This window comes from Acomys minous (assembly GCF_964271855.1).
Source record: "Acomys minous genome assembly, chromosome: 2".
NCBI classification, from domain to species: domain Eukaryota; kingdom Metazoa; phylum Chordata; class Mammalia; order Rodentia; family Muridae; genus Acomys; species Acomys minous.
The window spans coordinates 7,595,857-7,666,441 of NC_140484.1; the positions used below are offsets into that span (position 1 = coordinate 7,595,857).

Genomic DNA, 70,585 nt, shown 5'->3' on the forward strand with positions numbered 1-70,585 from the left:
AACCCAGGAGCACGTGGTCCAATCACCAGGCGGGGAATGCTGTGCGGGGAGTTCCCACGGGGCTCCCTGTTCAGGGTGGGACCCCTTGCTTGGCAGGGCCATTGGGATCACACCTGGCAAAATATTAATTACTGTTGCTTCCAAGGTCCCACCAGTCACAGCGGTGGCGGGCCCTGCCCAGGAAGTCCAAATAATCGGCATCGTTGGTATTTTAGTCACCCTTGTGGGGAGCCGGGTCACCTGACTCCATAGCTGCTTCTAGGCAGCATCAGGTTGAGCCACTTCCTGGAACCCAGCTTGTGACCTGCGAAAGCAGAGGGGCCTAGGCGGGGCGGGGTCGGATTGGGGAGGAGGTTGGGGGAAGCGTTAGGGAGGAGAGCAGAGCCGACTGTGGAAGACAGAGTGGAAAAACTTGCCACCTGGGCGCTCTGTGCCTCTCTTTAATCCTAGCAGACATACACGACTCTCTTTATTTTACCAAAACAGGTTGAGAAATCTAAGAAAATTGCCCGAAGTCCCAAGCTGGCAAGAGACAAGGCTGGGACACTTTCCACTAATGGCAGGTAATTTCACAGGCCGGAAAAACCACTCCGGCCTAATCGGTGGCTGAGCACATTGAGAACGTGAGAAAGCCGTGGGCAGGCAGGTGGAACCAGGGTGACACTGGGCCAATGGACTCGCCTTCTCCTGGTGACATGGAAAGGACCCCTGGAGGAGTGTGTGCTCGTGTGTGTGTGTGTGTGTGTGTGTGTGCGCGCGTGTGCGCGAGTGTGTACACATGGGGAGGAGAGAGGTTCGGTTTGCGTTCCCCTCCTACCCGCTCTGAATTGTGGGAATGGAAGCAATTTCCCCAAAACCTCTAGAGATAAAGTTCATTAGCAGAGTTAAAGTGTCAATTATCGATTAGCATTTCAAATAAATCCGGAACCTGAAATGGTTAAGGGACGTTCATAGTTTATAAACACACACCACTCCATGATCCCAAGTCCAGCTGTTAAGGAATGGTGGTTAGCAAGGGTTAATAATATAGAGACGTGCCAGTGCAAGGTATACAAGGCGCACAGACCCTGCACAGACCATGACAGCTCGTCAAAGGAACTTGGGAACTTAGAAGAAAGGAGACAGACTGATGGAAGGAAGGCGTGTGTGGGGCGGGGAGGAGGGGAGAGGGAGGGAAGACGCGTGGGAGATGGGGAGCAAAGAAGGGCTAACTAAAACTACTGCGCAGAAATCAGACTGGCCGGCAACACCCACTGTTGACAGCCCTTCTGTCAGGGAAAGGTTATTTGTTGTTGTTGTTGTTTTTCTTTTTTTACCTTTGGTTTTTTCGAGACATTGTTTCTGCTGTGTAGCTTTGGCTGTCTTGGAACTCAATCTGTAGACGAGGCTGGCCTTAGAGATCCGCTTGCCTCTGCCTCCTGAGTGCTGGGCTGGTATCAAAGGCGTGCGAGACACACCAGTTAGAGTGAAAACTATCTGTATTTCACTTTAAAAAGGAGAGCGTTGCATAGGTGGTGGGAAACACTATTAGCCAAGTGCCCTTTGTCAGCATTTGCTGGCCATCTGGCGCTGTGCAAAAGCTCTCTGCTTACAGTTCTCTTAAATCTCCATAGCATCGCTGACATGATGTGGGCGCATGACCAGAAGCCTCCTGTCTAGCGGGCAGGGCTGTCCTCGGGCAGCCGGCCTGAGTAACCAAGTGCCTGCCTCCTCCCACCCAAGGCCAAAAGCAGCCCAGCCTTCTTCAAGCCTGGTGCAGCAGGCCTGAGTGCAGACTGGTGTCAATCAAGCCCGACTCTAGCCCAAGGCCTGGCTCCAGGACCCTGAGAGCCCTGAGCTGCCACCGCTTTCCCTGTACCATCTGGGGAGCTGTGGTAAGTCATCCCGAGCACACACTTAAGTGGAATGGCAGTTTTGTGTCCTTGCTGCTCTGGGCCTGTGCGTGTTTTCATTGCTTTGCTTATTTTTCAAGACCATCAGGTCTCAGACCCCTGCCACTTCTATGTAGTGGACTCTTGTGTTGTTTAAGATTGCCAGGGTGACCTGCTGTCCTTCCTCTGAGTGCCACCAGGTCTCCCCCTCCAGGGGACATGGTCAAAGGTGAGGCACCAGAGTATGTGAGAAAGTAATATCCCACTCTCCACTCTACTGTGGAGAGTGTTCTGTCCATTGTCTAGATCTGGGTAGGGGTTTAAGGTTTACCGCCTGTATTGTCCTTGGCTGGTGCCTTAGTTTGAGCGGGACCCCTGTGCCCAAATCTGCCTATCATAATGTTCTACTTGTAGGCTTCTAGGACCCTCTGGATCCTTCTACTTTGCCATTCTCCCATGATTCTCTCATCTAGAGTCACTCAGAGGAAGGACAGCAGGTTACCAAGAAGAGACTTGATACCCTATGAACATATACAGGGGGAGGAGGTCCCCCTCAGGAACAGTCATAGGGGAGGGGAATAAGGGGAAAATGGCAGGGAGGGAAGAATGGGAGGATACAAGGGATGGGATAACCATTGAGATGTAACAAGAATAAATTAATAAAGGAAGAGAAAAAAAAAGATTGCCAGGGTGTGTCTCTGTGGCTTGTCAGCTTAAGTCCCGAGGCCTATCAGCCACTTTCCAGCTTCCCAGAGCAGCACTCCAAGCAGGCTGCACATCAGGCCTGTGCACTGAGAGCGCTGTGCGACTCCTACTCCCTTCCAAAGTGTGATGGGGATTTCTTGAATTTCTAGAAAACAAGCCAGAACCATTTTCTTGAAAACATTCTCAGAAGCTGGAGATCTACCACCCACTCTGCTGCCCTGGGAACCTGGAACGCCTTGTTGTGAAGGGCAGGAGGCCAGGGGCAAACCCAGAAAGGGGGTGGGACAGCCTCCCTGGCACTTCCTGCCTGGCACCAGAGGCCTGACTCAGGATAGGCCTCCTCCCTGCCTTCCTTGACCTTCAGAGTCTGAGAGAAGAAGCCCTGGTGGGTTGGGCACCTATGGCCCCTGGCATGTCCCTGTCCTATGCCGGGTAGTGACATCGTGTTTCCATGTCCACCTCCATGCAACTGTTAATTTCTATGGGACAAAGACTGTGCCTTTCCCATCCCGAACCCCTGATGCCTGGCACAAAATGTTACTAGCTGAGTGGAAGAGTGAATGAATGAAGGGCTCGCCCCGTCCCCAGCCAAGCAGTATGCCACGATAAAACCTAAGAATTTTCCAATACATCTTGGTTAAGTCCAATAGCCATGGCCTTTAGCACTGATAAATTGCTTGGAACTCTGGCTTCTAACCCACAAGCAGATGCCTCTTTAACCTCTCCTATGCCTCATTTTTCCTCATCTGGAGAGTGGGGTAGGAAAGATCCAAAAGTGCCTGTGCCTGGTGGGCCCTCAGGACAGCCTGGCGTGTTTCCTCCTCCCACGCTTCACTCTGACTCAATTGCTCCTTCCTGTTCCTCACCTGAGTAAAAGTCCAGAAATGGGGAAAAGGTTAAGCACACTAGAGCCTACCAGCAAGACAAAGCATTAGCAGTCAATAAAAGGTTTGACTGGTGGTTTTTGTTATTGTTGTTGTTGTTTTGTTTTGTTTTTCCCTGAGACAGGGTGGCCTTGGCTGTTCTGGATTCACTTTGTAGAACAGGCTGGCGCCTCTATCTCACAGTGATCTGCCTGCCTCTGCTTCCCAAGGGCTGGGATTAAAGGCGTGTGCTACCACGCCCAGCTTGGTGATTTTTTTTTTAACGGCATAGAAAATATGTATTCATGTGCAGTGGAAAAGGGGCTAAGTATACAGAGGTTATGCTGTGCATACTTGTGCTTATATATGCAATAGACAACTTTGGAAGAGTCTACAGGAAACTCTTAAGTGATTTCCTTCTGTAGAAAGCAAAGGGCAGAATTTGACTTTTCACTTTATAATCTTCTGTTCTGTCTGTATCTGGGTGTGCAGGTATAATTGTGCTTTACTGCATGTGTGTGCATACCCAGGTGTGTTTTGCTACATGTGTACATACATCTTTGTTTTACTATGCTTGTATGTATACATGTATGTGTGTATACATATGCATGTACATGTTTCTGTGTACACACGTGTATGCATGTGGGTGTGGTGTCTGGAGGTCCACTTTGAGTATCTTCTATCATTCTCCACCTTTTTTTTTTTTTAATGTGTATGAGTGTTTTCTCCGAATGTATGTATGTGCACTATATGTGTGCCAGGTGCCTAGAGAGGTCAGAAGAGGGCATCAGATCCCCCAGGACTAGAGTCATGGACAGTTATGATCCACACCGTGTGTGCGCTGCGAATCAAACCTGGGCCGTCTGGAAGAGCAGCCAGTGCTCTTTGCCCCTGAGCCATCTCTCCAGCCCGTACCTTACGTTTTTGAGACACGGTTTCTGGCTGAACCTGGAGCTCAGCAATCAGTCTCCAGGAATCTGCTGCTTCTGCCTCCTCCGTGCTCAGGTCACCAGATGCTGCTACAGTGCCTGCTGAGAGCTGGGGTCCAGCCTGAGCTCCTGGTTCTTGCACAGCTAAGGCTTTACCAGTGGAGCCATCTCTCCAGCTCCCTTGGGAGCACTTGGTAATACTTCCAGGAACACCAAATAGACAGAGACAGCTGGGTGTGGTAGTGTACACTGTGATCCCAGCACTCCGGAGGCAAAGACAGGTGCAGCTGAGAGTTTGAGGCCAGCCTGGTCTACATAGGGAGTTTCAGGACAGCCAGGGATACATAGAGAAACCGTGTCTCAAACAAAACAAGAGAAAACTAGCAACAGCAGTAAACAGACAAAAATAAAGTAACACAATCTCAGTAGTGGCTCTGCTGGCAACAGTGGGATTATTGAAATGTTGTTTTATACTTTCCTGCCTCCTAATATTTGTCAGTGTTTTCTAAGCTTTACACAACCGACTTATATTTCCTCTATAATGTGCATTAAGGATAAAAATCATTTCAGGTAGCTTCTCCCCTCTGGGTTGGAGGGAAGACTGGTGACTGTGTGCACAGAGTGGACACAAAGGCGGAACAGGGTAGAGGTTGCCAGGAGTTTTGGAGCCGGGAGGTTTCTGCTGAGTCAGCTAACTCGTTGTTTCACCTCAGCTGGCCAGTGGAGGCAAGATGCCCCCCTCCTGCCGTGGTCATTCTTAGTCACCCTCAGGGAGATCAGGGCAGGGGGCAGGGGTGGGAAGCTGGCTGGAAGAATCCTCATCTGTTCCTGGAGCCTTCTAGGCTGAAGAAGCCTAAGACCTAAGCCTCCTACCCATGTGGCATTGTCCCCTTAGGGCTACCAGCCCCATTGATGGTGAACAGGAGGGTGGGGAAAGGATGCTGGAAAATGGCCCCTGGCCTTTGGCTGGTACCGTCCTCCAGTGGAAGCTGTTGTGAAAATTAATTACCATTTGTCTGGAACTTTGAGATTCCCCAGATGAAAGACGCAGTAGAAGCAGACTAATGATGAATGCGTGTTTATGGTACTGACTTTTATCCCAAACATCCGCCAAGACAATGACGTGTTCCCTCCCCTCGCCTCCCACTGCCAGGACATCCTGCCTCAAAGTGTCAGAGGTCAGAACTGAATCAACACCGAAGGTGGGGGAGGAGGGCGGAGAAGGGCACGGGGAGACAGGTGACATCCTGAGGTTCAGATAGTTAAACTTTTCTCCTGGGTTAAAAGCAGCGACTGCCAAGGCTAGAGAACTGAGGGGGAGGTTCGGAGAGTCCTCATTCCTAGAGCCCCAAATTTTAACTCTCTTTAGAATTGAGGGATGGAAGCTGGGTGTGGTGGCGCATGCCTTTAATCCCAGCACTTGGGAGGCAGAGGCAGACGGATTGCTGTGAGTTCGAGGCCAGCCTGGTCTACAGAGTGAGTCCAGGATGGCCAAGGCTACACAAAACCCTGTCTCGAAAAACAACAAACGAACAAACAAAAAGAATTGGGGGATGGGAGGGATTCTAGAATGTTCTAGGTCTGGCCTTGCCAGTGCTAGCAGTTTGCTATGTGCTGAATTCACTTCACCACCTTTTCCTCCAGCAAACTGCATGGATTCTGTTCCCTGCTCCTGAATACTTTTGACACTGAGTCCTGTTGGCTCCTATCTTCTGGAGAACTCTGGTTTTCTCTGGTCTTCTCATTCTGATGTTCCATCTTCATTTCATACAAGACGACAAGATAAACTGTAAGATCACGTAAAGGGTTTCTAGTCAGCCAGCCAGAGTGAATCCATTGTGGGGAAAGGCCTTTGTTTGTTTTTTTTGTTTTGTTTTGTTGTTTTTGTTTTTGTTTTTAATCTAGACAGAGTCTCACTGTCTAGCTCTGGCTGCCTCGAAACTTGCTTTTACACCAGGCTGGCTGGCTTTGAAGTCACAAAGAGATCCTGCTTCTGTGTCTCCAGCACTGGGATTAAAGGTGTTCAGCACCATGTCTCGATGTTTTTAAATTTTTGTTTTGGCTTTGGTTTTTAAAACAAAGTCTCAGCCGGGTGTGGTGGGGACATGCCTTTGATCCCAGCACTTTGGAAGCAGAGGAAGATGGATCTCTGTGAGTTGGAGGCCAGCCTGGTCTACAAGGTGAGTCCAGGACAGCCAAGGCTACACAGAGAAAACAAAAAACAAAACAAAACAAAACAAAACAAAAACGCCAAAGGTCTCATGAAGCCCCCAGACTATCCTTGAACTTAATTGGTAGCTGACCCTGGCATTAAGTTCCTGCCTGTGCCTCCACCTCCAAATGCTGGGATTATAGGTATGTATCACTTGTCAGCTTTCCCATCCCCCACAACACAGCGTTTCTCTGTGTAACCTTGATGTCCTGGACTCACTTTGTAGAGATCCCCCTGCCTCTGCCTCCCCAGTACTGGGATAACAGGTGTGTTCCACAGCTCCCAGATCATACTGGGTTTTTGTTTACTTATTTTTTAAGTGTATTTTAATTAAATTAATTAAATGTTTTCTTTTCATCTTTTTCAGACATGGTCTTGTATTATAGCTCAGACTATCCATCCTCCTGCCTCTGCTTCCTGAGTGCTGAAATTATAGGTACTATCTACCACATCTACTGAAAAAAGGTATTACAGCTGGGCAGTGGCAGAGGCAGGTGGATCTCTGTGAGTTTGAGGCCAGCCCAGTCTACAAAGAGAGCCCTCCCAGGAGGCTGTACAGAGAGAAACCTTGTCTCAAATAAAAATAAAAACGAAAAAGAAAAAGAAAAACCGAAAGAATATTGAAGGCTCCAGCCCCTCCCTCAAGAAGACTGAATTCTCCACTGGATTTTCCTGAGGCTCCAGCCCTTAAGTATTTAAGCCACTTACGGAGGCAGGCAGGTGGAGAAGCGCTCAGTGCTCCAGGTGTGAGGCACGAAGGTATGCGGCAGAAGTGGACTGCGTGAAGAGAGCCTACGATGGTCTGAATGGGAGGATCTGGAGAGGATGCGGCCGGCAGACAGGCAGGCTGGGGAATGCTGTGGGGGTCCCGCAGATCTGGCATTTTCCCCAGAGGACTCTAGAACCCCCTGCACCGTGTCAGAGCCATGGGAGGATATGATGTAAGTTTAAGAGGGAGGCGAGATATTCTAGGAGGTGAATCTCGCTGCCTTCCCTCTCAGACCAGCCCCTGACTTCTATTTTAGCGAGTGACACATCAGCAGTGATGTCACCTCCCCCCCCCCCCCCCCCCCCCCCCCCCCCCGGTGCTCTCTGACACACTAGCCAGCTTTATTTCCATGGCACTTAACACCCTCAGGAAAAAAAAACAAAAACAAAAAACGATCGTTTATACATTTGCTTACTTCCTTTGCTTCCGCGTCCCACGGAACATAAACAAAGTAGGGTAGGTGTGTGTGTGGGGTCATTATCTTGTTTTGTTTATTGCTGCCTCTCTGGCACCTGTGACAAGCTAATGGCAGATGCTCCGAGTGTATTTGTGGAATGAATAGATAGATTGATAAATGGGACGATGGCACCACTATTTCTGTCCCAGGGCCCCAAGCCCCGTGGTGACGCTTGACTCATCCTCCTGTGCAGAATCTAGCCATCTCATTGTCAAGTTGTGTTGTTTCTGGTTCTCCCCTGTGCTTGGAGCTTCCACCCTCCCCAACAGCTGTGAGCTCCTTGGGCAGAGGTTTTTTTCCCTTGTGGCTTTCCCTTGGGGCCCCGGAGGCTCTGCTGTGACAATTCCCACTGACCAATCTCTACGATAAATGAATGAATGCTGGTGTACAAGAGTGACTACTGGGGAAAACCTGGAGGCAGGAAGGATAGTTTTGGACACTGTTGGTCTTCACTGACACCCAAAGACATAGGAAGGCACGTGAACAGAGATGGGGGAAGTGAGGGCGGCTGGAAAGCTAAGCCTGACTCACTCCCCAGGAGCAGATGGCTTTGTCCATGGCTCTGTGTTCCTTCTTCCACTGTCTCGTTATTTAAGACAGAAAAGGAACGCAGGCAAGCTGAGAGAAGGCACCAGGGACAAAGTGGAAGGGCCACCAAGTTTCTGGATCTAATGGAAATATTATTTATTATTTTATGTGACTCTACTATTTCTAAGAAAATAACAAGTTCTCCTGATAGAAAATTATTGTACAAAGGAATATGTATATATATGTATATATAATATTAATGTATATATAAAAAGACAAAGCTAGGTATGATGATGTGCTTTAATCCCAGCTACTCAGGAGGTGGGAGTGGGCAGGTCATGTCAGCTGAGTTCAAAACAAGCCATGGTGGGCTGCAGAGATGGCCCAGCCGTTAGGAGCATTTTTGTTTGTTTATTTGTTTGTTTGGTTGTTGGTTTGGTTTGGTTGTTTTGTTTTGTTTTTCAAGACAGGGTTTCTCTGTGTAGCCTTGATTGTCCTGGACTTGCTTTGTAGACCACTTTAGCCTCAAACTCACAGTGATTCACCTGTCTCTGCCTTCCAAGTGCTAGGCTTAAAGGCATGCACCACTCTTGCCTGGCCTGGTTTGTTTTGTTGGTTGGTTGGTTGGCTTTTTGAGACAGGGTTTTTCTGTGTACCCTTGGCTGTGCTGGACTCACTTTGTAGACCAGGCTGGCTTTGAGCTCACAGCAATCTGCCTGCCTCTGCCTCCTGAGTGCTGGGACCCGGGATTACAGGCATGTGCCACTGTGCCTGGCCTTAGGAGCACATTCTAATTCTGCAGAGGACTGGAGTTCTGTTCCCAGAATTCACCCAGGCTTACAAACATCTGTAACTCCAGATCTGCAGCCTCTGGCCTCTGAGACACCAGCACTTATACACATATACATAATTAATTAGAATAAAATAAAAGTTTTAGGTTCAACCTTGGTAATATAATGAGGCTATTTCAAACAAACAGTGACAGAAGAGCTGAGCCTGGTGCCGCAGGCACAGAATCCTAGCTCCCTGGCAGAGGCAGAGAGACAGAGGCAGGAGGAACACAAGTTCAAAGCCTGTCTGAGCTATAGGCTATTGGATGAATTCAAGACCAGCTTGGGCAACTTAGTGAGAACCTTGTCTCAACAAACAAACAAACAAACCAGAGTAGGAACATACCTCAGTGATGGAATGCTTGCTTACCCTCTATGCACGAGGCCCTAGGATCAATCCCCAGTGCCTGGGCTGGTTGGGGTATCAAGGGGAATAGGCGGTTATTTCACCACTCAGATACAGGAGCCTATATAGGAGCCTAGCATGTACAAAGCCCTGCGTCCAGACTCCAGCACTGCCTAAAGCAGGTGAGATGATGTTCACCTGTACTTGGGAGGTGGAGGCAAGTGGTTCAAGTTCAGGGTCGTCATTGGCTGCATAGTAAGTGAGAGGCTGACCTGTGCCATGTCAGGGAAGTGAGCTGGAGGGCTGAGGCTAGCTCCCCAGGAGTAGACTGCTGGGAATTGAACCCGGGTCCTCTGGAAGAGCAGCCAGTGCTCTTTTCTTTTCTTTTTTTGTTTTGCCAATGTTCTTAATAGCCTGAGCTGTTATCTCTTTAGCTATTTTAATGTTTTAATATTAATATATAGAATTATTCACACTTTATAAAAACAATCACAAATACATTTATAAGCTGTATTCCCATGAAGATATTTAATATTTCTAACACACATATAAAATTAAAACTGTGAGCTGGGCGTGGTAGCACATGCCTTTAAGCCCAGCACTCAGGAGGCAGAGGCACGTGGATCGCTGTGAGTTCAAGGCCAGCCTGGTCTACAAAGCGAATCCAGGATAGTCAAGGCTACACAGAGAAACCTTGTCTCGGAAAACAACAACAACAACAACAACACAAAATAAACAAACAAAACAAAACACCGGCCCCCCCCCAAAAAAAAACAAAGTGAGTCCAGGACAGCCAGTGCTACACAGAAAGAAACCCTGTCTTGAAACAAACAAACAAACAAAAAAAATGTATGCACACATATACAAATACACTGTTAGCAAGATGGGATTCACAGTTTTATAACTTGCTTTTTGTTCACTTAATCACAGGTGGTGACTGCAAAGGTGCTTTTATAAGCCCAAAGGGCAGTTTGAAAAGATAACCTTTGGGATAAACAGGAAGGCAGGAATGACCTGTGAGTGTTAAGTGGTGAGCTCTGCGGTTTGGATAAATATTATTAAAGTAAGTAAATCTTAGCCCAGCCCGGCTGCCAGGGTAGGTGCTCATTAGCTTCAACAAGGGCATAAACGCAGATTCTCGGAACACAGGCGCTTGAAGGAGCTACCGAGGTCATCTACTTCGATCCCCTTACCTTCCTACCAAGAAACTGCAAACCCAAAGCCATTAGACATCCCTAAAGAGGTGCCACAGGGGTGGTGGCACAGGCCTACAACCTTCTATCCAGCTACTGTAAAAGGAACTTTTATTTGCCTACTGTAATTGTCATCTTCGAGGCTTACTGCCTCCATCCAGGCCTAGGCCTAGCTCCAGAAGCTTCTAGCCTCTGTACAATCTAACCCAGGCCTAGAATGTTTTCAGCCTCTGAGACTGACTGCTGAATAGCCTTACCATTTCTAGTTCTTTCTGAACTCTGGCTGGCCGGTTCAACTCAGTTATTCTGGCGCCAACTCCTCTCTTAACTGACTGACTCAAACTGAGTTCTCTCAGTTCCTGACTGAATTGCTCTGCTTGGCCCGAAACTCTAGCTATCTGTTCTAAGCTTCTGGCTCCTTCTCATTCTCTGGCTCTTTCTCTCTCTTCACCTGTGTCTAGCTTGTTCTCTCTTCAACCTCTCTCTGTAAAACTCCCCCAGGTAAAACTGCCTCTGAATTCCATGAACTGAGCTGCCAGGAACTCAACTCCACTGCACTGCCTCTCAACTCACTGCTGCAACCAAACTGCATGAACAGCACTGACTAGAACTCAGAGATCTGCACGCCTCTGCCTCCTGAGTGCTGGGATTCCAGGTACCACCACACCTGGACCTAAACTTTTCCTTACTTGGAACTTGCTCTTTACCAGGCTGGCCTTGAACTCAGAGCAAGCGCCTGTCTCCTGGGACTGAGGGCATGTCTGTATTCCAGCCAGAGAAGCCGTGTTACTGGATTAAAAAAATCCTCAACAAACTACTCAGGAGGCTGCAGCAGGAGATTCATAATTCAGGGTTTGCATAGGCTATAGAGCAAGTTCAAGGCCAGTTGAGGTACTGTCTCTAAAAAGAAACAAAAGGAGGGCTGGGGATAGAGTGTAGAGAAAGAGCGTTTGCCCAGCGAGCACGAGGCTCTGGATTCAACCCACAGTACTAAAAACGGAAGGTGGAGGAGGAAGTGGAGGAGAAAAAGGAATTAAGGGGGGGGGGGAGGTTGGAAGTAGAGGAAAAGAAAGAAAAAGAAAGGACAGGAAGTTAAGGGATGGGTGCTGAGTAGATGGTTCAGAGCACACAGGCTCTTCTAGAGGGCCCAAGTTCAATTCCCAACACCAAGTCAGGAGGCTCACAATTGTGTATAACTCCAGCCTAGGGGGAGTCTGATGTCTCTGGCCGCCATAGGAGTCTACACTCCTGTACGTGTATACACAGGCACACAAACATACCATTCAAACTAAACATAAAGCCGGGCGTGGTGGCTCACGCCTTTAATCCCAGCACTCGGGAGCAGAGGCAGGCGGATCTCTGTGAATTCGAGGCCAGCCTGGTCTACAAAGCATGTCCAGGACAGCCAGGACTACCTGGACAGAGAAACCCTGTCTCAAAAAAAACCTAAAAAACCAAAACCAAATCAAAATAAACATAAATCCAAAGAAACGAAGAAAAAAGAAAAGGAAAAGTCCCCAGAAAAGCTGGACTGAGACCCCATGCCCCTAATGCGTTGTAGCGCTCCCAACGTTGGCTGCACCGGTTGACAGTACATGTGCTTTGGTCACACCAAACTCTCAGGCAGAACAGAACAGAACAGAACAGAACAGAACAGAACAAACAGAACAGAACAGAACAGAACAGAGAAATGAGGCCTGTTCAAGTTTGCTTTCATATTCTTCCCTGAATGGGGGGAAAGCAGCCATTTGTAACTCCAGGTCTGGGACATCTGTGGGTACTGCACGCATGTGGTACGCCAGGCATGGTGGGACGTGCATATAATCTAACTACTCAGGAGTTTGAGACAGGAGGATTACAATTTTATCCAGTTTGAGCAGCATAGCAAGAGTCTCCCCCACTCCCACCAATACACAGGTGTCTGTGCACATATATACATATACATATACATATACATATACATATACATATACATATATATATATATATATATATATATATATATATATATATATGTTGTGTGTGTGTGTGTGTGTGTGTGTGTGTGTGTGTGTTTGTTCCGCCTATCAGGTCAAGCTCAGCAGTTAGGATGAACCTGAGAGGGTTTGTACATACATGTAGTTGGTTAATTAACATGCTATTCTCAGTCTCAGATGCATCTTCACATGAAGACAATGCTGGAGACCAACAGATTGTGGCTTCTCAGACCCTGAAGGTGAACCGACACGAACGCTGGCTTACACTCTCCGCCTGGTGCTGCATGCCTCTGTGAAGTTCACCCCAGCAGAAACGGAGGTGTGGTTAACAGAGAGAGCCTAGCAAGTGGAGAGTCACAGAGCCGTCCCCAGATGTGCGGCTTCTCTCGGCCTCCCCCCTCTGCCCCACCATGACTCATGAACAATCTTCATATGCCTGGTTTAGAGGATTTACTCACCCTTTAGGGGTGCACAAGTGGGATACGCTTAGTTCACCAGGCCAGCCTGCAGCCTTCCTGTTGTCCAGCCTCCCTACAGGGTCCTCCAGCCACTCTGCAGGGTTTCCAGATGCTTCTCCAGGCTTGAGTAGAGGCCTAAGAGATGCATAACTTGGAGGGCAATCGGGTAAGACACGTCCTGAAGTCAGAAGCACAGGAGTTAGAGGTAGTTGGGGCGTCTTCCTCCCTGTCCATTGCTTTACAGAGAGCAAGACTTCCTTGGATGTGGGAGGGAGTGAGGATTAAACCTAAGTCTTCTTGGTCTGTGGGATTTCCCAGGAGCCCGCTGGGCTCAATTTGGGGAAAGGAACAGAAGATGACAAGGTCTCGTGCAGTCTTAGGGTGATGTTTGGAGGAAACTGGGCTATGCTTATTTTGTGCACATCAGGGTCAGGGTAGCTGAAGACTTCTGGTTCTTCTGAACTGAGGGCTTAGGCTGGAAGCGACAGCTGGGTGGGACAGCGTAACACCCAGTCATTTCCTGTTGGCCCGGGTTGGGGACCATGGCTGAGTCTGGAGCTTAGGGTGTACCAGGCAGGCAGTGGGTTCTGGTTCTTCCTCCATCCACCGAGGTGGCGTAGATCACTCGAGAGGGCAAGCTGAGCCGCAGCACTTAGGAGGCAGAGGCAGGCGGATCTCCCTGAGTTTGAGGCCAGCCTGGTCTACAAAGCAAGTTCAGGATGCTACCATATGCCAGTAGGGCAGAGGGAGGCTGGCCACAAGCCAAGCATTTGGGGTTCTGGAAGGAAGGGCTTTGTATTTCCAGGAACTTTGTGGAATATCTCACTCGAACCAAAAGTTAAACCAGGTATGAAGGAGAGCGCCTAGGTAGGAGGCCTGGCTCCCACAGGCACCTTCTAGCAACACTGTGTCCTTGTTACAACCACAGACTCTGAGAGCACGTATGAGTGTCATGCCTACCACCCTACCATTCACTTGGAAGTAAACCGGAGCCGGAGAGATGGCTCAGCAGGTAAGAGCCCACTGGCTGCTCTTCCCGAGGACCTGAGTTTCACTCCTAGCACCACACGGAAGCTGACGGCTGTCTCTAACTCTGCTTCTGGCAGTGTGAAACCCTCTTCTGGCCTCTGCAGGTAGTAGGTGTGCATGTATGTAATACACAGGCGTACTTAAAAGCAACACACAAAAAATTAAGGCAGGTGTTAAGTTCCCGCCCAAAAGTATGCCAGCCTCTCCCGAGTCACCACTCATAGGAACAAGCACTTTTATTTTTTGTCATTTTTATTCTGCACTATGTAAAAAACAACAACCAGCAACATACTGCTTTTCTTCACATTCACATGGGTTTGGGGGACTTTATTGCCTTTCCCCTGGAAAAACAATCTACCGAAGAAGAGAAGTACCACATTGCAAAAGATGCAAATCCCAGAATCAGTAGCTTGAAGACAACTCCCCAGGGGCAGGGAGGGAACAATGTCACAGTGGACGACAAGTAAGCACACGGGACACTACACTGAGGAAGAACTGTCCCTGCCACGGACCCAGAACGCAGCGCACGCGCCCCTTCTCCAGGCACTTATCACCACCTCCTCAAAGGGGTGATTTTTTTGGTCTAGGGTCTGAAATCTTTGAGTGACACCAGAGTTGCTTTAAAGAGTGATACAACGGGACAGGTTCAAGTATGTATAAAAGTCACGCCGAAGTCCGAGGTCATAAGAAACCCTTAGTAGAAACGAATCAGCAGGTATCTCCTTCAGCCTTCACGGGACCCAAGACAGAGTCTGAGGAACAGCCTGGGGGTTCAGATTGGCAGGTACTTCTGTTAGCAGAAAAGTTAGCCGGGTTCACTTTTCTGCCTGGATGGCGACCAGCTTTATTCTCTGAAGCGACAGACAAAGTTTGCCAAAGTTCAAAAACTAGAGTGAAAATTGTGCTTCCTTTTAGATGAGTCGGCTCCGCCACTGCCTTCTCGCCCGGCCCAGTGGCGTCTCCTCCCACTCTGCAGCAGTATTTATTGCCTTATGCCTGAAATGAAAAGGCGAACTTTTGAGGTGCAAGGACTGGGTGGTCCTGAGTGGGTAGGGTTCTGGACGTACAGTAGTCAGCACGTGCTGTGCTAGTCATGGCTTGGCCTCCCTACAGCCCCGAGAACCCATGCCCGGGGCTAGTCTGAAGTGCATCTATCTGCAAGCCTGGTGACCACTCTCCACCTCACTGGGAGAGGTCTTCAGTATTGCACGGGTATGAAATGTCCACGAGTTTAAAAAACAAAAATCACAGTTGCTCTTGGGGATTCGCTGGTGGCCAATCACAGTCTCAGCAGGACGTGGCTGCGGCCACAGGGCTCCTGTGGAGCTCTGCGACTGTGGAGTGGGTGGGCACTGGTGCCAGCACTGAGGTAGGGAATGCGCAGTAGGTACCCTGCATATCAGGGCTCAGTGTCTGTAAGTGGTCTATAAACGAGGAGCTGGCTGCCTCCCCTTGGCAGGAGGGGGGCTGGCGGGTGGGTGTGGAGGGCAGGATCTCAGACTCATACTGAAGAAGCTGTCCCATGAAGCCAAAGTTGGGAGAGACCACACTCCTCCTCTGCTTGATGTAATCGAAGGCCTCCTTCAGGCGAAACTGCTTGGTCTTCATGAGATAAGCCATGCAGATGGTGGGTGACCGGGAGACCCCAGCCTCACAGTGGACCAGGACCTTGCCTCCTCCTTCCCTGACACAGTCTGGAATGAAGAGAGAGGCAGGAAGTCAGAATGACAGTCTAGAGGCAATGCTAAAGCAGGACGGATACACACAGCACACCTGTGTGACCTAGTTGTCCTTCACTGTGAGTTCAAGGGGTCTGGTCCTTCACTGGACGTGCGGTATGTGCCTATGTGTCTATATGTATCTACAATCCCAATATCTGAGACACAGATAGGAGGACAAGTTCAAGGCAAGCTTTGACTACCTAAGGAGACCCTGCAGCAGAGCTTTTTTTGTTTTGTTTTTAAAGACTTATTTATTATTATATATACAATGTTCTGCCTGCACACACACCCGCAGGCCAGAAGAGGGAATTGCACCACATTACAGATGATTGTGAACCTCCATGTGGTCGCTGGGAATTGAACTCAGGACCTTTGGAAGAGCAGGTGGTGCTCTTAACCACTGAGCCATCTCTCCAGCCCGCAACAGAGCTTTTGAGATCCCAATGACATACTTCCTAGTGGAACCATTTCCCAGGACATTTGCACAGGTCCTTTCACTTTAGTGCAGACCTGGGACACACAGGTCTTGACCTGTGTCCTAGGATCAGGTTCAAAGGGGGCACTGCAAGATCCTCAAAACCACGGGCAGGCTTCTTTACTGGGTCTAGGCAGTCTTGAGAGTGTCCTAGGCTCAAAAACTGACCTGTAAAACAACTGAGTCTCTGCAGCTCTGCTCTAATGGGGAGGATGTAGGCCCCATCCTGGAAAAGGTCTTCCGGCTGCCTGAGCACCCTGTCTTGCTGTGCCAGGGCGGGATGCTTGGTGAGGTTCCTGGTCTCCCACCAAACACACAACAAACAGTGCCGGCCACTAATTACAGTTCTGCCTAAGTGACGCCTACTGGATGGAGGGTATAAATGGCTTTTGCAAACTCCATCTTGCTCAACAATGGCAGTCACTGCTAAAGTCACCACCATCAGTTAGCATTCCTTCGCATACTATGACAGAGAGAGAGAGAGAGAGAGAGAGAGAGAGAGAGAAAGAGAGAGTGTGAGTGTGTGTGTAGGTCCTTCTGTTCCTGCTCTGCCCTTCCCAGCAAAACTGCTTAAAATAGGAAAGGTTAAAGGTGAGTACATATCAAATCAAAATCACACAAAAAGTCTCTCCAGTTTCCTCTCTTTAGATAGTGAGGAAATAAGGAGATGTAGCTAACTGGTGCTGAATAAGGCCACAGTATGAAAAAAAAAATGAAGGGGGACTGTTAACACCTCTTACCACATGGGTGGAGACCCATGTGTTTAAAGGTCAAGAAGTTTTAAAATGAACCCATCTAATAAAGAACCTGTCCCCCAGCAAAGAGTCCCTGCAAGTGAGCTCAGGAGAGTCCCAGGGATTATGGGATGGAGAACGATTATGGAGTTGCGTCTTGTTTCCCCTTGTGTTTCCACTGGCAGTGAGCACTTAGTGGGCCACTGCTACATTCGCGAACCCGAAGGATGCAGAGAGCACCGACTCCATTGATTCCAGAACCCTTTCTAAGCCGTAGGCTCTTGCCACCCTCAGCATCGTCCTTCCTCAGGAAGGGCCAGTGCGAATTTGAGTACAGGGCCCCTGGGGAGGCGCAGGTCCTCCTCCCTTCAGCAGGGCATGTGTCTGGGCTTAAAGGACACACCAGGTGCTTTTGAAATGTGGGTCTGCGTGACTGTGTCCACAAACACACACACAGGATGCGGAGGGAGGTTTCTCAGAATGGATGGGGGCAGGGTGCATGACTTCATCCAGTAGTTATCCATGTAATTAAATAACAGGTGGAGAAGGGCAGAGCCCTCCCAAGGGCATGAGGAAAAGTCAAGCATTCCCACCTAGAACCCATCATCTTGGCTGCTTTTCTCTCAGCCTAGAGTCTCAGGTGACAAGGACAGCCTCAGTCTGTGCCTCTGGTGAGTTTGTCAAGATTTCTTATGATATTGTGTGTGGTGAGCACAGGCCCTTCCACGTGGCTGAAGGGGGCCCTTTAATTGCTACCTGTGCTAAGTAATTACCCTTGTGTCTAACACCTGCCTTTAACAAGATATAGGAAAATGATGTCTCAATCCCAACAAGTAGGCATGTTAAAGAGAAGGAGGAAGAGAAGAGGGAGGCAGATCATGAGGCTGAGGAGCTTATTTGCACATCTGGAACAGAAAAGTCAGACTAAACACAATGGGGAAAGAGATCGGGGTGTGAGACAATCAAGGCAACACTAGCAAGACACCGGAGAGAGCCCAAGCTCCATCCTGGCCCGGCCACCGGAGGTCAAGGCTTGTACAATGGACAGATGACACCTGCCTCGTAAGATACAGGAACGACGCAGAAGATGCCAAAATTTCTGTGCACAAGGCACAAGGGCTGGAATCATGTGCTATTTTTAACCTAGAGTTAGCCAAAAATGCAAAACAAACTGCCTCCAAAGCCGTTTTCCAGAACTGCAGAGCTGCGGGGCCCTCGAAGCTTGGTGCGTAAGGAGTGCTCCCTCGATCCTTCTGTTTGTTTTTAAAAATAGCCTAACCTACGTAGAAGGAGGCTCTTCCTCTGTTCTCCTCCTGTGGAACATCACATATGGACACACTGTTCCTGCCCAGTAACAATAGGAAGAGCAGCAAAGCACCACCACAAAATAAAGTTACTTCATTTACTTTGCAAACTAGAACTCCTAATAACAGCAACTCAGCCCTCCCTGGCCCTGGCTACGTCTGTCGTTGGCCCCAACTATCAGGACTGCATATACAAGATACTTTCTTAAGCTGGGTGTGGTGGTGGACTCCCAGGTCCTACCACTTGGGAGGTGGGAGATCAGGGGCTCAGAGTCATTCTTTGTTTTTGTTTGTTTGTTTTTCGAGACTGAGTTTCTCTGTGTAGCCTTGGCTATCCTGGACTTACTCGTAGACCAGGCTGGCCTCGAACTCACAGAGATCTGCATGCCTCTGCCTCTGCCTCTGTTGGGATTAAAGGCGTGCACCACCACCGCCCGGCTTCAAAGCCATTCTTGACTGCAGAGCAAACTTGAAGACCACCAGTGCTACAGAAGTTGCTGGGTACCAAATCAACAGACTCCTTTCTTTCCAAGAACACAACCAAACCAAGATACCAAAAGGTAGCAATACAGAGCCCGCAACAAGGAGGTTCCCAAAACAATGGAGGCAGGGGTGAGGGTGGGGGTGGTTGGCCGAACCTACCAATAAAATCTATTGCTTCTTGAAAGTGGGAGCTAATGTCAGCTGTGTGGCTGTCCTCCACAGGGATCCATTTGTAGTGCAGGTGGGCGGTGCAGGCCTCAGAGGTCCGGCGGGAAACATTCAGCAGGGCTGTGATGTGCAGGTTGGCGAGGAACTCACACTTGGATGCGTGGTAGGCACTTCCAAGGTAGAGGAAGGGGAGGATTTCAACCGGGCCACCCTAGAGGCAGGGACAAAGGACGACCAGGAAATATTGGATTAGCTTGCTCATCCGGGAGATGAAAAACAACCCTGACCTATTTGCTTCTTATGGCGGGAGGTTCCCTTTCTGGTTCCAGGTAGAGAGAGTTCAGAGCCAGGGCGATTCAGCCGAGTGTGGGAGGCGCCTCCATCCTGGCCGACTCTCTACCCGCGTGACTCAGTGGCAGCAGAACTCACAGGGACCAGGAGGTGAGAAGTGGTGGGGACTGAGAGGGCCTTGTGTAAGCTCATACTCCCCTGAGAGAGAGAACTGGGGTGAGCTACTGCAGCTCAGGGCAGCTTCCTAATTAATCCTTCAAGAGATACAATGGAAAAGGGCTTGACAAAGCATCCACCTTTACAGGGGGGCGTTTTATAGCGTGTACTGCGTAAGCCTTGACACACCGTTGGTACAGGTGCCGTCTTCCCCACCCCGCCCCCAAAAGTATGCTTCTTAGAACTGAAAATAACCACTACCTACCCAGAGTCCAGACTCAGAAAAACTGTTAGACCACAAGTACAGGGGCTTCCCCAGCCCTGACCTTAACACGGATCGCGGGAGTTAGAGGAGCTGAGGTCATCACCCACACACAAGGCTCTGGAGCTCCAGACAAAAGAGGAGCCAAAGCCCATGTACCCCCAGGTGAGACTGAAATGGAGCATGAGGCTAGACTGAGTTAGTAATGCGCACAACATTTAAGGGTTCTAAGGCGCTGAGTGGAGGCCAGTGGCTGTTGGAGCTTCCTCATTTCTTGCCCCAGAGAAAGCGGAACGGAAGTTCTTAGCTAGACCCATAGTAAGGGAAAGGTAAGGGGTCAAGTGGTGAGGATCAGCAGCAGGTGAGTTGCAACCCACCCAGCACTTGAGATGTTTAAGCAAAAGCCAATTTAATCACATAGACAAAAGTAACAGAATTTATGTAAGGTTAACAGTACCCAGCCAGGGAAGCGCGCGTGCGCACACACACACACACACACACACACACACACACACACACACACACACCCTCTATCTCGGGCTGGCCTCAAACTCTATATGTAGCTGGGCATATTTAATATTTCTGTCTCTCTCTCCCAAATTCTGGGGCTAAAGGCATGTTACCCCCCCCCCCCCAATGCCCAGTGTATGCAGTACTGGAGACTGCGCCCAGAGGTTCAGTGTGTGGTAGGCAAGCACTCTACCAGCTGAGTTACAGCTACAACCAGGACTTTGATTAGCACCTGCCATGTTGGGGGCTCAAGCTAAGTACAGGCACTAATCTTACAGCAGATTGTAAGGGGGGTAATAATGCCATTTTACAGTTACTCGACGTTCACACAGGATTGAGTAACAGGACAGTGAGAGGAGATCTGGGGCTGAAACCTAAGTGACTGCTTAGCATGAGTGGCAGGACGTAACTGGGTCTGTTTTACAGCTCAGGAAGAGAAAACAAGGGCTATTTCTGTTTTACTTTGCCCTGAGACAAGCTCTGTGTGTAGCCAGGCTGGCCTGGAACTCACCGTGTAGCTCAGGCTGTCTTTGAACTGATAGTGATCCTTTGGCCTTGTCCTCATAAAGTGCTGGTATTTTAGGTATGAACCTAGCTTAGCTATTAAGTAAAAACAGGAGGAAACTATTTTCCTTTTCTTCTTGCATTTCTCTAGAAATAAATCCACTGGCACCCTTCCCCTTCTGTACAGGGGCAGTGTGGTGCAGGTTAGGAACGGAACTCAGCATCTGTGAGAGAAGGGCTCTGGCTGAGGTCCTAGCTCCTCAGCCGACAGGAGCTTGGGCAGCTTTATAAGCCCTGAATAAAAACAGGCCAATTTCTGTCGTCCTGGGATGACTGGTGAGACACAGAAGGGATGATGGACGCACTATTAACTTGCATATTATGCAGCCTCCATCTCCACTCTGGTGAAGAAACAGTAACTAGAATACAGCTTCTTTTTCTCTCCCTGGGGAAGACTCTGGAAGAGACAGATACCAAAGCCGAGTAATCCCAACAGGCCTGGTCTTGGTCTGAGGGCAGATAACCCCTCGGCCCGGCCCAGCCCAAGCTCCCCAGTGCTTACTTAGAAAGTGAAAAATGGTAGAGAGGGCAGGCCCTTCCTGGGAAAGAGGTCAAGTCCCAGACACCCATTGGCCTTTGATCAGCTATCACCCCACCCGACTCCCATGCCCCATGGCACCAACAGCCACCCCCTCAAAGAAGCAGGCTGGACACTGCCTGACACTTGTCCTTTGAGTGCTTAGACATGCTGAGACGCCAGCCTGGAACAGCACCCAACTTCCCCTATAGCCTGGCCCATCACACCCCTGAAATTCTTTCTCTTTCCCTTTCTGAATCTTCTGCTCAACTCAAGAGGACACCAAAGACTGTCAGAGGATATGACAGCACTGCCTGGCCTGTCGTGATGTACTGGGGGGCGGGGGGGTTTCCCCCGGGTGAGTGATGAAGACATACCAAAGCACCCCACCCTCAGTGGGCCAAAGGTCTACAGGGCTTTCACAACCTCCTGCCAATTCCTCCATCTCTTTCACTTTCTGAGCAAGGGGCAAAACATAACCCAAACAAAAAAACCAAACAAACAAACACAGGCATCCAGCTCAGATGGACGCTGCTGGCTTCAGGCTCAACACACATGCTGGTTTTTCATGAAAGAAAACAAACAGAAACCAGGGCTCTGGCATCTGGCCAGGCTCAGAGGCCTCCAACCATCAAGGATCCACTAGAAACAAGGTCACTTGTTTTTATTTAGAACTCTGTCCCCAGGGGCTGAGTTCTGCCTGTGGCAGGGAGCTGGCATTCTCAGCCGTATCTACAGGCCTCTTTATTAGGCTTTGCTATGTTCTTTGTTTGGGGGTAAATTCTGAAAACTTCTTTTCAAGTCAGATGTCTAGGCCAAAGGGCGGCAGGTCCTGAAGAAAGAAGAGCAGGGAGTTGAAGTATGGCCACCCAAGCCTGGGGCTGCCGGGAACCAGCAGCTGGAGTCTTTGCAATCGGCCTTACAGTCAAACATCCCACTAACTGGATTCATAAGTTGCTCACTGTGAGATGGCTGGGGTGTGTGGGAGGGGGAGGTCTGAGCCCTGGTTTCTGTCAGGCCTGGACTTTCACTTGCGTTCCCCCTCATTTTAGGTATCCAGCCTCCTAACTGTAAGTGAATTGTAAAAAGTAAACTTTTTTTTTCTTCGAGACAGGGTTTCACTGTGTAGCCTTGGCTATCCTGGACTCACTTTGTAGACTAGGCTGGCCTCAAACTCACAGCGATCCGCCTGTCTCTGCCTCCCGAGTGCTGGGATTAAAGGCGTGCGTCACCACACCCAGTGAAAGTGTACCTTTTTAAAGGAAAAACCAAAGGCCCCGCATGCTGACAGAAACATCTAGGCCTCTAGTATGTCCATTTCCCCTGGTACCAGAATCTATGAAAAGTGAGTACTGGAACCCTTCAGGAGACAGCCGAGTACAGTGGCACCAGCCTACACCCCAGCCTTTGGGAGGAGGAGGATCTTTAACTCAAGGCTAGCCTGGGCTATGTTGCAAGCCTGTCCCAAACAACTAAAGAGAATGGGACTGGAGGGATGGCAGCTAAGAGCACTTATTCTGCAGAGGACCAGGGTTCGAGTCCCAGCACCACATGGTAACTTAGAACCCTCTGTAAGCGCAGTTGCTGACCTCTGCAGGCAGGCATGTGGCACTTGTACATACATGCAGGCAAAATACACATACACACAAAACAAAACAGATCTAAAAAACAAACAACCACCCAGGGAACCTGAAAGTCAGCTCTGCATGTCTTCAGGGAAACCTAAACCAGTATTTCCAAGTTTCCCCGAACCTCCCAAGCCAGCTAATAACAATAATGTTATCTCTCACTTCCTCCTTTCTCCAGAAGCGCCCTAGCATCAGTGAGCCGTGTGTGCGCTGGGAGAATGCCCACAGCCGCACTCCGAAGAGCAGTGTTAGCTCCCTTACTACGAAGGGAGAGCCAACCTGAGGCGGGATGCTGAGGAGAGCCACATACCTGGTCGTAAGCTGGTCTGGAGGTGACACTGAGAATGGGCTTTCCACACTGGCCGAGGAGGCCTCTCTCGTTTTCAATCTTCTCTTGTGAAGCGGGCTTCACATCCACACAGCACTCAGGATACTGTGAGTAGAAGGCCTCATATCCCCCTTCAGAAATAAATGAACAAACAAAAAGTGAGACGGGCAGAAGCACTGGGCTGGACAGTTAGAACAAATAAGCCTGCTATGGTACTAACATGGCTTCTAGATACATGTACACTGGACAAGGGCAAGTGAGTCGGCTCAGCGGGCAAAGGCACCTGCCAGCCTGACTCGGGGGAGAACCAATTCCTGCAAACTGTTTTTGCCTCTACATCTGCATGACACCATGCATGCTCAATAAATAAATAAGTAAATAAATGTTAATTTTAAGAAAACCGAAAAGGCCGGGTGTGGTGGCACATGCCTTTAATCCCAGCACTCGGGAGGCAGAGGCAGGCAGGCAGATTGCTGTGAGTTCAGGACAGCCTGGTCTACAAAGTGAGTTCAGGACAGCTAAGGCTACACAGAGAAACCCTGTCTGGGGGGGGGGGGAAAGAAACTGAACAAATCCACCAGTTTTAGAATAAAAAAGAAAATGAACTTTAATCACATATAACTCTCTCTCTCCCCCACCCCGCCCCCCTCTCTCCTATAGGTGTGTCTTTTGGGGCTAGAAAGATGGCTCAGCAGTTAAGAGCACTTCTGCACTTGCTGAGAACCTGGGTTCAGTTCACCTGTAGGGCATCTCACAACACCTGTAATTCAAGTCGGGGTGTCTATCACCTTACTCTTACCTTCTTGGTCTCCGGCACACACAGTGCACATATGCCCACACACATAAATAAATAAAGTTTTTAAAGGTCTCTCAAAAAGAGGCAATGATTAACCTTTTGTGTCTATTAGAAGCACCTTATCTGGCATCTGGTAAATATTAACCATTTCCCCTAAAACAAACAAACAAACAAACAAACCAGAAGCTATTTTTTCTCTTGTTTATGTAAAACAAAGGTGTGATAATGCAAATTTTCACAGATTTCTAAGGCTTCTAAGCTGGCTTTTTCCCTAGTCCATTTGCTCTAAGTGAAATTACAGCTGTAGCCTCTCCCATTCATAAAGGAGCGTGCCCTTCTCACATGAAAGGTTCTAAAGTCACTGGCAATCCCCGCTATAGGTCCAATGTAGCCATAAATCAAGTTAAAACATTCTAAACCAAATGCAAGGCAAACTTCTGGACATGTCAGGATGCTGGGATTACATTTCAACTCCTGCAGAAGGCACACTTGAGGTTTAAGGCGAGTCTCTCACCCTGAGCATGGCAGCACATGCCTATAATCTTAGCAGCTGGAGGCTGCATCGGGATATCAGGAGGAGGAGTTGACAGATGTCTCAAAATAAATAAATAAATAAATAAAATAAAATAAAAATGACGAGGTAACAGAAACGTAGCCACAGCGAGAGTCTCAGGACCAATAGGGAAGAACCAATCCATGTGGTCCAGGGGCCCTTAGGAAGCTGAGGCCTGTACGTTCTTGTGTAGGGACCTTCTGTTCTGACAGACAGCAATGGAAGGTACGGCAGCAAGGCCCCAGGAAACCCACTTGTCTTTCACTGGCTTCAAGGATTCACTTGGTGTCAAGTCACCAGTTAAGTAAGCACCATGAGACAAGGTCCTTTACAAAAACCTTCCCTTTTGTTTGTACCTTTTGGTACCAGACCATCCAATAGTGGAGGGCTTATTCCTGCAGTCAGCGAATAGTTAATGGAGCTGCAGCCAATTCCCGGAATGAGTCATCCTGTCATTCTGGCTTCCTCTCAGCTTCTGCCGCCCCCTGCCCACATTTTGTCCTCCCAAATTGCCCTTGTGGTCACTTGACAAATGGCTCCCTGGAGAGACTTCTGGTCTCTCACGAATGGTCATGTCTTCTGTCATGAAGACAGGGTGCTTGGCTTCTATAGATGGGGCTAGGAGTAGAGGCGAAGGCCTGGCTGGCTTAGCTTCCTCAGGCAGCCCCTGCAGACTTACACTGATCCACATATCCTTGGGGGCCCATACTTGCTAGACAATAAGTCACAGAGTTCGGCCTGGGTTCAACCGCTTGGGTTCCACGAAACCAAATTGAGAGCTCTGTGGTCATTTGGAGAAAGACTAGCCCCAGCAACCCCAAACTCGAGGGTGAGGCTCCAGAAGAGAAGCCTTCAGGCCACCTCATCTCTAGGCTTTAAATAGACCATTAAGAGCTAGTGGGCAGGATGGCAGAGAGAGAGAGAGAGAGAGAGAGAGAGAGAGAGAGAGAGAGAGAGAGAGAGAGAGAGAGAGAGAGGTGCTGCTTAGGATGGACACGAACTGAAACAGGCAGTGTCTCTGCATCGCTAAAGGACAGACAAACAGGGCTTGCCTCTTCAGGCTGGGGTCAAGAGATATTTCTCAGCTTTCCGCCCACTCCCATTGGAGGCGTGGAGGAGACAGGACGTTCCTCTCTGGTGTCTCACTCGGATTGCAAGAGTGCTAGCAATTCGTAAGGCTGCTTCAGCCTTCCTCAGAGTGAGTGTACTTTCAATCATCACTGCACTGCCACACCGACAGTAGGCATGAGTAAGCACCAGCTACCCAAACGGCCTTCATCATCGCAGCTCAGTGGGAGAGGGAGCTGAAGGAGGTGTAAAGAGCCTTGCACCAACACCTGACTGCCACCAGGTCAAACTCGGAATGCCCATCTGGACATGCAACAGTTTAAACTTCAGTAGTGTTATGAAGGGCAGCAACATCTGCCAAAATCCCAAATGCATACCACTTTTGATTTTGAGTTTTCATGGTTTGAATGAAAGACGAGACTGCACGTGGCAGCGTGTCTACCCTCTCCTTAACCGCTCCACAGAGCCAGGATGGAAAACTACCTAGTGGGCAGCGCCAGGCACTGTCATGAAGCAACATGGATGTCTCCAAGAGCTAGTTGGGTGAAAGAGGTGGGATCTGGAAATACATGGATTCAGTTTGTTTTAAAAAGCCACCCATGAGAGAAATTACCTAATAAGAAATCGGTGCTGTTTGTAGGGAGAGGAACCAGGTTCAGGGTGTGAGGAAGACACACATTTCCTTAAACACCCTTTGTGTGACTCAGATTTCCACTTGGATATATGTTACTGCATTTTTAAAAAGTGAGCGACCTCTGCAGACCTTAGAAGGCCACCCTTCCACGCCCGCCCCCCTCACCCCCCCCCGCAGCTGAGGCGGCAGCAAGACAGCGGTCCCCCTCTGTTTTCTCCCAGTGGGATCAACAAAGGACAGTTAACAAGAGGTGTTAATAGTGGGAAGCTGCCGCGAGCCTCTGGATCTTCCGGCCTAACAGTGTGTGAAATTCCAAGATGCATGGCTTTGAAACAGGGTCATAGCACACTGCACCTGAATTCTGAACCATACCAGAGTTCCCGTAGAGGAAGGGGTTTAGTCGCCAGAGTTCTGGGGCCCTATCCGAGCTCAGTTGTCACCTCTGCACCCGGGCCAGGCTTCTCATACGTTTGAGGTTAGAAGGCAGAGCAGTCACAGGAAATGACCCAGAAATCAATGGTGTGGGGTTTGAGAGTAATCACCCACCCACAACCGGAAACCAAAGTTATCTCTCCAGCAGGTGAAATGGTCCGGCCTGGAGGTAGCTCTCGGAAAGCCTAAAATCAAAGGCCGCAGACTCTCCTCCGTGTCTTAACAGCCCCCTGCGGCACCTCTCCTAACTGGGCCGGCCGGTTGGTAGTCTCTAACTGAGGCAGTCCCAGGGATAATCAATCCCCTGCTGGGGAAGAGGGGATGAAAGGGGTGGGAAAGCTGTCAGCTCCCAAATTAAGCTTGAGAAAGGCCTAGGATGGGAGGAGGTGACTGGAGGAAAACAATAAAAAGCAGTAAAGGGATAGGGGAGGGACTTGCCAGGGTCAAAAAGGCAAGAGGCCCACCAAGACCCAGCCTAGCAAAGTGTAATTGTCTAGGCAGGAAGAGAGGGGACACCGCGGCGCCACTCTCCTGTGGGGGGCGGGGGGAGGGAGGGTCTCGACCTGCTGATCGCGCCAGATCTGTAAGGAAAGGTTCTGACCCCCGCGGTCTGCAAACGGCGCCAGCGACTAGCACGAGCCCTCGGCCCCCGGAACTGCTACGAAGCCATCACCCGCAGCACCTTCCCAGCCCACCCAGCCCCAGAGAACAGAAAGGCTGCCAGACGCTTTCGAGGAAAGGCGGGTGCAGAGAAGGAAGCCCGGGCGCTGACGTTTGCAAGGACCTCCCAAACACGCGTCAAACCCCGGGGTGCATGCTCCAGCAAGTGGTGACTTTCTCCTGTCCAGAGTTCCCAAGCAGGGAGAAAAGCCCGGGGTCCCGACACAATGTACAGGGTAGAGGGCGGGTGGCGAGGGACCTGCTGCTCCCGGGACGAGCTCACCTTTAAGGAAGTAGACCCGCGGGCCGGCGGGCAGGCAGGCCAGCAGTGAGATGAGCACGACGCGCGCGGCGCTCTCCTCCCGCAGCTTCTGCCAGTGGCGGCTGCCCTGGTCCAGCACGACCACCGCCGCCACGCCGCCGCCGCCCTCCTGCAGCAGCCGAGCGCGCGCCGCCTCGTCGGGCAGCACGTAGCGCGCCGACACCGCGCCGCCCCGAGCCCGCCGCAGCACCACCGAGTTGAGGTTGACGTTGAGCGAGCCGCGCACGCTCGACGCGGCGAAGGCCAGGTAGGGCCGGCAGTCGAGCACCACGCAGCGCGCCTCCGCCTCCTTGCGGAGCATCTTGCGCAGCTGGCGCCCGTCGAGCGACGTGACCTTCATGCCGCTGCCCGCAAGCGGCCCGACAACAGCGCGCCCCACAGCTGCCCGAGGCCAACGGACGGGCGGGCCGCCCTGCAGGGCTGTGGCCTGCAAACGGAGCCTGGCGCGTGTGGGGCCGCGCGACGCTCCTCACGCCCCGCGAGCTCGGCACCCGGCCCCGCCACTCGCTGCCCCAGAAAGCCGGGGATTCCGCCGGCAGCGCAGCATTTTATGTGAATGAGTGCGCGTCCTGTGACGTGAGTGCCCATATAAGGCCAAATATGGGTGTTTCCCCGCCCCTCCGCCTTGGCCACGCCCCTGGGCGGGGCGTGCGGGCACCCGCCTCCACCCCAGGAGCGGGATGTGGGGAGGGCGTCTTAGTCAGAGCCAGAAAGAGGAAGTCGCGGTCGCCTGCCGCCTCTCTCGGGGGCCCCTTGCGGAGAGACTCACTCACGCATCACCCGGGACTGCCGGTGGGGTGTCAGGAACGCCACCAGGCCGAGATGACCCACGCCGTGCGGGAAGAGGAGGAAGCAAATTCGGTTAGAACCTCACCGGGGCCGCGCTGTGGAGCCTCTGGGGCCTCCTGGTGACCCCGGGTTCCCGTCGCTCTCCGTAGTGTCTGCGTCCGTCAGGGGGATAGGATCTGAGATGAGCCGAGATGGGGCTGGTCATCTTAGTGCTGGGGGATTCTAACGTTTCCCCCACTTCTATTATGTTTTATTTTTCCTTAATAAAAGTTCCCGAGATTAAAAAAAAAAAGAGTGGTTTTGGTGAACGGGTGAGACAGGAGGGGCCAGAGGTTAGAGACTTCAAATGGATTCTGTCTCAAGTGGATTGACAACCCCACCCCACCGCCCCTTTAGTCTCTCACCAAAGATAAGAACAGTGCACCACCAGAGCTAAATATTGAGACCCTGTCTCAACAAACACCACTACACCAACTCAGGAGCTCTGCGGTTCTGGGAAAGTAGCAGCAGCAGTGTCCACGTGGATCCAACAGTGGGGCTCAGTCCTGTAACTGTGGACCAGGTGGCCTCTGGATTTGGGGGATTATGGTGGATAGACTGTAATCCCAGGCTGCCTGCCCCCGCCATTCTCTCTGGAGCTTCATGCTGCCGCCCCCATTCCCGGAAAACCAAGTGTTATTCCTCCCTCAGCAAGTATTTATTGAGGGCTCTGCTAGGTGTGGGGACACGTGGGATGCAAATGCCTTTCTGCCTCCGAGCTCTTGGCCAGCTATTTTACTGTTATCTTTTGATGAAAAAAAAAAAAAACAACTTCCTTCCATTAGAGAGGGGTTTGTTTACAAGCGACATAAGGGGATGAGATTTTTAGGAGAAAGCAGAAATCAAATTTTGAGATCAAATCTAATTAATCTCAACACAGTCATAGCTGGCTGGCGTTGTTTCTGGGTCATAGCTTCATTCAATCAAAGGCCCTGCGCTGAGTCTACCCAGTGTATGGCGGCTGGCCTGTAATCCCAGCTTTTGGGAGGCTGGGGGAAAAAAGTATCACAAAACTGAGGCTCCAGCTAAGCTAGATGGACCCTGTCTAAAATGACAAAAAGCAAACAGAAGATGAGGCCAGCAGTCTCCACCCCCAGGCATTTCCTTCCCTCCAGGGCCTCACAGATAATGGGGGAGGGGCCAGACTGTTAGGTGACAGCGCTGGAAGGTGGGCTCGCTTCAGCCACCCCAGCCTAGAGAGGAGACCTCTGTAAGTGATGTGTCTGCACATCCGCGGTGGGTGGGCTGCGGTGGAAGTGGAAGCTAACGGAAGTTTCTCAGGGATGAGAGCCATGAATAGAACAAATGAATAGAAACCCCTTTAGGTCAGGGAAAACAAACCCAGCATGCTGTGCGCTGAAGGTGTTCGAAAGCCCACTGCAAAAACAAACAAACAAACAAACAAAAAAACCAACCAACCAAAAAAAAAAAAGGACACGTGGCCTTCTGGGCCTCGAGAGACTCTCATACAGCACGTGGGAAACTCCCTATCTGTCCGTGTGTCCCCAGTCATGGCACAAACCCTGGTTCTCTCTCTCTCTCTCCCCCTCCCCCCTCTCCCTTCCCCCTCCCTCCCTCCTTCCCTTCCTCTCTCCCTCCCTCCTCTTTGGTTTCCTTTTCTTGATTTTGATTACGTTTACTACTACTGTTTTTGTTGTTGAGGCAGGGCCTCAGTTCCGTTTCCTTTTTCCTTTTTTTCCCCTTCCTGACAGGGAGAGATGATCAGCTTCCTTGGAATTCAGGCTGCTCCAAACCCCACCCAACACTGACTTCTGTAAATCTGGGGTTTTGTTTGTACTTTATTGCACTTCTATTTACTTTGTTAGCTTGTATTTTGTGTCATGCGCATAAGGAGGTCAGAGGACCTCGTAATAAGGGGCCCTTTCTTCCCTTCCACTGCATGGGACCTAGAGATCAAACTCAGGTTCCTCACCCACCATCTCAACAGCCCGTGAAAACATATTGTGGGCTGCACTTGCTGCCTGCAGAGCCACGGGTTGCTTTGGGAATCATGAAGGCGGGCAGGGCGGGTTAGAATGGCACCACAGAGCTGCAGCCTAGTGCCCAGAGATCCTCACCTAGGACCAACATTGCCCTGTTGGCCCAGCAGAGATTGTTCACCTGGATGTTAAATTCGTGGTGGGTCACACTGAGGTCCTAGAATTGCACAGCAGCCTATTTGGACGGCCCTCCTTCCAGTGGCATGGTTGCACACAAAGAAGCAATCCTGTCACCTTGCCCCTCGAGGCCCATAAGCTGCGTTGTGTTCCTGTACCGCCCAGCCCATGAAAATGAAAGAGGGTTTAAGACATTTGGATCGTATCCATTGGGTCATGGCGACCTGACTGGGTTGGCGTCTGGGGCCATCAGTGAAGTGGCACTGGAAGACGGAGGATTTATCTGAGAGTGGGAGCGGGGCCCAGAAGAGTGGGGTCAGGGAAAGGGACGGCAGGTTTTTGTAGGTAATCTAGACCTGAGCGGGCAAGGACTTGCTTCAACTTGGCAGTGGTCACAGCTGTGAAGAAGCCACACAGATGAGATTTAGAAAGTAAATGGCTCCAAGGAATGTGATGGACACAAGGGGCAGATGACACTTATGGGGGTGGGGGGGGGGGAGGACACATCAGAATTTTGAATACATGACTGAGTGAATGGTAGTGCCATTAGCGACCCTACGACAACAGGTTTAGGATTGAAGAGAAGGAAAGGGATGACATACTGACATATTAGCAAGTTAGAGCTGGTCCCGGCTCCTCTAGGGGGTGACCAATAAGTAGTAGGGTGGCCTGGGAAGCAATGCTAGATTGTTTCTTCTCTTCCCAGGACCTGAGGCTGCTGTGTAGGTCTTTTTGTTGTTGTTGTTGTTTTGTTTTGTCTTTTGGGTTTTTTGTTTGTTTGGTTGGCTTTTTTGTTTTGTTTTGGTTTTTTGGTTTTTTGAGACAGGGTTTCTCTGTGTAGCTTGGCTGTCCTGGACTCACTTTGTAGACCAGGATGGCCTGAACTCATAGAGATCTGCCTGCCTCTGCCTCTGCTTCCCAAGTGCTGGGATTAAAGGCGTGTGCCACCACATGTGCTTTGTGTAGGCCTTTTGACCTGCCCTCTTCCATTGGTTGTGTCACCAGGGCTGGCTTTGCCAGCATAGTTCATTGTCTCACAGAGCCTTCTATGTAAAAGGCCAAAGTTTTACTCCTATGCTATCATCTGGAAATGTTTAAGATTTGTACAAGGGACCGCCTACACTTTCCATTCGCAGTGCTATCCACCCCTCTCCCCAGACCCCACAAAACTAGCATTCTGTGTCCCAGTTTTCAAGCCTTTTGAATTTCTTATCTTCTGTGGCCTGGTTTTAAGAATGAATTTGAACAGAGAGCCCACCTGCTCTGCCTCAAAACCTTTGAAGACATGCAGATAAAATTCCAAATTCCTTGTACTTGGGAGGGAGAGGCAGGCAGGGTCCCTGGGAGTTTAAGAGGAAATCTGGCCTACAAGGGGAATTCCAGGCCAGCCAGAGCTACAAAGTGATAAGCTTGTCTCAAACGACAAATGCCATGGAACCTTCTCTTCTCTTGTCACTGTATACATCTCCAGCTGCTGTTTCACCTCTAGAAAACCACAGTTTATCTCTCCCCTTCCCCCAGCCTGATGTGGAGTGTTGTCATTCCTGCCACACTCAGGGCCTATCTGATGCCTGGTGTCTCCCTCACACGGTGTGGGTCAGTCAGTGCTGGTGGAATGGAAGTCAGTGCCTGCTGAGAGACACGGAGCAGCTGGCCCTGTGGAAGCATGCAGAGAGCGAGCTGGTGGCAACATAAAGCCTGAGACCCTAGAACGGAAGCAGGGTGAGAGGTCCACGGTCCACAGCCACAGGTGTCAGTGGTCTCAGGCAGGAGAGGCTTAATGGCACAATAACCGTGTCTGTCCCCTCCTGCTGATGGATGGGGACGGACTAAAGGCAAAAGGGTTTACAATGATGAACCCACAAGGCCTGATCTTGTCCCGTTCTTTATTTTCTCCCTGTGCCGGTTGTCTTCAGAGCGAGTTCTTTCTTCTGAGGGTTTCCGGCCTTCATTTGAACCCCATTCTTTGACCATCATGGTCCTGCACTTGGAAAGCCTTCGGCAACATCGTGGGTCTCTCTTTAGAAAACAGCACCCAGCTGACTCTTTCAGGGTGCTCACGGACTTAGGGTGAGTGTAGGCTCTTTGCATACACCTATTGTGACCTCTGGGCCTCTTGCCTATGTGGGCCAGGTAGGAAAGGATTAAAAAGTGTCCACAGTGCAGAGCTCAGAGCAATGCCACGGGAACCCAGGGCCGCTAATGAGCCCCAGTGCTCCTGGAAAGATACGGTTTGCCTTTTGCCCCGCGCTTAATTCACTTGTTTGGTTCTTATTGGAAGAGTAGTTCATGCTTGCTGATGAAATAGAAAAAAGTCAAAGAAATGAAAAATGTGTGGGATTTTGTTTGTTTGTTTGTTTGGGTTGTTTTGTTTTTGGCTTTTCGAGACAGGGTTTCTCTGTGTATCCCTGGCTGTCCTGGACTCCCTTTGTAGACCAGGCCGGCCTCCTGAGTGCTGGGATTAAAGGTGTGCACCACCTCACCTGGCTTTTTTCCAAATTTTAAATTTATGTATTTATTTATTTACTGGTGGGGACAGGCACAAGCCTGCCATAGCACGCATGTGGGAGTTCTTTCCTTTTACCCACTGGTTCTTGGGGATTAAACTCTGGTTGTCAGGTTTGGTGGCAAGCACCTTTACCGCTGAGCCATCTCTCCTGCCTTTGCTTTGGTTTTCAGGGTGCAGCTTCTTCAAGCTAACAGATCCAGGCCTGACACTTGCTTCACAACCTTAGAAGGAACAGGAACTGTGCTAGGAATCAGAGATCTGGACTGCCATCAGGTCTCTTCTGCACGGTGTTTAATCATTACTCTAATATCTACAGTGTCTTTGCTTTTCCCTCCCTGTGGCTTTTCCCGCCCCCACCCCCCTTGTCCCCGGGATCTTAGATATGAACAAAGAGAATACTCATTCCAGGATAAAGCAGCAGGTGTGTCACTGTTGTGACATGGCTCATTTTCTTAGAAACATAGTGACTTTCTCACTATCACACAAGATATCCAGCAAGTATAGCCTACAAGCTAACGCCATCAAGTCGAGTGACCTTCTCTCTTCTGTTAGGAAATCATGCCAAAGGCCCTGTCCCTCAGAGTCACAGTTACACTTCACTGTCTCCCACTGCCCAAGGACTAGTGTCTCTTAGTCACATCTTCTGGCATAGACCTCACTGGCCCTGAGGAAGACGGAATGGCCTTAGCTGAATGAGGAAGAAAACAGAAGACTTTGGTCCTGACCTGGGAGGCCTGGGAGAAGGGTGGAAACCCAGGAGGATTTGCTGATACAGAGAGAAGGGGAAAAACTGTGACTGAAGGAGACACCATCCCACAGGGAGTGGGAGGAAGGAAGCAGTTGTGTGTCATTTCCTGGGAAAGTGAAGCCTCCTTGGTGGGGGGCAGGGAGGTTCTAGAATGCTGAGAAGGTGGGGGAGGTGAGATAGAAGAAATAACACCTGCTGGGCGCCACCAACCATTACGCAGACGAAGTCTAAAAATGTTTATACCCCTTTCACCCAGCAAGTTCACTTCTGGGAAATAATCTTAAGATCTAAATCTGAGGAAGGTAAAAGTATATCCACGACAGTGTTTATCACAGAGCTATTTATAAGAAGATAAAATTGGAAGCAGCCAACACATTTAAAAGAATGTCAAGGAAAATAGTATACTCAGCAGCCATTAAATGTGACACTCTAAACACTGCATAACTCTCCCAATCAATTATGCTAACACGTTAAGGGAGCTGACAGCACATGACGATAACAATGGTTACCCTTTAGTGTGTGCTGTTGCGCACTGCACTGCTGGGGTGCTTACCCTATATTATCTCGCTCACGTCACAGATGGAGAGGGTGGGATCTTTGTGTATAACAGATTTAGAGACCCCGGCTCACCCTGGTAGGGGATGCACACAGTGGGATTTGAGCCTGAACTTCTAATGTTCTGAGCTTTACTGTCTATGGTAGGACTGCAGGCAGCAAGGAGCCTGGGGAAAAAGCATTGGTAACAACAGCTCTCTCAGGTACAGGAGGGACAAGGACGGGTAATTTCCCACCCACCTCCATCTTTCTTATTTTCTAAATTAAAATATAAATAATAAACAAATAAATAAAGTTTTATTCCTTGATGGGCAGTTGGTTGTTTTTTTGTGTTGTTTTTTTTTTCGAGACAGGGTTTCTCTGTGTAGCTTTGACTCTCCTGAACTCGCTTTGTAGACCAGGCTGGCCTCGAACTCACAGAGATCCGCCTGCCTCTGCCTCCCAAGTGCTGGGACTAAAGGTGTGCGCCACGATGGCTGGCCTTAGGTTTCTAAATTTTAACTAATTTATTTTGGGTTTTTAAAGCAAGGTCTTAAGTAGTCCAGGCTAGCCTCTAATTCTCTGCATAGTCAAGCAGCTCCTGATCTGTCTCCACTCCCCAAGTGCTGGAGAATTCCAAGCATGTAGCACACACCCAGCTTAGAAGGGTTCTAATCTTCCATTGATACAGACAACCAAGCAAGGAGCATGCTCGCACTCCTTTGGGCAGAAGGTACTGCTTGCTTTTTACAGAAAAGATGGGCTTTCACAGAATGAGGGTTCAGAAATTTTTGATTTTGTGTTTTGAGACAAGGTTTCTCCGTGTAGCTTTGGCTGTGCTGGACTCGCTTTGTAGACCAGGATGGCCTCGAACTCACAGAGATCTGCCTGCCTCTGCCTCCTGAGTGCTGGGGCTAAAGGCGTGTGCCACCACGCCAGGCCTGAAGGTTCAGAAATTTGATTGCTAGATCCACATGGGGAAAAAAAAATGACGGTGTGAGGTGCATCCCTGGTATATCAGTGGATTCTACCACCAGGTCCAACAGAAGTGAGGATGTGATTAAGGAAGCAGTTTCTCCTACAGCCCTTGCCTTTCCCCTAGAACATTCGTACAGGCAAACTTGCCAAGGCAGGTCTGGCCTTCTCTTTCAGGGAAGCAATAGATTAGATTCCCCTATCTTGTCCTTGAGAGCCACTCCTTGACAGTTCTGGTGTGTGTGTGTGTGTGTGTGTGTGTGTGTGTGTGTGTGTGTGTGTGTGTAATGGTAAAACCAGGCATCAAACGATCCAGGGCCTTGTGCTACATTTCCAGACATTTTTTTATTGACAGAGTCTAGCTGTTCAGCCCTTAACGCTGGCTGAAACTCCTGGCCATCGTCCTCAGCCTCCCTGGTGCTGGGATTACTGGTGTGTACCTCCATGCGTGGCTAAACAGCTTGCTTCTATTTAGCTTTGGGTAAATCTTCTTTGGAAAGACAGTTCCTCTGCGGCCCACAGGGGCACCAGGATGCAAACGTGATTCTCCTGCATTCACTTCCACTCTTTCCCTGGAGGTGTTTCAGAAGCAAATGTCATTTGAAAATCTGGGAGCCTCAGCCAGTTCCTCACACCTGCTGTGTAGCCTGCAGCCAGCTTTGTCAGGGCTCTGCGCTGCAGTGTTTCAACTGTGTGCAGGAAAGGGTTGGAGTTAGAACGGTTTTAAGGAATTTAGGCCTTTGGCTATGATTCCTTACAGAGCTCCCCCCCCCCCCATCACTGGCTTTGTGTTGGGGGTTGGTCTGGTGCTGTATGTATACAAACGCTAAATTCTGGGCCCCAGGATCTGGTTGCAGTCTGGACATGGGCATTGTCACATACACCAAACAATGTTATGTAAACTTTACTCCCTAGTTTTTCTCTGATTGGTTAATAAAGAAAGGGTGAGCAGCCTGTAACTGGGCAGAAGAGAGGTAGGCGGGGCTTCAGTTCCTGGGCTTGGGGTCTCAGGTAGGGACCACAAGGCAGGAGGGAAAAAAGAAAGGAAGAAGATGGAGAGAGAGAATGAGGCCTCATGGAACAGATCAAGCCCAGACGGGACGAATATTGGCAAATAACTTGGGGAGAGTGGCTGGGAAGTAACAAACTAGCTTACAAAATCAATTTAAATTGTACCTGCCCAGTTATTGTGCCAAAGCTTGTTAAATCAACCAATAGGTCCTTGTCTCAATTATTTGGGAGCTAGCTGGGCTGGAAAACAAAAACCAAAACCCAGAATTTAATAAATATTCTACAATAGCCGTGTGATCTTGGGCAAGTCAGTTTTTCGCCCATAAGTAGGGGTGGTGGAAGCAGCCTGATAAGATTGTGTGGGGTCAATGGACTGTGGTTGGGAGTTTGATGCATCCTGGGTCCAATTCACCAGGGGCCTAGGAAGGGAGGCCTTCCTTTGTCTCCACTGAGGGCTTTGCTTGAGAACCTCTGATCCAGGATGGAAAGCCTATTCATTTCTCAGCCAATGAGATGGTAGCTTGAAGCTGCCTAAGCAAAAAGACAAAATCCAAGCCATAAGCAAACACTTTTTTCAGGCAGTTCCTAAACAAACAGGAGCCCAAAGCTGCCCTGCTGCTGCTCTGGCCAGCACACTGTGTCCTGTCTCTCTCTCACTTTCATCTTCATCAGCCCCTTCCTCTTGGCATCAGTACCTGTACATTAGTCTACACTGTAAGAGGAAAGACATCAACTCAGTGAACTTTAAAGGTCGCTCAAAAAGTCTTATTAGAAATCAGAAGCTGGGTGTCAGGGTGATGGCATATGCCCGCATGGAAGGCTGAGGCAGGGGAATTACCTGGAGTTCAAGGCCAATTGAGTTTCAGATTGAAATTTTATCTTAACAAAAGCAAAGGGCTGGAGAGATGGCTCACTGGATAAGAGCACTGGCAGCTCTTCTAGAGGGATCCAGGTGCAGTTGCCAGCACCCACCTGGCAGCTTACAATTACCTGTACCTCCAGTTCCAGGGAATTTGATGCCTCTAGCCTCTGAGGGCACCTGTACTCATGTGCACATACCCCCCCACACACACCTGTACTCATGTGCACATACCCCCCCCACACACACACTCATGATTAAAAATAGAAGTAAATCTTTAAGAGCAACAAGAAAGAAAATGTTAAAAACATTTTTGAAAACAGCTAGAAGGTAAATTGTCTCGAGTAGATATAACTATTGTTTATCCCGTGATATAAAATGCCTGTAGCAAGTCAGAGAAGCCAGAAGTTCCACCACGGGAAGCTGAGCCATGGAAAGTAAGCTTAATTGGGAAGTTCAGCTGATTGACTCAACTTCCCCAGTCGGTGTTGATGGGTATTTTGAGTGCCTGGCTTGATGATATCATCTCTATCTGCCATTTTTTTTTTCTTATGTTTGGAGACCTCATTAGATAGGTTCTCATTAGCTAGGTTCTCAATTGGGAACTCCTGTTGGCTACCTTATAGAGGCTGTCATATTTGGTTGCCACTGATGTTTTGAGTGCCCCATTTGGTAATGTTTTGCTATCTGTCTATCTATCCATCCATCCACGCATGCCTTGTTCTTTATTCTTTTCCTTGGCTTGTTGTATACTTAATAAACTCACTCATTCACAACCTAAAGTATAATTGTCATAGACCATTCCTGGGACTGTATAGAACAAAATTAAGATGATGACAATAGTAAAACTGGCCTCATAAGGTTGTCAGGCTAAAGAAGCAGATCTGTACACCTAGCACAATGTTTGCCGTTCAATAACCACTCAGGCTGGGTATGAATTGTATCACCAAAATGAAAACATTATATCTACATATCTATTATATATACATATACTTAGGTATGTATAGCTGGGTTGTGTAGCATGGTAGCATATGCCTGTAATCCTAGCATGCGGAAGGTGGAGGCAGGAGGATCAATAGTTAGAGGCTAATTTAGACTTGGTAGTGAGACGAGATTTCAAAAACACAAAGTCAAGTCGGGCGTGGTGGCACACGGCTGTAATCCCAGCACTCAGGGAGGCAAAGGCAAACAGATCTCTGTGAGTTCAAGGCCAGCTTGGTCTACAAAAGAGTCCAGGACAGCCAAGGCTACACAGAAAACCCTATCTTGAGAAACAAAAAAAAAGGGCTTGCCGAATAATCTCAAGGACTGAGGTAAGGATCCCCTGCACCCAGTAAATGCTGGGCAGGTGGAGTGCCTGCCTGTAACCTAGCTTTCAGGAGGCAGAGACAGGGGATTCCCCAAGGTAACCTGAATGGGTAGACGAGCCTAATCACTGAGCTATGAGTCCAGTGAGAGACTGCCTCAGTACGAGCAATTGGGGAAGGCACCAGGCCTCAACTTCTGGCACCTGCAAACCTATGTCCATATATGTGGTAACATGAGGATACACTTGCACATACATACAAATGTGTGTGTGTGTGTGTGTGTGTGTGTGTGTGTGTGTGTGTGTGTGTTGGTTTGAACAAGAATGGTCTCCAGAGACTGATGTTTGAATGCTTGGTCCCCAGATAGTGGAACTGTTCTGGAGGATCAGGAGGCGTGGCTTTGCTGGAGTGGGTGTGGCCTTATTGGAGGAGGTGTATCAGTGGGGCTGGGCTTTGAGATTTCAAAAGCCCATAGTAGGCCCAGTGTCTGTCTCTCTCTCTCTGCCTGCTGCCTGCCTAAGGAGCAGGATGTAAAAATCTCAGCTACTCAAATACCATATCTGCCTGCTTCTTGCAATGATGATTGTAGACTAGCCCTCTACGGATGTACGCAAGCCCCTTTCTTTTTTAAGAGTTGCCTTGGTTATGGTGGCTCTTCACAGCAACTGAATAGTATCTAAGGCAAATACATACAGCTGCCTTCTACAAATCAATGAACTCTAGGTTCCGTGAGAGAATTGGTCTCAAAAAATAAGGTGGAGAGCAGCTGAGGAGGACAGCCTTCATCGACCTCTGACCTTCACATGCACAGGTGTGTATGCTCCCTCCCTCCATACATGCACACACGGAAAAACAAACAGACAAAGGGTGGTGATACAGCTCAGGGATGGAGCACGGGTCTAGTGTGCCCAAGGTCCTAGCTTTGCTCTCTAGTACTACACTGAAGAGAGGGAAACGAAGAAAGAGTTGGAAAGAAGGAAAAGGAGGAATGGAAGTGTGCTTGTGAACGCCAGCCGAGAAAGCCCTCACCCCAGGGTGCTCCGCTCTATTCTCCAGAAAGACCATTAAGGAAGACACTGATGTTGGAGGAGATAAAGACCCCCACAGCTAGTCTTGACTCCCAGTAAATGGCCTAGCCTTTGGGAAGACTGGGGAGACAGGGGTTTGTCTTCTCTCTTGCTTCAGAGCATCCACCAGTCCAGGGATGGTGTACAGGGCTCCTGTGGAGCATTAGCACCATATAAGCTATGTGTGCATCTATATAAGTGCACGAGCCTATATTCCTTAGGCTTGGGCGGTCTCTGGAGGCAGAAGGATCAGAAATTCAAGGTAATCCTTGGCTACATAATAAGTTCAGAGCCATTTTAGACCACACAAGACCTTGCCTCAAAGAAATAAACAAAAGCTGTTTTGTTAGTAAATGGCCTATTCAGAATGCCTAGATCTAGTGCTGACTAGTGCTCTGGTCACACACTGAGAAGCCCAGGTTCAGGAGATGGCAGGTGGGGTCATGCAGTCAAACAGCTTTGCATTGTGTTCGGAGAAAACAAAATCCCAGGGTGAGCCAGGCTTGGTGGCACGCACCCTTAATCCCCAGCAGTGAGGCAGAGGCAGGAGGATCACTGTGAATTGGAGGCCAGCTTAGTCTACAAAGTAAGTCCAGGGCAGCCAGGGATGTTACACAGAGAAACTCTGTTTTGAAAAACAAAACAAAATATAAAATCAATCAATCAATCCTGGGGTGGAAAGACGAACTCCAGGAGGAATGGGCTTGCTGAAGTCAACCATATAAATAAAGCACTCGTGTAACTTGGGTGTGGCTGGAAGAGCCTCTTACCACACACGTGTCTGAATCCTACCCCTCCCCTTGGATTCAGTCTCTTGGATGCGGAGGAGGCTGTGGACTACACTGGGCCTTCAGGTAGTTTGTACTGAGGACATCCACTTTCAGCCACACTGCACCAGCCTTTAGGCCCTAGAATTTCAAAAATACTAGGTATTTGAGCCTAGTGTCACACCTACTTATTTTGATCCTAATAGCTGTCTTTATGCTGGAATGTTCCATGTTGATAATTTTACATGTATTGTTTTTCTTTAAGCTTCAAAACAAGCTGGTGAGGAAATTAAGATTCCTATAAGGAAATTAGGTGTGTGGGGTGAGCGTAGACCTAGGTTCATTTGACCACAACCCCACACCTGCCTGAATTGCTTTGTCCCTGAGGAACCGCTGGACTTTCTGTTGCTTGCCCTTACCATTCTATTGCAAACTGAGTTGGTAAAAGTTGGGTTCGTGGTTGTATTCTTCAGATCAAAGCTTCTTGAAGGAGGTGCAGCCATTAGGGGTGCAGCCCAGCTGGTAGAACTCTTGCTTAGCATGCCTGAGCAAGGAATCAGTCTCACTGCTGGCGTGGTGGCACAACGCTTGGGAATTAAGGACAGGGACATAAGCCCAGGGTTTTTGTTGTTGTTGTTGTTTTGGGCCATATAGAGATTGAGAGCTTGGGCTACATGAAAACAAACAAACAAAAGCAAAACAGAAAGAGCCATGTGGAAGCAGAGGCCGGTTAGGGGACCACTCCACTCAAAGGTAGTTTGGACCAGAGTGGAGGAGGAAGCTGAGAGAGGTGGACTGCAAGCCTTTCAGATGCAGCAGTGACAGGCAGGAGTACTAGGGAAGGGAGGAGATTCCCCAAGATTCAGAGGACACACCAGAGTAAAATTTGTGAGACTCAGAAAAAAAAAAAGCAGAATGAGGGGGAGGAAATGTCAGAGTTCCAGTGTGCTCCTGTTGGCAATGGCAGGCTGAGTAATGGCCCCAAGATGCTCCGGAGACTGGGTGACCTTACTAGAGAAAGGGACTTTGCAGATGGGAGACTGTGTGACCTTACTAGAGAAAGGGACTTTGCAGATGTGATTGAGGCGTGAATTTGGAGAACAGGAAATTATCTTGGATTATCTCAGTGAGTCACTGTAAACACTTTAAAAACCAAAGAGGGAGGGGCAGAGTCAGAGGGCTCTGATGAGAGAAGGCTTGCACTTGGCTTGGCTTGGCGGTTACTTACGATAGAGGGAGGAAGGCCAGGTGCGGTGGAACACGGCTGGGCACTCGGGCAGTTTAGGTGAGAGGAGCCATAGTTTGAGGCCTGGCAGCCAGCCTGCTTGGTAAGCCCATGGCTGAAGACGAGGATGGGAGGCAGGGAAGGGAAGGGAACCATAAGGCAGGGAATGCAGGCGTCTTCTAGGCGCCTTTTCTTCCGGAAACCTGCAGAAGGAGACTCCTTCTGGCCCCTTGCTTTTTAGCCCAATAAAACCCATCTGAATTTACGACCTCCTGAACTGTAGGATAAAGTGTTTATGTTGTCTTAAGCCATTAAGTTCACGGCCTCATCACAACAGCAGTAGGAACCACTGGGACTCTAGACTCAGTGGCTACAGCGGGAATTTCCTTGAGAAGGGCTGCCGGTCACTCGCAGGACCCCATATGCTCCAGGTGGAGAGAACCCTCGGCCCCGGGGACTAGAGAGGGACCTGAGCTGATTGGCCTTCTCCAGGATCGGGTACTAGGGCAAAAGGCGAGAGAGAAATGTCAAGTTAGTGTCAGTCTTTGTGTATAGGGACACCCTCCTTGACTTGATCTTAGTTGTCCCATTGGGAAGGTGAAATACCAGAGAGGCGATGTGTTTATTTAGTATCTGCTAAGTACCAAGATACTGATCTGGCAAATCTGGACTGGTTAAGAATCTGCTTGCTTTTTTTTTTTTTTTTAACAAGTGCTTGAGTCACTTGCAGAAGGTCTACAGCGCATGCGTTGATAAACAGTGGCCACCAGGGAGGCACTGTCATCAGCAAACTGGACAAGGTCACATTGCCTGTGAAACCAGAAGTTGTGACTGGAGGTGTCTTACTTAGCTTCTTTTCTATTGCTGTAACAAGACACCATCACCAAGGCAACTTATACAAGAAAGCGTTGAATTTGGGGCTCACGGTTCCAGAGGTTAGTAGAGGCCATGACCATCATGGTAGGAAGCATGGCGCCGGCAGGCATGCAGGCAGGCAGGCAGACAGGCATGGCGCTGCAGCAGTAACTGAGAGCTTATCCGTTAAGACAACCATGAGGCAGAGAGAGAGAGAGAGAGAGAGAGAGAGAGAGAGAGAGAGAGAGAGAGAGAGCGCTAACTAGAAATAGTATGCGTTTTTGAAACCTCCAAGTCAGCTCCCAGGAACACACCTCCCTCCAATAAGGCCACACCTCCTAATCCTTCTCAAACAGTTCCCCCAACTGGGGACCAAGCCTTCAGATACATGAGCCTGGGGGGGGGCGGGGAGGCAGAGGGAATTCTTATTCTAACCTCAGGGGGTTAAGACATTGTAAGTGTCTTCTGTAAGTGACACAGAGAAGACTTAGCATGACCAAGGAGGGCATCCTACAGGCCGTGTTTCCATGAGGTCTCACCAGATAGTCTCCAATGTCAGATGCCATGCGTGTTAGTAATTAGGCAGCGGTACAGCCATCCCAAAGGCCCTGAGGACCATGGGAAAACAGGACACCTCAGAGCCACACTAAAATACATCACTGCCCTCAGAAGCACATCACCACCAGCCTCCAGGATTTAGGTCCCCCTAAGTTACCTGTGCACTTTCTGCACATGCAAAAGGTCACTTTATAAAGGGGGCTCACCCATCCCCCCTCTCTCTCTTCCTCTCATCTCCCCAGAGACCATGTCTGTATAGCCTTCCAATAAAGCCTCCTACATGGGTCTGCACATGGTGTGATTTGTATATCTGTTACATGGTGCGAACCCCAACAGTGCACCCCCTCATCATCTTTAGGGCTGGGGCGCATCCGCAGGAGGCTCCCTATAATAAATGCAATGAGAGACGGGAGGATTTTTCTAGCCGTTCCCCAGCTGGTTAGTCCCAACTTTATAGAAAGGATCTAAATGGTCTACAAGAACCCAGATGACTGGGGCAGATTGGGGGTCTAGGAGGTGGACGTCACAGCCAGGAGCCTGGAGAATTCTGATGCCAATGAGGCCAAGGCCCTGGGAGATGTGAGTGGGGTGCGGTGAGGGTCAGGGGAGTAGAGGGGATGATGGTTCCCCAGTCTGGACAGACTTCCCATCTGATCCTGGCTTGAAATGCAAGGCCTGCATGCTACATGGCCTCGCTATTTACTCAGTAAGTATTTACAGATGCCCAGGTAGCAAAGAGTTCCAGCTTTGTGGCCACAGAACCATAGTTGCTTGAATTTGTGATGTGTACCAATAAAACTTTATGTAGGGACAAACAGAGTATTGAAACAAATACCATAGGCCTAGCCAGGCAAGTGATATCATGGTAAGAGATGTCCATACTTGGGGAGGCCAGACAGTAAGACAAAATATAGTATTACTTTTAGAGGTGATAAAAGGAATGTAGCTGAGTAACAGGGCAGGGAGCAGGGAGGGTTGTAGCTGTCTTTGCTACTTTGTGGGGTCTTCTTTTCCCACTCTTTATCCCCGCCCCTGTCCCACCCCTTATTTCATCCCTAACACTAGACAGGAGAGAAAGAAGGATGGAAGGGGAGAGAGCGCGAGATTTCTGAATCCAGGTTCTTTCTTCTTGTTTCTTCTTTGAGCATGACTACTACCAAACCACAAACAACTCCCATGAATGACCACCAACCGCCAACCACCAACCCCACCTATAGGGACCCTAGAATTTATATACCCTCTGCAAAGTTCCCAGAATCCGAAACGTCACACAACTGCAGAAACTGTCTGCAGCCGGCAAAACCACACCTCTGCTAGAGCAGGAGAGAAGTTAGAGTCAGCTGCTGTGAGGCAGCCCCATGTCCCCAAACCTGGCATTAAACCAGTCCCTTATAATGTTTATGTACTTTTCAAAGAAACCAAAATTTCAGACTTCTCATTACTAAGGTTCCTTTTTAATAAGAATCAATGAGCAAAGATTCCTTTTATTTATTTATTTGAATTTTTCTTTAAATTTATTTATTTATCTTTATTATTATTGTTTGTTTGTTTGTTTGTTTCAAGACAAGGTTTCTCTGTGTAGCCCTGGCTGTCCTGGACTCACTTTGTAGACCAGGCTGGCCTTGAACTCACAGTGATCCACCTGCCTCTGCCTCCTGAGTGCTGGGATTAAAGGAGTGCGCCACCAACACCCAGCCTTATTTATCTATTTAGACACGGTTTCTCTACATAGCTCTGGCTGTCCTGAAACTCACAGTGTAGAGCAGGTTGGCCTCAAACTCAGAAATCCATCTGTCTTTGCTTCCCAAGGGCTGGGATTAAAGGTGTATGCAGTCACACTCTTTTTTTTTTTTTTTTGGGTGGGGGGAGGTTTGAGACAGGGTTTCTCTGTGTAGCCTTGACTATCCTAGACTTGCTTTATAGACCAGGCTGACCTCGAACTCACAGCAATCTGCCTGTGGATGCCAAGTAACACTTATTTGAATTTATTTTATTAAAAGCATATATACATGTGTTTTCCTTTCCTTCTGGGACAATATCTCACACATCCCAGATTTGCTTTGAACTCACTATGTAGGTGAGATAACCTTCAACCTTCAGATCTTCCCTTTTGCCTTTTGAGTGCACAGCACTATGCCCAGTATGATACTAGCATATGTTATAATGAACTCAAGAGTTTTGTCATATCTTCACACATGATAAAATGTGCTTTGATGACATCCCCCCCTCTCATTTCTACCCCACTAGGTCCCTTTTCATCCTTTGAGTAGACACCGTCTACTTCCATATTTCTTTTTTTCTTTCTTTATTTTTTATGTGTGTGTGTGTGTGTGTGTGTGTGTGTGTGTGTGTGTGTGTGTGTGTGTTTGAGGACAGGGTTTGTCTGTGTAGCCTTAGCTGTCCTGGACTTGCTTTGTAGACCAGGCTGGCCTGGAACTCATGGTGATCCACCTGTTTCTGACTCCCTTAGTGCTGTGATTAAAGACATATGTGTGTCACTGCTCCTGGCATCTCTCCTCTCTCCCCACCCCCCCACCCCCTCTCTGACGTGGGAAGCTGCTCCTAAGTAAGAGGTAATTGTGTCCCTGGATATCTTCCTGCATCATCCAAGGACTCACAGTTCTAATCTCTGGGACCCTGTAGTCATGAAACAGTGGCTGTGACTGTGCCAAACTTCAATGGAGAACCGCATGCCAACATAACTACCTCACTTGAGCCAAACAGTGAATTTTTTATTTTTCTTTCTTCTCTTCTCCTTTCTCCTCCTCCTCTATAGTGTAGGCTAGTCCCAAATTGCTATGGCTGTGTGGCCAAGAAGAACCTGAACGTTTGAGCCTCCAACCTGTGCTTACCCCGTAAGTGCTGATACTGCCAAAGTGTGCGGTTTTAGGTGGTGCTGGAGCCAACCTACTACTGCTTTGCGCATGCGTAGCGCGCAGTGCATCAACTGATCTTAACCCCCGACTTACTCTCGCCCTTCTATTCAGTCTCAGACCCTAGCCATAGGGTGGTTTCGTCACATTGAAAGGCCAGTTCTACCCACCTCTCTGGAGGGTTCTCAGACACCCCAGAGGCTTGTTTCCTCAGTGATCTTAAATCTTGTCATACTGACAGTAAAGATTAATCCTCATGGAATTTTACTGACTGACAGGCTGAGACACTGAGTAAAGCAAATTGCCCAGGACACTTGCTTGTCCACTGGCAGAACGTGGGTTCGAGTTCATAGCAAACTCTCACCTCAACAGTCAGTTGAGAGCCAGGCGTGGTGGCGCACGCCTTTAATCCCAGCACTGGGGAGGCAGAGGCAGGCAGATCGCTGTGAGTTCAAAGCCAGCCTGGTCCAAAAAGAGAGTCCAGGACAGCCAAGGCTACACAGAGAGACCTTGTCTCGCAAAACCAACCAACCAAACATACAAAACAGTCAGTTGAGAGATGATTCTCTTGGTTTGATGTAAGGTGCCATTCCTCGCCGATCCCCCAGTGCTACTTTTCTCTTGAGCAGAATCTGCTGGCCCTGGAGGTCACAGAAGTACCCCAGGCCGCTGGTTCCCACAGTGAAGGCTGCCCCCACTAGTGTATCTGCTGAGTGTGGACTGCCGAGGGCCATGGCAGCTGTGGTAAGCCACAGTTGCTCAGCTGGGCAATTTGTGCTAGAAGGAAGGGTTCCTAGCCCAGAGCTGTGTTCTGTTCCCATCCTGCCTCCAGTCTGCCCCCTCCACAGCCCCAAACTTCCGCTTGAGTCAGCCCAAGGCCTGCGTGGGGGCGTCCTCTGGTTTTCGGCAACATCCTGTGTTCTGCCTTCTGCATACCTATTTTCCATTCCCAGGGAATTCCTCCCATCAGAGTTTGTTCCCTTTTTTTTTTTTTTTTTTTTTTTTTTTAACACCTAGGAGCCAAACAGCCCGCAGAAGAATTAAAACGGTTCTCCTGAGGTACCCGGAGCCACCCCTGCATTACAGTCTCCAGCCTAGAGGGTCCAGCAAGGGCCTCCTTCCTTCATCCGGAAAGGCTCCAAGTTCTCCTTCAGCTTCACGTATGGACTCCTCCAAGCTGCTGAACTACTGGGCACACAGCCGCCATATTGCTCGCCCAGCATCCCTCCCATCCTGTCTGGAGGCGCCACTTAGTTGCCCTGAGACACAGCTCAGCCTCAACTCCCGGAGGTCAGGTGGGGCCAACAATCACACAATGCATTTTCTTTCTCGTGATTGGACTAGAAACAGACATGTGACTCAAAATGGCCGATCAGAACTGGCCTAGGATTTGTACAAGGAGCCCAGAGACAAAAAAAATTTGGATTTGATGAACTGCAGGATACACATTGCATGTGGTTGTTTTTGTTTTAGTTTTTCCCTCCTGCCTTGTCAGGGAGGGACCACCATCATCGATCAGTAGGAGAAACTGAGGCCATTACAAAAAGAGAGGCAGAAAGAATGAAAACGGTGGCACACACTTTAATCCCTTGAATCCCAGCACTCGGGAGGCAGAGGCTAGGCCGATCGCTGTGAGCGGTCTATAAAGCAATTCCAGGACAGCCAAGGCTAACACAGAGAGACATGTCTGGCGGGGGTGGGACCAGTAAACTGTTCATTTTAGAGTTTTGTTTTGCTTTTTTTTTTTTTAGCATCCATGGTGTCATCTCCCTCAGTCACTGAGCTGGATTAGTGTATCTACTTACTTGTTACTTCTGCGTGGACTAGTTTTGGTGTCAGTCACTTGCAATCAAGAGTCCCAACACACTCAGTCATGCACAGGAATCCTGTGCTATGACACAACAAATGCATTTGGCTTCTTAAACAGACACGTCCCCCTCACAGCAGGAGTCATGAAGTATTTCTTTAACACCATTCTTTCGTTGTTGCTTTAAATTTCTTTGTTGTTGTTGTTGTTTGTTTTGAGACAGGATCCCACTTTGTAGGCCCTCCTGCCTCCACCTCCTAAGCGTGGGCATTACAGGTATATGCCACTATGCCCAGAAATTGTGCTTTTAGGTATGAAAGAATATAGGTAATTTAACAAGAAATAAAATTGTCATGGTTGTTCATGCCTGTAATTTCAGCAGTAAATTTGTGGCCAGCCTGGGCTACCAAAGTAAGACCCTTTATTGGGGGCAGTTGTGTAACTCAGTGTGTGGCCCAAGATCTAGACTGTACTAGACTGTTACCGAAGTGTTTTGCACATTATTTCTTGCTATAAAAAGTTTTGAAACAATTTAGTCCCTATTTATTCCAGGTTGGCCTCATAGTCTTGGCCTTCAGCCTCCTGGGTGCTTGAGCGCTCACACATGACAACAAACTCTCCTAGTAGCTGTGATTTGAGGGAACGTCTCTCGGTCATGTGGTGTGAGTTTCTCACTGTTAGCACTCATGTCTCACTCACACACACACTCACACGTGTGTGTGTGTGTGTGTGTGTGTGTGTGTGTGTGTGTGTATGTAGGGGAGGGCAGGCATCTGTCTTTCCTCTCTCACTTGCTTAAGACCCACATTCTTTCCATCTTTTTACTCCAAGGCGTGTGGGAAGAATTTTCTGTGGAAGGTCAGTAGCTTTGATTAAGTTTCTTTATTTAGAACATTCTTTTTGCTGATGCTCATCCCATTACCTTTGAGTGTGCGGAAGTGGAGCCCATTAGAAAAACAGGCAGTCAGGAGACTTCTAGATGGACTTGGATGCTGGTGACCCCAAAGCTCATTTAGACACTGCAGTTTATTTTATCGACGGCTCACCCGCTCCCCCTCCCCCCCAATGGTTCCTGCATTCTCTTGCTTTAGCAACTGCCAACCTGTTTAAGGGGAAAGGGAACTTGGCATCAGCATCCATTCTTACCTTTGCTCTCCCTTCTCCAGCACGTGACCTACTCCCATGGGCCTCATCTGACTTTTGCACACCCACATCCAGACCTCTGCGGGTCCAAGTGGAAGTGTGAATATTCAGCCCCTTGCCAGTGATCCCGGTAGTTTTACAGACCTGCCCTGACTCTTGGCTTACACTTGTGTGCCCTTCACACATCTGGACAGCTGAGGTCTGAGGATCTTCCAGACAGCCACTTGCTCCCGCATTGCCTGTTTTTTTTTCTGTCCTGTCTTGTCCTGTGGCTTCTGTCTGCTCTCTGTCATTTAAAGCACTGCTGGGGCACTGCTCTTGTGTCTCGAGCTTTCCAGGGTGCAGAATTGAGGTGATAGTGCTCACAGCATTGATGCTGGTATCCTTATACTAAAAATGCGAGTTGTAAGGCTATGGGACTGGCACACACAGATGAAACATCTGCTCAGAGCTCCTACTGACATAGTCAGCAAGGGAACGGCCTCTGGTCAACACGTATCAAAGCAGAAAAATACAAACACGACTGTCCTGCTTCCAGGCTCCAGCCAGGAGGAAGAATGAAGACCCACAAAGCTTTGTGGCAACAGTGTTTATGACACAGCAGGAACGTGAAACCATCTAAATGCTTATCCTCTGACAGGGTAGGTGACTGCTGCCCCAGTGGTGAGTACAACTCGTAGTGATGTACTGCACAGCTGTGGGATGGCGAGTGACCTTTTTTAGTGTATATATATTTGTATGTGTAGAAAAAAATACAGGTAGGGGTGTGTGTGTGTGTGTGTGTGTGTGTGTGTGTGTGTGTGTGTGTATGTGTGTGTGTATGTGTGTCCCAGGCATGGGTGTTAACAGTGAGCAACTCATATCACATCACTAAGAGATACTCCTTTAAAACGTAGGCTATTGATTGGGCGTAGTGGTGCACGCCTTTAATCCCAGCACTTGGGAGGCAGAGGCGGGCAGATCGCTATGAGTTTGAGACCAGCCTGGTCAACAAAGTGAGTCCAGGACAGCCAAGGTTACACAGAGAAACCAAAAACAAAACAAAACAACAAACAAAAAACCCCAAAACAAATAACCCCCCAACCCACAAAACAAAAACATAGGCTATTTCTGGAAACAATTAAAAAAAATAATCAGAAAGCAGAGACAGTTTTCCAGGGAGAGGACACAGAAGTGGAAAGGATGTTTTAAACTGTGTGCCCTAGCACATTGAAACCTTTATCATACAGATATATGTGGTGTTAACAAAATTTTGAAATGGAAAGAGGGTAAGCAGGCCTGGTGTGCTGGTGTGTGACTGTCATCTGAACACCCATCAGGCAGAGGCCAGAGGCCAGAGGTTAGAGAGTTCAAGGCCAGCCTGGACTACATTATGGAGAATCTGTCACACACACACACACACACACACACACACACACACACACACATATGGAAAAGTGTGTAAGTTACTTTGTTCTGACTACTCCCTGTTTATTTCTAGAACATTCATGTGATACAGATATCAGCTCTGACAGTGACCTATGAAGAATGGAAATCTGCCACACTCTTTTGGGAACCACAGAAGGAAGGAGGAAGGAAGGAAAGAAGGAAGGAAGGAAGGGAAGGAGGAAGGGAGGAAGGAAGGAAGGGAGGGAGGAAAGAAGGAAGGAAGGGAGGGAGGAAGGGAGGAAGGAAGGGAGGGAGGGAAGAAAGAAGGAAGGAGGGAGGGAGGAAGGAAAGAAGGAAGGAGGAAGGAAGGAAGGAAGGGAGGGAGGTTAAGTTCCACCTTGTAGGTCATTGCTAGTAGAATAAGCACAAACTCAGCACCATGACAAAGATGCACGGTCCTTGAGCCCCTACTGCCCAGCACTTCTCTGCTCCACCCACCTTGGCCTTCTTCCTGTCCCAGAGTCTTTGCATTCCATGTCCCAGTCGTTGAATGGCTCTTTCTAGTTCCTCTCATAGCTCACCGCTCAGTTCTTAGCTGAATGTCACTTTCCAGAGAAGCCTCCCTGGCTACAGTGGCAGAGAGGATGGCAGAGAGGATGCCCCTTCCCTAAGTCCAGCACTCTGCCCCCCACTACCCAGACTTATCTTCTTCACAGTGGGCATCACTTTCAGTAGTTGCCTGGCTGATTCATTGGAATTCTTATGGCTTTCCTTAGGCCGTCAGGGCTGGAGGCCTTGCTCTTGTCAGTCTCTCCTGCGTCAGAGCCTTCACCGGTGCCTGGAGAGGGATGTGAGCAGGGTGGTAACTGTGTGGAGCACTCAGCAGGTGCTCCACGCTGGCAGACTCTCTGTTCCTTCCTTGTTGTGTGCCTCTGGGGAGAAGTCACGAGTTCTGCAGCTGGGAAGCAGGACAAGCTGAGGGCAGCAGCAGCAGCTGTTTTGCCAGGAGTCTGTTATTTCTACAGTTGTGCAGAAGCGCACCCTCTGCCTTTCCAGCGGGGGCTGCCTTCTACCCACCTTCCTGTTCTGGGAAGTAACACATGTTCTTGAGAGAACATCTCCCTAGAGAGAGGGTTGGCCAGGAAAATAGCCCAGTGCCTGGGAGGGAGAGGGGAGAGGAAGGAACGCTTTTTGGAAGTGATGACCCGTCTCCAGGACACGTTAAAGGACTGGACCAGGAAGATGGCCATCGGGGAGGTTGGTACAGACAGAATCCCCAGCTTTGTGTCCAAGCTCACTGTGTGCACACAGAGGCCATAAATGGGCTGTGTCCGTTTCCAAAGGAAGAAACCGGACACCTCAGACTGTATCCTCTGCCTCACTTACTTTCAGATACAGCGCTTCAAGCTAGGTGCAGGCTGGCTCCCTCCTTCTCGCCCATGACAAGGTCTGGCTACGTTACCCCGTGGTCTTGAACTCCTGGGCTCAGGAAGTTCTCTCGCCTTAACTTCTCAAGTAGTTGAGTCCGTAGGTATGTGCAGCTTCGCCAGCTTGGAGAAATGGCATGTTCTTCTGGTTGAGGAGACCTGGGTACAGGAAGAGATCTTGCCAACACTCAGCTACAGGCTTGGCTATAAGCATAGCCAGGTTTTTCTGCTACAATTTTGAGGCTTGTAGAACCTTCCCAGGATTCATTATTTTGGTTAGCCCTGTCTTGTTTCCTGTGGTTTCCAGAGATAAAACAACCATAAAGAAAAGAGATGGTGTTGTGGGTTGGTTTGAGGACAGTGGGACTAGGAGGAAGTAGGGCCACCAAGGTCTGTGAGGGAACCTAAGATAGACCCGACAGTAGCTACCCAGGAAGAGAGAGAACCCCCACCAAATCTCAAACTGCTCTGTAGCCAGGCGGTGGTGTGACTGGGTGTCTCTCCAGCTTGAGAGGCCTTGGCTCTGGGGGAGGACTCATCAGGGACAGACTGAAACCATCTTCTCAAGCAGGTTCCTGCAGGCCAAGGACTGTCCTCACTCTGGGCTTGGGGCCTAGCCACAATTCCTCCTCATCTTCCAAGTACAGGGCAGTTCCAGCCTGCAGGGGTTTCCTGGAAAGCCAAACACATTTGAATGGGAGCAGCAGGTGCAAAGTGCAGCTGACTCAGGACAGACTGGGTGCCACTTCCCCAAAAAGACAGGATGAGCGGCCAGAGAGATACCGGATAGAGACCCAGTCACCCCACTGCTGGGCTACAAAGCAGTTTGTTCTCTCCCGCCCTGGGTGGCACTTATTGGGTCCTCTCGCCCTGCCACTGGGTTGGTGGTGGTGGTGGTGACCTTTGCTCTCATCTTTTCCTGCAAGGATTACCTACAGCCTCACCACCCCCTCTAATCCATTGAAGTAAGCCCCGGAGGTAAAGCATCACACCAGAGTCTTCAGAGAGGTGACATGGGAATCTCTCCGACCCCTCTCAAAAAATGTGTGGGTGAGCTAGATGTTGTGGCTCACACCTTTCATCCTGGTGCTTGGTAGGCAGAGGCTGGTAGACCTCTGTGAGCTGGAGGCCAGCCAGAGCTACTCAGTGAATGAACCACTTTAAAAAAAAAAAAAAGGTCGGTGGTGAATATGCTTCAGGCTGAGGACACAGGAAGAAACAGGAATTGAAGGAAGGGAGAAGGAGAAACACACCATCTAGGCTGTGGGCTGGGACTGGCAGAGGCTGGCTCAGGTGGAGAGATGGCTAAGAATTGGGTGTGCTTTGTTAGGCTCAGGCATTGGAGGCTGCCCCTCTGCGCAAGAGTTAGTTGGTCTGCTTTAAAGCTGGATGGAGGCAGCATTGTCAGGGCCTGGTGCTCTGGGAAAGGCCGTCTGCCGTCTGCGCGTGCTTCCTCCCTTTGCCCATTCCTAGCTCAAGCCGCTTCCCAACCCCCCTCCCCTCTTGTTCAAAGTTTCAGAGTGGCCACCCACAGAGCAGCTCAGGCTGGGCGCTGAGTCATAAGACCAGGGGGTGAGAGTGACAGATGCTCTATGAGGGCATGAGTAGGGCGGGGGTGGGGCGGGAGCAGGGCAGGAGACAGATGGAGGGGGCAGTGGCTTTGGACCCAGCAAGGATTCAAAGAGGTGACCTGGGAGGTAGGCTGAGTCCTATTACAACCACGTCTGCCTTTCTCCCGTCTTACTCCCGTTCCCAAGGAAGCTTGTCCCTGCTGCAGCAACCAGCCATGGCCGGATCAGAGTGGAAAGTGATGGAAAAAGCGTGGGGCCCAGGGCTTCCTCCCCCCAGGCTTGGCTGGCTGTAGGAGGCAGAACCTGGCTCTGTTTATCCAGGCCACGCTCTTCCGGAGCAGATGGGCACCTGTCAGTGCCGCCGGCCAGGAGCTGGACTGACGCCCTGTCTCTGCCAAGTGGCAAGTGCCTTAAGGGCTTGGAAGGGAGCTTGCTTGGTTTGGCTGTTCATGAGGGGAAGTGTGTCCAGCTGGGAGCTGTCTGCACACCTGAGTGAGCACAGCCTCCAAAGAGCATGGGACACAGGACACAGTATGGACTCTGACCCGTCACAGTGACTGGGAGCCCGCGGTTCAGGGGACGACAGGTTCCGAGAAGCACTGTTGGCTTCTGCTCTTCGCCACCACAAGTGGTACACTACAGTAAACAAGCTACCACAAGATGGGGAGCCTAACACAATAGAAGTACTCTCTCAGTTCTGGAGGCCGGCCTTTAAAGCAAGATGCAGGCATCCTTGGTTCCTTTTGGATGTCCGAGGAAGAGTATTGTCACACTACCCTGGTTTCTAGTGGGTTCAAGAGATCTGTGCTTTCAGCCGGGCTTGGTGGCGCACGCCTTTAATCCCAGCACTCGGGAGGCAGAGGCAGGAGGATCGCTGTGAGTTCGAGGCCAGCCTGGTCTACAAAGTGAGTCCAGGATGGCCAAGGCTACACAGAGAAACCTTGTCTCGAAAAAACAAACAAAAAAACAAAAGAAAAAAGAAAAAGAAAAAGAAAAAAAAAACCTGTGCTTTCTTACTTGCAAACCCAGACAGGCCAAACCTCTGCTTCCATTTCCCCTCAGCAACTCCTTTTGTTTTTACTCTATCTATCTATCATCTATCCATATGTATCATTTATCTATCTCTATAACCTATCTATTTATCATCCATCTATATATCTCTTATCATCTATCTCCTTATTTATCTCTATCATCTATCTGGCTCTATCTATCTATCTATCTATCTATCTATCTCTGTCTGTAGTGTGTGCAGGGGGGAGGATATGTATGCCAGGGCAGCATGTGTGCAGAGGCCACAGGACTCGATGGAGTCAGCTCTCTCCTTCCACCATGTGGGTTATAGGGACTGAACTCAAGTCCTCAATCTTGGCAGCAAGTAATCTTGCCTACTGAGTCAGCTCTCTAGCCCATTATCTCTTTTTTAAAAATAAGGACACCAAGCCGAGTGTGGTGGCACATGCGCCTTTAATCCCAGCACTCAGGAGGCAGAGGCAGGTGGATCTCTATGAGTTCCAGGCCAGCCTGGTCTACAGAGTCCAGGATAGCCAAGGCTACACAAAGAAGCCTTGTCTTGAAAAAACCAAGCCAAATCAAACCAAAACAAACAACAAGGACACAGTTGTATGGAGCTAAGAGCCCATTGCGTACCTGTATAACTTCATCTTAGCCACATCTGCGATGACGCTAATTCCAAAAAAGGGCCACGGTCTAAGGTCTTGGAAGGACATGAAATTGGAGGGATGCTACTGAACCAGGCACACCTGTCTCCTTCCCATCTTTTCCTTCTCCTTCCTCCTAGTCTTCTGTCTAGACGGGTGCTATGCTGTGCTCAAGTAGCACTTCCAGGGGGAGGGCATGAGGCTGCCATGTTTCTGAGAGCCAACAAACTCCCAAAACCCACTAGAAGACCGCGAGGGTGTGGTGTGTGATTGTAATGCCAGCTTTTTTGGGCTTGAGGCAGGAAGACTGAAAATTCAAGACCAATTTAGTCAATTATCTCAAAGTAAAAGTTTAAAAAAAAAAGAGTTGGGGGTACCTCAGTATGCCTGCTTTGGATTCAATCCCCAAAATTGGAAAAGATATAAAGAGGCACTCAATTTACAACTCTGGTTTCAATCCTTTGGTACCCAAGCCTTTGGTAATTCATGGGAAAGCTGTGCATTCCTTCTCAGGATAAATGCACTCACAAATACAAATTCCTTTCTCGGTGACACAGTGCTTCCAATGCCCACAGGTCCTAGAGCTGCAGGAAGGGCCTCTTCTGGGCTATGGAATCCATTACCCACCAGGGACCACAGCACTTGTGAGCTCTGGCCACATTGGGTCAGGACTTGGACGCACGCTCAATTAGATGTAAGTAGGTAGGTAGATGGGTGTGTGTGTGTGTGTGTGTGTGTGTGTGTGTGTGTGTGTGTGTGTGTATGTGTGTGTGTGTGTGTGTGTGTGTGTGTACAGATGTGAGCTTTGTCTGATTTTCAAACCTTAATTGGGGGTTAAATAAATGACAAGCTTTTCAAGCAAAACTGTAGGTCCTTCTGGGCTTCAGGTCCCTTCCAAGAGAGTCATAAAGCCTGAAGGCACTGCTTTCCAGTGCAGCTGCTCCCATGAACCCCTGGACCCAGCTGGCTTCCCACCAAAAACTTACCTGCGCCCCCAGCCAGATCACTGGGATATTCCCCCTTATCTTTTCCTACTCCACAGACAGTCTTCCCGGTGAGTTCCAGCACAGCATTCTCTGGCCCATCCACTGAGTTTGATTTCCACAAGGAGACAACTGAATCACCCCAAGGCTGAACCACACTGCTTGTCTCTTGTCAAGCCTTGTCAGCTTGACACAAACCTAGACAAATCAGGTAAGAGGTAATCCTTTTGCTTGTTTGTTTCATTTGTTTGGTTGGCTTTTTTTTTGAGACAGGGTCTCTCTACATAGCCCTAGCTGTCCTGGAACTTACTATGTAGATCAGGCTGTTCTCGAATTCACAGAGATCCACCTGCCTCTGCCTCCCAAGTGCTGGAATTAAAGGCCTGTGCCATCAAATCCAGCAAAAGATGGAATCTTAATTGAGAACATGCCTCTATTTTCTAATCTCTAGAGAATGTTCTTGATCGATGACTGATATAGAAGGGTTCCACCCTCCATCCTGGGTAGTATAATAAAGCAGGTGAGCAAGCCACGAGGACCAGACTAGTAAGCTGTGTTCTTCCACGGCCTCTGATTCAGTTCCTGTCTCCTGGTTCCTGATTTCCTTTGGTGAGTTGTAAGACAGAATAAACCATTTCCTCCCCAAGTTGCTTCTGGTCACGGTGTTTTATCACAGCAATAGAAACCCTAACTAAGACAGGCCCCTGCACTGTGTTAAGAGGCTTTGCTATGAGTAAAGGTTCTTTACTGTCTTCTGGACATCATTTGGAATCAGATAAGGGACATAAACGGGAACAAAAGCACATCCCTCTTTATATGGTTAAGGAGAGGAGTACCCCTGGGAACCGAATGTGCAGGAAAGAGGGGCTCACCCTCCCCTTTCAGAGCAGACAGAAGAGATGTAATACTCTGAGAGACTGAGACTTGGCTCACTCCAACTAACTCCAAGGCTTGGTGGGAAGTTCTTTCAACGCTCTGTCTAGTTGTTGCCCTGCTTGGGGCTTGAACTCTGCTCATCCTGGGGTGAGACCAGATGAGGGTCCCTTCTTCATCAGGATGGAAAGCAGCACTGTCAGGATGAGCTGGGCCTGAGAAGGCGGAGAAGATCTCAGGCCTCACCAGCTTTGAAGTTCCCTATTTCTGCCTCCAGGCTCTGTGATTCTTGAGAGAGGGAGAGACTATGAACAGGGGACTGCATTAACAAATCAGTGTCCCTGACCCCTGGCATACAGTTAGTGCCAGTGGATGGTTACTGAAGAGGAACAGCAAAGGTAGAGAGAGGCCTCCTAAGGCACCGATCCACAGCCCTCCCTCTGCAGCGTCCCCTCTCCCTACGAAGATCCAAAGCCTCTTCCATCCAAAGGGACTCAGCTGTAGTGGAAGTTTTGGTTATGTTATGTAAACATGTTTTCATTTTGATCCCAAGTGTGGGATGTGAAACTGCCTTTAGTTTGTTCACAGCTGATAATGGCCTTTGTCAGCTGGGAACTGCCTTGGGCAGGGGTGTGTGGCCCTTGTCAACTGGAAAACATCCTTCTGCGGACTCTGAGAGGGTATAAATAAGAGTTGGGGGTGGGTCACTTTGAGATGCTCCTAGAGAGAAACGCTCTGGAGAACTCTGTAAGAAGGTTGCTGCTGATTTGTTTCATTGTTGCTGTTTGTGTTTGCTGCCACTTTTTGCTGCTGCTGTTTAGCTGCACCGCTGGAATCCTGACAGAGTGGAGTCTAAAACAGTCTACATCCCATGTCCCTACTAACCATCTTTCTCTCCTGTGTTGGGCCAGTGGGTTGGAAGGGAGGTAGAGACGTTAAGGAACCCCAAATAAAGTAGGTTTAAAAAAAAAAATCAAAGTCTACACTCAGCTGTGGGATTTATCTTTTGTGTACTAGAGTTTATGCTTCCCACCCAGAGCATTATCTTCTTAACTGAACACTCAGAGCCTGCTGCTAAATTAAAACCCAAGGATGGAAAGGAGCCTCTGGGCCGGTGGAGGTGTGCAAGGTAGAAGGACAGCAGCCACCAGGGCTCCTGTGTGGCTCACCCCCTCTCCCCCAAATCACATCAGATTAATCCTCTTACCTCTTAGGCCGCTACAGATCTTGCACAGTTGCTGGTTGGAATGTGTGTGGGTGACCCCATGCTGCCCCCACCCATGTTTTGCTACTGTGATGAGCTCAGCTGCTGGACCAGGCAGTCTGAGCAGTGAGGAAAGAGGTTCAAAGGCACCACATACTTCCAGCAGCTTCTGAGAGAACAGCCCCTTCCAAGTTCTGGGTCTGACATCACTGAGCTTGGGCCTGAGAATCAGCTGAGCGATTCTGTCTCTTGGGGAACTCAGTGAGAGGGACAGACCAAGCCTTCCTCATCCACTCATCTCACCTGCTCGTAGGAGTTAGGGACACCTGTGAATCCCAGGTGAACCCCAGAAACTCAACAGTCAATAAACAAGACTCCCTGATCTTTTCATCTCCGACCCACCCCCTCCACCATGCCCACAACCTCCCCCAGTTTTTGAAACAGGGTCTCAGATAGCCCAGGCTGGCCACAAATTCATTATGTAATTAAGGGTGACTTTGAATTCTCGATCCTTCTGACTTACAAGGACTATAGGTGTGCTCCACCACACCTAGCTTAGGTTAAATGATATCAACACTCCCTCCTCCTCTTCCTCCTCCTCCTTCCTCCTTTTCCTCTCTTCCCATCATGACCAGCTTGAAAGGGTGTCTTCTTTAGTGATGATCCCCTTGAAATATGAATGAAGAGGGAAAACATTAAATAAGGTTGTGAACTTGAAGCTGAATAATCCTGGGCGAGTCCTTTCATATCCTAAACTCCACGTCATCGACCACTAAAGGAGGTTCTGGCTTTCACTTTAGGGTTAATTCCAGAGCCAGGGGGAGTGGTAGCCGAGGGACTTATGTCCACACTGAGCTCATTTTGTAAGCTGAGATGGTTAAAATGACTTAGAATTCTATCTTAAAGATTGTGCTGGGATTAAAACCTAGATGGTCTTCTGCATCTCATCTCTGCTCAGGAAACTCCAGGGACCAACACCACACTGCCCTTGACCCTGTTTTCTGACCCCAGGCTCTGCCTATATGGCTTCTCTGGCATCTTGACAAAGGTATTGGCTGGAAGAGGTCCTTGGTGTTGGGGACCTGTGGTCATAGATGGTCTTTCCCACACAGGAAGATGGGAGAAACACAGACCCATGTCTGGCTGCATGCTCAACTGAACAAGAGGCATTTGCTGGTCCTTTGTGCATTTTGCTTTTGCTATGTGTTTTGTTTGTTTTGCTCTTCTGATAAAGGCCTGTGCTATACAGCTACGACTGCCCTTGAACTTCCTATCCACTGTCTTTGCCTCGTGAGTTGCCAGGACAATATACTAGGGCCACCACACTCAGCCTTTCCTGTAATTCTTTCATTCAACAAACTGATGGATTTGGTAAATTTAGCTGGATTCAAAGGAGAGCTAGGGAGCCACATTATATAAAACTTGCATTCTAGGCAGAGTGGTAAGGCAATAGGAAAAAACAAGGTAAGATTAAATAGTGTACTCGCTAGTTTTATGTTAACTTGACACAAGCTAGAATCATCAGAGAGGAAGGAGCCACTGTTGAAAAAGTCTCTGTAAGATTAGCCTGTAGGCAAGCGTGTAGGACACTTTCTTAATTAGTGATGGTGCCATCCCTGGGCTGGTGGTTCTGGGTTTGATAAAAAAGCAGGCTGAAGCCAGGCATGGTGGTACAGGCCTGTAATCTCAGCACTGAGAGGCAGAGGCAGGTGGATCACTGTGAGTTCGAGGCCAGCCTGATTACAAAGTGAGTCAGGACAGCCAGGGATACACAGAGAAATCCTGTTGAGAGAGAGAGAGAGAGAGAGAGAGAGAGAGAGAGAGAGAGAGAGAGAGAGACAGACAGACAGACAGACAGACAGACAGACAGACAGAGACACAGACACAGACACAGACACAGACACAGACACAGACACAGACACAGACACAGACACAGACACAGAGACAGAGACAGAGAGAAAGCACTCAGGCTGAAGGCTGATCAAAGCATGGAGAGCAAGCCAGTACGCAGCACTCCTCCATGGCCTCTGCATCAGCTCCTGCCTCCAGGTTCCTGCCCTGCTTGAGTTCCTCCTGGCCTGACTTCCTTCAGTGATGACCTGTGATATGGAAGCATAAGCAGAATAAACCCCTTTCTTCCCAAGTTTCTTTGGTCATGGCGTTTCATCACAGCAATCGTGACCCCAAGTAAGACAAATACCTTTAGGAACCGATAGGTACATAAAGCAGAAACACAAATGCCAGGAGAGGAAGGAGAGGCCTCAGAGAGAAAGTGACTCCAGCCTGACTGAGGATGAACATCTGGCCCTGAGGTACCTCACAACAAAAGCATCCAGAGGCACAGGTGCTTGACATCAGGAGGAGGCAGCCAGGGCCAGGGAGGGCACCAGCAGCTTGCTGAGGAGCAGAGATGGGACATCAGGAGGTGGAAAGACCATCACATTGGACCTCCTCCCCAAGGCCGTGCCCCAGGAAACCCAAACCCTACTCCAGCGAACTGACTATGTCCCCTTTTGGGATAACCTCTTCTCACCAGGCCCTCTGTGAGTGGCTACTGGGGGAGATAAGAGAGTTACTGCTTCTCTTTCTTTGGCCTCAGGGAAGATAGAGTCTCTCTGGACCATGTGCAATGCAGACTGCAGACCTAGCCTTAGGCCAAGGCTCAGGAATATGTGGACAGCTCAGGGCCTATGAGAGGAACTAAGCCCTGGCAGAGGCTGGCAATTAGCAGGAGAAGAGGAGCTCTGGGTGGCATTCTGTAGATCACAGGAACTCACAGGTGGGAGGCCACCAGAGAACAGTCCCACTCGAGACTTTCACCTGAACCAGAATGTAAGGCAACCACCAGGAAGAGGAGATAGATGTCTGGACAATGAAGGGGGTGCTAACACTCTCTCTCTCTCTCTCTCTCTCTCTCTCTCTCTCTCTCTCTCTCTCTCTCTCTCTCTCTCTCACACACACACACACACACACACAAACACATCTATCTATCTATCTATCTATCTATCTATCTATCTATCTATCATCTATTCAAAATAGCCCCGGCTGGCCTTGAACTTCTTATCTTCCTGCCTTGCCTTCTAAGCGCCAGGATTAAAGGGCATGAGTGCTGTATGACTAGCATTAGGAGTGGATACATTAAGGGAACCCTGGGAAGCGTGTAAAACTCCAGCAGGAAGGCAACCAGGAAGCTCTCAGATGTTCCAGATCCACGCAGGAAGAAAAGGGATAATGAAGTGGACAGATCTCAAACAAAGCTGAACATCTTTAGCCATTAGGGAAATTTAAATCAAAACTTCATTGAGAGACGATCTCACCTCAGCCAGAGTGGATGCCATCAAGAAATCAGACAGCAACAAACGCTGGTGAGGATGTGGGGAGCAGACCCCACCACCACGGTTTTTGTTTGGGTTTTTGTTTGAGCAAAGTCTAATTCTGTAAATTAAGCTGGCCTAAAACTCATAGAAATCCTCCTGCCTCCGTCTCTTAAGGGCTCAGATTACTGGCACGAGCCATCCCACTCTGCTAAGAGAGACCATTGTACACCACTGATGGGAATGCAAACTGTGGGAATCAATATGGATGTCCTTAAAAAAAAACAAGACAGAGCTACCATTTGACCCAGCTATGCCACTCCTGGATAATTGGAAGGATTCTAGGTCAGCAAACCTGTCTATCCATGTTTATTGCCAACTGAGATGTGGAGCCAGCTTAGATGGCCATCAACAGATGAATGGATAAAGAAAACACGGCACAGAAATACAAAGGATTTTTATTCAGTAAAGGAAGAAATGATGGCACACACAGGAAAGTAGAACTGGAGACCAGTATGTTCAGCAAACAAACCATTCAGAAGGAGATAATGTGCGCTTTCCCTCATATGCACAATCTAGCTGGAAGTCCTCGGATTAAAGGAAACTGTCATCGCCCCATGGAGAAACATCACCTTAGAGTTGAAGGGGCACTTGCAATGTTCTGGGCAGTGTCTCACATCTTGGTCTAAGGGAAGAAATCCTTTAGAGGTAGATTCTGGCTCCTAAAATAATATGTTTGGAAGACCGGGCATGGTGGCACACCTTTAATCCCAGCACTCGGGAGGTAGAGACATTGCTGTGGATTGCTGTGAGTTCAAGGACAGCCAGGGTTACAGGGAGAAACCATGTCTCAACAACAACAATAATAATAACAACAACAACTACTACTACTGGGTTTTTGTTGTTGTTGTTTTTTGTTTTTTTTTCAGAACAGGTTTGTCCCTAGCTTGGCTCATTTCTGTACCAGGAGAGGTTGGGTAGAAAATTGTGTGGCTGTGTTCCCACACCCTCTGCAATCAGGAGAGGAATCCCCTGTCCATGTTCGCCACTTCCAGACCCTCAGCAGGGCTGGCAGGTTGGTTCTCAGTCACCCCTGCCCTGGTGTGGGGAACAGGAGCCCTCAGTCTCACAAAGCAGTACCTGCTCCTGCCTGGTCTCCCAGCTGGTGTCCGGGGATCGTGCCATTTGATCCATAAGAGCAAAACCAAGTTTGTCCATTAGCACATTTTGGGCGTTGACTGTGGTCAAGACTCCGTATAAGGCACAGAGCTCAAAGCCAAATTAAATGTACTTCCTTCCAGAAAGCACACTAACCTAGGTTTTTGTTTTTCTCTTTTAAATTCTTGATAGCAGCATCTCAATATAGGAATCAGAACTTCTCCTTTCAGCCATGCCACTCCTGTTTGAGCCTGGCGTCCCATAAAGATTTCTTGTTGTTGTTTGGGTTTTTGTTTGTTTGTTTTTCGAGACAGGATTTCTCTGTATAACAGAGCCCTGGCTGTCCTGGACTTACCTTGTAGACCAGGCTGGCCTCGAACTCACAGAGATCCACCTGCCTCTGCCTCCCAAGTGCTGGGATTAAAGGCATGAGCCACCACGCCCAGCTAGCCTTCTTAATTATATTTTTTAAAAATGTATTTTTGAAAAGTTATTGGGATTAGTTTACAGTGTTCATCATCTTCTCAAAGATATGTGTGTGTATGCGTGCGTGCTCGTGTGTGTGCATGTTCATGTAGGTGCTTGTGCATGTGTATGCATGTGTGTGTGGTTAGAACTCAGCTTTAGCAATCATTCTGTAGGCTACTGTATACCTTGTCTCACTGGGACCTGGGGCTTGCTAGTTAGACTATGCCTTCACCTCCCATTCCGGGAGAACAGACCGCCAGGCCTCTCTGATGTGGATCTCAGGGACTGAGCTTAGGTCCTCACACTGTGTGGCAAGCAGCTCTTTGATGGAACTTTCTTCCCCCCCCCCCCCCCCCCCGCCCCCAGAGGGTTTTGCTGTTGTTCTTTTAAACATATTTCTTTCAGGGCTGCGGGTTTGGCTTAGTTGATGAAGTTCTTACTGCGCAAGCACAAAGACCTGAGTGTGCATCTCCAGCACTCCTGTGGGAGCTACGTGTGTGGTGGGCATCTGCCATCCCAGCCTAGCCAAACGGTTGCGTGGCAGCCTCAGTGAAACAGCCAGATGTGTGGCCTGTGCTTCTAAGAGAATTTAAATGACCCTCCTATCACTGGGGTTAGGCCCCATTTTTGTTTCGCAAATTCATCTGGAAAACAACTCAAGCGATGTGGAGAGAGCACGGTGGGAAGCAAGCTTCTCTCGTGGCTTTCCCTCCACTCCTCTTCCTCTTTGAGGTCCCTGCTCTTAATGGTTTCCTATGCAGTGGCCTCCAGCAAACCCTTAATGCATTTACCAGCATTATAAATGTATGAGAACTTCCTACCCTTAAAAGGTTCTTCCAGAAGCCTCTCTGTGCATTGATAATGCATCTTTACACTTTTTTTGCACTGTCATGACTAAACTTGCCAAGCAGTAGGACAAATCCTCTTTCTGAGGCCTGCTGCCTTGGACTAGCTGGGACTCAGCAATAGGCTTCCTTGCCTCCTGAGGTTTCCTCATTTTTAGGAACCCAGTGATGGGGGAGTGAAAGGGCCTGGCCGTACTTCAGCTCTGATGCTCGGAACACTGCCCTCACCCCTGCAGGGGTGTGTGTGTGTGTGTGTGTGTGTGTGTGTGTGTGTGTGTGTGTGTGTGTGTGCGCGCACGCGTGCTAGCCAGTTCTAAATAGATGTCAAGGAACGGCTTGCCAGTAGCTGTTGCTCGGAGTGACACGCCACTTGTAGTTTTCCAGCTATAGAAAACAGAGGATAGAGTCCCCTAACTGGAGATGACAGGGTCACATGACTTCCTCACCCTTGGTCTTGGCTTCCACCCAAGACGCCAAGACTTATTCCATCTGTCCTTGGCTTAGACAGGTCCCTGACATGTGAGCCTGGTCACCTCCTCTGGTCTCAGCTTTTAACACGTGTGTGACCCCAGCACTGGAGCATGCCCTCCTAGCAAAGGTCTTCAGCATTTTTTGTGTCCAGAAGGCAGTCTGGTTATTGCCAGAAAAGCTGTGTCCAGCCCTACAGAGTCAAAAAGAGGAATCATATCTCAGCTGGAACAGGTGGGTACAATGGTCTGGGGTGGATGAAGGCCATTTGTAACATGGTAGCAAGCATCCGCTGTAATGCTGGGCCTTGCAGGTGCCTCCTATTTGGCTTCTGCCAACTTCACTCACACATAGCAGGCAAGGACACTGAGGTTCAGAGAGGAGGGTCGGCTTGCCATGAACAACAGAAAGGATGGGCTTGCCTACCCTGTAGGGGAAGGACGAGCCTCTCTAGATTGGCCATGTCTTCAGGGTTCCCTGGTAGACTTTAAAAAGAGCTACTGGCTTCACTTTTTGTCAGATTCCCTGCGGGGGAGGAGGGCGGGGGTGGGGGTACAACATGTCCAGCTAGAGTTGAGGCCAGGCTCAGGCCAGCCTCCTCTTACTGGCTGACCTGGGCACCTCCAGCCTGCTGCCTTTCACATTCTTCAGCATGCTCTGGAAGATGAGAAGGCTGGGAGGCTACTGGAGCACTGGCTTGCTGGAACACAGGGGAGGTGTGTGCTATGGTCATGGTGAGCCTGCCCTGGCTCCCACAGGCCAAGGCATCCGATAGAGGGATCAGATGTCCATAGGTTCAGTCTTATGAGGAGCGTGTGTTAGGGTGGTGCTGGAGATGGAGCCCAAGGCTTCACACACACTAGGTAAATGCTCCCCCGCTGGCTTATACCCCAACTAGGAGCACAAAGAAACGGCAAGAGCATCAGTGTGCCCGTTTTCTTTCCACGTACTATTCAGCATACTACGTCAGAGAAAACAAGGCACCAAAAGGTAAGGCCATAAATAGAATTGGACACTTGTGTTTGGTCACAGGTACCCCCCTGCCATTGTCACAGTCATGCATCCTCCCCAGTGGGCTACACACTCCACGCTCTCTAAGACCCGGTCAAGTGGGGTCTTCACTCCTTATACCATGCATGCCAATGACATGTGCGTAGATCTGAGAAACAAGGCATAAAAAGCCAGTTCTGGGGGAGAGTCAGGAAAATGGAAGATGTTGGGTAGATGAACATCTACGGGAAGGGCATTCTGGGTAAGGGACTGAGGTACAGACGCATGGGCTATGCCTGAGAGCCAGTTCAGAGAGGCTAGAGAGCATGGTGGGAAGGAGAAGGCTCTAAAAGGTAAGGCACCTTTACAAGCTCAGTCATCCCACTGCCTCTCAGGCACTTACGTCTGTTTCCAGGGCCCCAGTTGTAGGTTCCGGGGGCAGAGGCTGAGGAATCTGAGTCCCAGGTGCCACTGTGTGGCTTCTACCACAGTCTTATTGGTGCTGGAGTGGCCTTGATCCCAGCCTTTCAGTCCAAGCCAGGTGGAGGTGGAAAGCCTCATAGCCAAAGTGACTGGTTCAAGCCTTAGCTTTGCCACTTGTTTCCTGTGTGACCTTGGGCACCCAAGCCACTTCTCTGAGCCTCTTATTTCCTTTTTTCTAAAAGGAGAATGACATGTTGGGCTTTGTGACAAAGGCCTGTAACCCCAGCACTTTGGAAGCTGAGGTAGGAAGATAGCAGGTTGGAAGGTAGCTTGGGTTACATATCAAGTTCAAGGCCAGCCTATATATGCTAAGGCCCTGTCTCCGAAACCAAACCAAGGAATAACACCCAGCCCTATAAAGATGAGTGACATTCCATTGGTGAAAAATCCAACACACTGCCTGGTCGGTATACAGGTATCCCCACGTGTCAACACATTAGAGCGAGCAACCCCAGGCTCCAATTAATGACTAGATGACTCACCCTTAACACCTTCCCACAGGTCAAGTGTGGACCTAAAACCTAAGCTCCAGCCATTGCTACTTGCTGAACTCCCTGGCTGCAGGGCAAAGATGGGAGTCAAGCCCAGCTTCTCAGTCTGGAGACCTGGGCTGCAGTCTCAGCCCCTCTTCCTGCTGTCTGTCTGTCTGTCTGTCTGTCTGCCTTGGAAGACCTGCCCATGCGCTGTGCAGTAGTCCTGTCCTGCCCTTGGAAGAGTTACTATGGCATTCCAGTGACCCATGGACACAGATAAGCTTTGTCACCAGCAGAGGGTCAGATAAGTGCCTCTTGATGATGACATCATCGATAGTGTCTTCGGTGGGACCTGGAGAAACCAAATTAAATTTAGAGTTCAGTTCTAGCGTCACCTGAGACACATTCCATGTATACTGTAGCTGCATGTGGCTGATGGCCACCACACTGACTGACAGACTGTGCCCATCAGCACAGAAAGTTCTAGCAACAGCATTGCACCAGAGTTTGTCCAGTGGGAAATGGAAGGGAGAGACATGGCAGAGGAAACCTGAGCAGAGAAGAGTGGGTGGCACGGACTGTTTTTCTTGCTTTTGCAGAACTTGCTTAAAAGAGCAGACATGGGTGGCCACACCTTGGGTCATCCCAGGCAGGTTCGTAGAAAACAGCCTTTCTTCCCGACCAGGTAGGGAGTCTCAGGCTGGCTTCAACAGAAGGGACCACTGCAGGGGGTGGGCAGGCTAAGCACTGCATACCAGCTTCCTTGGCTTGGCTGCTGGTGGACAGGGTGGCCTCCTGAGTTGACAGAACACTCCTGTGCCCATTGCAACATAAGCTGAGAGGGCGCAGCAGGGAACAGTTACCGCAGCGCCAAGGTGATGGTGTCCCAGAGCAGTGCAAAGGGACCAATTAGCTAGTCACGAGTAGCCTCCTGCTGAGGCTCCCTGAGTCCCTCTAGACTCCAGGCCAAGGCACCCCCAGCTCTCTCAGAGCCCCAAGAATCAGCTAGCATAGCCGGCCCACCAGACTCCCAGCTGTGCGCATATAGACATGCATGCCAAGAAAGAGACAGATACACAGGCACTCCATAGAGAGCCCAAGCCCAAGCAGATGACTCTTATGGAGCTGGAGGAGAACTCACCCCCATACCCCAACTCAAAGACACTGAAAGGTTAAATGTGTGTCCCTGGATATAAGTAGTCCCCAGGAAACTTCGTGGAGGCCAGTGACGAAAACTAAACACCCTGAAGTCAGTACCAGGAGGCCCTAAACTTGAACACATTGTGTGGAAGGTGACCCTGCTAGACACACGGCCTTGCTTACATTCAGGCAGTGGCTGTTTTCACATGTGACAATGGGAGCATTAGAGTCGCAGCAATTGCTCTTGGGCCCTCCCAGGCTTCCGGCCTGACTCCTGCCTCTCCCTCTCTAGTCCCTTTAATATCACAGCAGTTTCATGTTTCTTGCGGAACTTTCAGGTCTCCCGGATTCCCTGCAGCGGGCAGGAAGCATCACAAATGAGGAATCAAGTGCCAGGGCTGTGTGTGTAGCTAGGTGGTGGGTGCAGTGCACACCTGCAATCTCAGTACTTGAAAGGTAAAGGCAGGTGCATCAGGAGTGCAGGGTCACCCTCAGCTACCAATGTGGGGTCAGCCTGGGAAACATCAGAGCCTTTCTCAAAACACCAAACTGAAACAACGAAAGTTAACTCTCTCTCGAACCGGTGTGTCTCGTGGTGTCTTGGAGCGGAACTGGGAAGCTAAGGCTGGCTGGTGGGAGTTCCTAAAAGGATGCTGAGGGGTGATGGGTCTTGGCTGGCTTCCTTCCCAGGCCCCAGGTTAGGTCTGCCTCTGCTTTGCCCTTGTAAACTTCAGCTGCTTACTCATGGCCAGGCTTTTTCCTGGATCCAGCATTTTAGAGGAATCTGAGAAAACGACATCTTCTCACAGGATCTGTAGACAACCCAACCCGTGTTGTCGTCTTAGTCTGTTTCCAGGCTTTCTTCCCGTTCTGTCACTCCAAGGCTGTCACTAGCATCAATTGCCATCCCTAAACCCAGTGTGAATTTAAAGAGAGTCACTCTGTCTCTGAAACTACAAGAAATATCTTTGGGTCAAGTCTGAGTTCCTCTCTGTTTTGTGCCCCCTTTACATCAACAAGATGATTTAGTAAGTGGTGAGTGGTCATTTTCAATCATACTTTTTATTGTTTTGAGATAGGGTCTTCTTACGTTGTTGTTCAGGCTAGCCAACTGTAATTTTAAACCACTAACAGTTAACCCTACTTATGTAATAATAGTTTACTTAAAATAATTGCTATCATTAGACTGTAAGTCGCAGCACAAACCATATATGGGCAGGTATTTTTGTCAAGTTTTTAAACCAATATAACCCCTGTATCCTAGGTTAGTGATTGGCATGTTCCTGGCAGTTGCTAAGTATTTGTTAAATAAAATGTTGACTATGGGGGCTGGAGAGGTGGCTCAGAGGTTAGGGGTGCTAACTGTTCCTCCAGAGGTCCAGAGTTCAATTCTCAGCAACCACTTGGTGGCTCACAACCATCTATAATGTAATCTGATGCCCTCTTCTGACTGCAGGTGTACAGAGTGGGGGGGTGGGCAAGAGATGCTCTTATAAACATGCTGAAGTGTATAAGGGCCTCCACATGATTATAAAGTCATAGGATACTCTTAGAGAGGCAGTTTTCTCTTTCCATCTTTGCACGGTCCCAGTGATCCAACTCAGGTTGTCAGGCTCACGGTGCCTTTACTTGCTGAGCCTTCCTCTTGGTCTGCTTTCAAGTATTAATTCATTTCATGCTTACAACAATATGAAACTGGTAATAGTCTCACTTTGTGAAAAGGAGGCACGGAGAAATAAAGTAATTGAGCTCAAATCTAACTGCTATTAAAAGGAGGCTCTGGAACCAGGCACTTGGTCACCAAGCTCTATTGTCTCAACAGCAAGGACACATCGTAACTGTCATAGAGGAGGAAGGATTTGCAGGTGATATAACCCAGAGCCTTGGCATGGAGCTAAGAGTTCTGTCACTGTTACATCATCAGCCCTTTGAGGCTGTTCTTTATCAATATCAATGTCTCTCTCCAGGCCTTAATAGCTCTAAGATCAAGAGGGAAGTGGTGAGAAATATATGTGCCCCAAACAGGAAATGCTTGATAAAGTTCATGGAAAGCGCTGTGTGTCCTCCCTTCTCTTCAGCAATGTGTCAATCACCACATGAAGTGAGCTGGGGTGAGAGAAAAGTGTCGAGGGTTATCAGCAGAAAGCACAGATTCGCGAGTCTAGATGACTAAGTTTGAATCTTCGCCTTTATCCCTCATTAGCTGTGTGACATTAAGCAAATGGCTCAACCTTCTTGGCCTCAGCTTTGTCATGTGTCAAATGGGGATAACAGTGGCTTCCCCCAGATGGAGTTGTTACAGGGGTAAAATGAGCTGATGCTTGCTCAGCGCTTGGTGTGTAGTAAGGGCTCCATAAACCGCAGTGATTACACTGTTAATATGATGTTGGTGTGACTTCTGTTTGTCATGTATCTGATGTGGAGCCAAAGCACCCTATTAGCTCTCCCACAGGCTATCGCCAGCAGCTTGTTGGCAGGTGCCTGAAGCAGGTGTGACCCACTCCTGCCCATCTGTCAGGGTGAATCCTCCGCAGCTTCCGGTCAGAGCTTACAACCTACTTATTAGGTAAATTAGATGCAACACTTTTCCAGAGATACTGTGGCTCCAATGCCAGTGCTAATGTCTGATGAGGGCTACAGCCTGCCAGGGAATTGGGCAATGGCAGGTTCTCACTGGCCTCGGATTGGAGCAGGCAGAGCAGTGTGGGGTGGAGGAGACGCCCCTGACTTCCGGGATAGCCGGCTGGCTCCTGGGTCTCTTCCAGGTAAGGCTGCCAGAAAAAAAATATAGAATTCCCTGGTACATTAGGATTTCAGGCAAACACCAAATAATTGTAAGTATACCCTAAATATTACATGGAATGTGCTTACCTTAGAAAGTGTTCAATGTGTATCTGGAATTCAAATCCAACTATTTATTTTCCTATTCAATCTGATATTCCTATCTCTGGGGCATGTAGAAAAGAAATCTGGGGTGGAGATGGCGAAGAAGAGGCTCAAATTTTCAAAGGACCGGGACCTAGAGCAGTGTTACTTGGGCCTTGGCACCGGGCTTTTGAGGCCTCCTGGGTCTGAGGTGAGGTTGCCTGGGGACCTGTTGGAGCCTCTCCCTCAGAGGGAGGCCTTTCAGGAGGAGCAGGGCACTACTGCCAACTCCAAGTTGTTTGCACCTCATGAGCTCCCTGGGGCCTAGGCCCCCTTCCTGGT

The 70,585-nt window shown here is 49.2% G+C and overlaps 1 protein-coding gene and 2 long non-coding RNA genes across 4 annotated transcripts; 2 read left to right on the forward strand and 1 right to left on the reverse strand.

Moving 5' to 3' along the window:
* The first annotated feature begins 341 nt into the window (after nt 1-341).
* On the forward strand, nt 342-14,264 carry LOC311592321. The gene is made up of 4 exons (XR_014777380.1): nt 342-563; nt 6,948-7,521; nt 10,441-11,358; nt 12,851-14,264. It is a non-coding gene; the product is annotated as an uncharacterized lncRNA (long non-coding RNA).
* A 136-nt stretch (nt 14,265-14,400) lies between these two features.
* Nucleotides 14,401-28,980, reverse strand: DUSP5 (dual specificity phosphatase 5). Its single transcript, XM_084772586.1, has 4 exons — nt 27,734-28,980; nt 23,290-23,438; nt 19,043-19,262; nt 14,401-15,860 (listed from the first exon to the last, which is right to left on the reverse strand). Exons 1-4 carry the CDS (start codon nt 28,110-28,112, stop codon nt 15,454-15,456), a joined length of 1,155 nt encoding a protein of 384 aa, XP_084628712.1. The 5' UTR covers nt 28,113-28,980; the 3' UTR covers nt 14,401-15,453.
* A 17,482-nt stretch (nt 28,981-46,462) lies between these two features.
* On the forward strand, nt 46,463-50,551 carry LOC311585112. 2 transcript variants are annotated; one of them, XR_014775102.1, is made up of 4 exons: nt 46,463-46,583; nt 47,023-47,300; nt 49,494-49,596; nt 50,436-50,551. It is a non-coding gene; the product is annotated as an uncharacterized lncRNA (long non-coding RNA). The 2 variants fall into 2 exon arrangements; XR_014775103.1 differs by having other exon boundaries at nt 47,023-47,295.
* Nucleotides 50,552-70,585: the final 20,034 nt, after the last annotated feature.

Excerpts from the sequence above, each read along its gene's own strand:
- DUSP5 (XM_084772586.1), bottom strand. The coding sequence starts at position 28,112 with ATGAAGGTCACGTCGCTCGACGGGCGCCAGCTGCGCAAGATGCTCCGC. Across the intron at positions 23,439-27,733 it reads GCGGGTCTACTTCCTTAAAG|GGGGATATGAGGCCTTCTAC; the intron begins GTGAGCTCGTCC and ends TTATTTCTGAAG. Across the intron at positions 19,263-23,289 it reads CCAGACCAGCTTACGACCAG|GGTGGCCCGGTTGAAATCCT; the intron begins GTATGTGGCTCT and ends CCCTGCCTCTAG.